The 72,089-nt window shown below is 45.2% G+C and overlaps 1 protein-coding gene across 1 annotated transcript; it reads right to left on the reverse strand.

Annotated features, from left to right (window-relative positions):
• Positions 1–21,113: 21,113 nt before the first annotated feature.
• Positions 21,114–33,463, reverse strand: TRAPPC3 (trafficking protein particle complex subunit 3). The gene is made up of 5 exons (XM_083173517.1): positions 33,280–33,463; positions 26,894–26,991; positions 25,120–25,219; positions 23,086–23,268; positions 21,114–22,068 (listed from the first exon to the last, which is right to left on the reverse strand). The coding sequence occupies exons 1-5, from the start codon at positions 33,319–33,321 to the stop codon at positions 21,949–21,951; spliced, it is 543 nt and encodes a 180-aa protein (XP_083029643.1). The 5' UTR covers positions 33,322–33,463; the 3' UTR covers positions 21,114–21,948.
• Between the last annotated feature and the right edge of the window lie 38,626 nt (positions 33,464–72,089).

A 72,089-nucleotide genomic window follows, 5' to 3' on the forward strand; every position in this document is an offset into this window, starting at 1 on the left:
ACAAACTTCCAAAATGCTGTTTTGAATACTGTGAGGGGTGCAGTTTTTGAAATGGCATCATTTATGGGGGTGTCTCACATACAAGTCCCTCAAAGTTACATCAGAACTGAACTGGTCCCTAAAAAAATCAGTGTTTGAAATTTTCTTGAAAATTTGAGAATTTGCTATTCATATTGTAAGCCTCCTAGTGTCCCAAAAAATTAAAAGGAAGTTGAAATAATGATGTCAACATAAAGTAGACATATGGCCTATGTTAGTTATTCACTATTTTGAGTGGTAAGATTATTTGTCTCACAAGCAGAAAATTTAACATTTTGCAAATCGCTAAATTTTCCATTTTTTCACGATATTTTGGTATTTTTCACAAAAAAACACAGACTGTATCGACCCAAATTTACCACTAATTTGAAGTACAATGTGTCACGAAAAAACAATCTCAAAATCACTGGGATAAGTAAAAGCAAAAAAAAGTTATCCCCACTTAAGTGAGACATGTCAGATTTGAAAAAAAGGGCTCTGTCAGGAACGCAAAAACTGGCTCTGTCAGGAAGGGGTTAATAAACATTTACAAATTCACAAATTGCCGATATTAAATAAATGTTTTTATTTTATTTATCCATCTATCTTTCACTGGAGTGGCGCTCTGTCTGGTGTCATTCAGTTAGGTAAACTCGGCTGCACTACTGGCGGTTTGATTGTATTATTGTATGGACAATTTTACGCCAAAAAATCAATATACACTGTTTATCCATAATGCCTATTACACATTATGACACACACCATAAGGCCCATTACACATTATGTCCCAGGTTATTGCATATTAGATCTACAATGTCTAGGTCTACGGTCATATGGTCGACCACTAATTGTCGACAGTGAAAGGTCGACAGGGTCCAAAGGTTGAAAATGAAAGGACGACAGGGACAAAAGGTCATCATTTTTTTGGTGCTCGCCACGCTTCGGGCTCAGTGGCTCGCTGCGCTCGCCATACTATATAAAATCATCTCCAAGCCGACATGGATAGTGGGGGTATGAAAAGGTTGGGAGGACGCGTAACGTGTCCTCTCGCCACGCTTCGGGCTGCCGTGGAATGTGGGGGTTTGAAAAGCCGTGGATAGTGGGGGTTTCAAATGGAGACATTTGCCAGTATGTAACATGGAGCACTGGCAATGCCTCCTTCATTGTGAATGAGACGCACTTGCGTCCACAGCCCCTCTTTGTACAGGAGACGCAAGCGCTACAGAACCCCTAAGCCTGTAGAGAGGGTTGCTGTACCCTGCCAAAATAGCTACTCAGATGCAGGAGCGTCTCATTACTGGAGCGTCTGAGCCGCTCCTGCGTCTCAAACAGATGGAGCGCCTATCCGCCAAAGAGAGGGGATCATGCTGGTGCCGGCGGTGTGAGAGAGGCGCGGACTAGGCTTGCCAGAGACGCCGGGGACAGAGATGCAGTTCCCGGCAACAGTACGGCAGTTACTTGTGTAGTTTCACGGCAGCAGCCTACGCTGATAACGTAGCTTAGGCTGCCGCCGTGAAACTACACAAATACCATTTAAAAAAAAATGTTTCTATGTCGTCATAGGTTAACATGGACACTGTAAATGTACTGCTATGCTTGCCATGAATTGGACTTACAATTATATTCTCCGTCCACGCCGTAGTGGATGGTAGGGAATGAAATACTGCCTGTCGGCACATGGCGGGTCAAAATTGTGTTAAAAAAATGCATGTCAACCATTTCCATGTCAACCTTTTTGCTGTCCACCTTTTGACCCTGTTGACCTTATGACTGTCAACCTAGAGTCATGAGTCCTGATACCATGCCCCACACCATAATGCCCATTATACCCCACACCGTAATGCCCATTGCACATTATGCCACACACTGTAATGCCCACTTCACATTATACCGCACACCATAATGCCCATTACCATTATGCCCATTAGACATTATGCCACACACCGTAATGCCTATTACGCATTAAGCCACATAAGTGCCACTTACATACAGTACCTACATGCTCATTGACAGGAGTTACATGCTCGATACCAGGATTTTCATGCTCGTTGCCAAGGGGGATTTTATGCTCGTTGCCCAGGGAGGGATAACATGCTCATTGTCATAGGGGGGAATGGGGGGTTTCATGCTCGTTGCCAAGGGGGTTACAGGTCATACCCGCCACTTAAAAAAAAAAAAATTGTCCACCTGTAGAAACGCCCCTGGAATTGTACTGCTGGCTAGTTCCCCTGCTACACTGCCAGTAGCGCATGCAGGGGGGGGGGTCTCTGAGTACCCAGAAAACCCCCCAGGAGTCTAAGGATCCTACGCTGAAAGCTGAGGGTCCCCTCTTTCCATGGGTACAAGAATTTTAAAAATCGGCCCTTGGAAACCGGAGATATCCGACTTCAAAGCAGTGGTCCCCATCCAAGCCTAATAATTGCTCTTCCCAGTCAGATATTTCAGGTTCTGTCTAACTTAGGGTATATTCCAAAAGCTGGGACTCTTCCCCTTTGATGGACACTAGTAGCTTGTCTCTGCTGATCCCAGAACCAGAGATATCAGCCTTCCAGCAGCTGGTTACTGCTCCAGCTCCACACACCTGGTATGTAATTTTATATTCTCGTTGGCAGATTACTCTGCCTCCTGAACTCTCATCCCCTAGTACCTAATACCATTTGGTAGGAGGGACTCTAGTTTTTAATTCCATTAAAATCTAAGAAATCTATTTCTGGGAACTGGAGACCCGGGGGATATCAAAGCTTCCCCCACCCCTACCGCTGGAGGATCGGTAGGGGCCCCAATACATTGCTATGCCCAGGGGTCTACACTGCTGTTGACGCCCATGTATGTATGTATGTATATACACACACACACACATACAGTATGTGTGTGTGTGTGTGTATATATATATATATATATATATATATATATATATATATATATATTACTATTTATATACATTTGGTCTATCTATAATACTTTAACTGACCCGGCATATACTGGGTCACCTTCACCTAAGTGTCCATCTCCCTGCTTTGCTCCACCTCTCTGGAAACCCCCTTCTGAAAATCCTGCGTTTTACACTGACTGCTATTACTTGCTAATTCAGGAACAATATTAGATGCACTGTCCCACGACCAATTCAGCAACCACATTGGAGAAGAATTCAGATTTAAATCCCCAGTTTATGCCTCATAGATACTCCCTATAAATGGTACTTTCATTAACACTTATGGGCCATGGGAACTTTGCAGTAAATCTGGAAACAACTGGATTTGACTATAGCAACTGTGTACATTATTTGATACAACTTTGCGTATTCGTGTGTATACTGCTGTTGTGGTACAATTATGCTGATATGATACATATAGGTTCAATGCTCGATTTGTATAGGTCTATGTGTGATGTACATACTTTATATTGAAACTTTATATTTTTGTATAGAATAAGATGAATATAATAGAGAAAGTTTGTTCTGACAATACAATTATCCAGTGGATTGGTTCATCCACTGGATATTCTGCACGTTCAACAGGCTGACCCAGGCAATGGGTCGAGGGAATGTGCAATCACAGGTACACACTGAGGGATGTGGCAGATATATTGCTCTGATACTGTAGTTTAGGGTATAAGCGTCTGTATTGCTACATGCAAAATATTACACATAGCCCCTATGTCTAGGAACATGTACAACAGACCTGGCCAAAAGGTAGATCCTGATCTACCAGTAGATCTTGGGGCATCCGCTGGTAGATCACGGCCAAATTAACAAAATACACGTGAACTTGAACATCTGACGTTTCAGAACGCCAGCTACCGGTAGTGCCCCTGATGTCATGACGTCACCGGAGTGCTGTGAAGAGCCCTCTGCAGCTGCTATATATCAGTCTGGCCCCACACCCACAGATTGTAATGCCGGGCTTACCACTCTGTACCAGCACAGAGGCTCCTCACAGCACCAAGTACACCCTGAGCGACTCCTGGATGTAGTGTGTGGGGTGTAATTGTGCAGGCTGATGCTGCTGGAGTACAGCCGCCGCCTGCTCCGTTATATGATACGATAACCGAGTGGTTCCGAGCTTGTGTCATGGTTATCAGTTGCTGGCTGACTAATAGATCCTATAACAGAAGAAAATGGCTGCGCGCTGTCGGACCACAGTGTAACAAATTATGAGCAATCACAGATATTCTGTTCAGGCAGCAGTCAGATGCGGGTACTTGGACCACATATAGAAAGATCACAAAGAGAGAAAAAGACAGACTGCGCTAAAATAGAAATCAAATGTAATCCAAAAATAAACATAAAGGTATCAAAGCAATTCAAATACAAAATAAAATCTAACAATATAAAACCAATTTCATTTGAAGGTAACTATGGCCAGTATTAGTAATACTATTAGTAATCCAATCACATATAGCATCTACCATTCTTATATATGTGATTATATAACTAATAGTAAAGAAACTTGTATGCTGCATGGGTGTATATTGTGTGTAGATGTTTTAGCAATTGTCCGTGTTGATCGCCTGTGCGAATGTGGGGCTGAGAAGCGGCTGGCCTGCGAGGCGTGAGACTTACTTTTACGGAGCGAATGATTTTAAACTCAATCAGCCCGAGCGCTCTCACAGTGGAGCGAAGCCACCGCCCAGCACATGTTGCCACCACCGCAGTATACGCCCCAGTTACCGCCCAGTTGTGTCCAGTTTTGTGGCCGCGCCAATCCATACGCCCACATTACGACTACTCTGCATGAGTTTGTTCGCTAGCGTATTTCTACTCGTAAGGTCGCGAGTGTGCACGGTTCCCCAAACCTACACATGCGCCTTGCGAATGGTACACATGCGCAGTTGGCTAAGATACACTCTGCAAATGAATTGGTGTCCGAGCGAGGCAAGCAGAATGTGGCCCTATGTGTCTAAGAGCGATCAGCAAAACAAAATCTATTGTGGGAAGCATAGGGCCTGTGATCCTGGTTCAGAGGTGGATGCTATGTATGTATGTATATATATATATATGTATGTATGTATGTATGTTTGTGTATGTATTTCAGTGAGGTGCGGTGAAGTGAGAGACTGGTGAGGCTCTGTGGACCCAATTTTGATATGGGTACAAGTCCCGCCCGCCAAAGCACGAAACAGTATCACCGCTACCGCCACCAATGCTCAATTGTGAGAGCTTTGATGACTACCCCTAAGTATGTAAAATACAGGGTATATATTATATAGAAGCAGTGATGAAATGGACTGCTTCTACAGTTTATATACACAGTATTTTATATACAGATGGTGTGATAGACCATAGTAAATGGGCCCCCTAATCTGTGAGTGATGAAGGATTCAGGAAAAACTTTCCAGATACTGTAGCTCCCTCTGGAACCCATTCCCTCGGCCCCAACACACAGAGCTCAGATCACAGCACAGCCCATATCAATCATTATATACTGTATGGCTGAATGATCCTGGAAATGCTGCTGAGCTGAGGTTGAATAGATAAGGGACAGGGTAGGGGCTGACCTTGTCCTGTTTAGTGCACTGGATGCAGGGAGAAATCACGGACAGTGACAGACAGTGCTGCTTATCAGTCTGAACGGAGCTGAAGTGTTAATGAGATACCGGGCAGCAGGACACAGACTCACACACTTGAAATGCTTTGCTTGCTAGAGCTGAGGCTGGCTGGACAGACACAGATAGAAAGGAAAGCCAGTGAAGGGAGAGAGGAGGAGCAGACGGGGCAGAGTGGATCTTATTGGCCGGGCCTCGGGAGAGCTCTCCTACCTCTGCGCAGTTCTGCTGCTGGCTCAGTCACTTCTGTTTGTCTAGCTTACCCAGCAGTGATTTGGAGGGATTGATGCAGATTCCTGGAGTCCGACATTCGGCACACAGTGGCAGCACATGGTATGGAGCTGTATTATGGGAGGTGATCTTGTGACAGTGCCCCTGTACGGTGTGGTGCAAGATGGCGTACCTTAATCTGGAGCTGGTGACGGCGGCGGCTTCTGGATTCTTCGCGGCTTCTGCTGGAGAACCTGTGGCAGGGAACGGCACAACCCAAGGGACCCACAAAAGACAACGCTACTTCGGGAAACAGCGACAAATATTTATTGAAGAAAAACAACTGCACTAGTCGCTGTGATATACTCCTACACATATGCAAACATCAATAACCAAGACAAAGACATTTAAAGAAAATACTATTAAAGAGAGAAATATTAAAGACAATAATATGACACTAAAATGCTTAACTACACCTGTACTACTATAAATCAGATTGTCCACTGGGTGGCGCTGCAAACCCTGTAACTGCAGTCTCAGACACCATACAGAGTTCCTGAGGGCAATAACGGTCCCACGACGCACAAATCCTCACTCTGAATTAGGCCCTAACAGTGTGCACACTACTATGAATAGTACAGAACAAATGAACAATCCCCTTCAAAGGGGTACAGGCGGGTTCCCGTTACCTAGGGCAACTCCCTGCGAGGTTGGTGAGGAACAACTGTAAGGGGTGAGGTTGGGTGCAACAACACCCTGGCGATGGGGTCACTGGCTCCGCCAGTGGCTGATGGCAGCGGTGGCTAGTTCCCTTTGGCTGGGATAATGGGGCTGCAAAGTAGCCGGGCATATGCAGAGTTTTACACCTCACACCACTGTGAGGGTACTGTGTGGCAGTGTGGCCGACTGCTGGGCGGCATAGACTAGCCAGGTACAGGTCAGGCCAACAGTGTCCCAGGGGGACTGGGGTGTCAAGGGTGCAGACAGGAGGATTGAAATACCTGTTTCAGCTGCTGCTGCTGCCAGCTCCTGCTGGTCTCGAATCAGGCCCCTTCTGTGATGGCTGCTGCTGCTTCTTCTCACACTGGGCTGACCTCTGCCCTCTCTGCAGGTCTTTAGGCTGCCAAGTGTCCTCTCTCTCTCTCTGTGCACAATCTCTGCCTTCTCTCCACTGCAGCAAGTTTTCTCTGTCCCGTTCTGCTGGCTGACCCCTGACCTCTCTGCTTCCTGTCTTCACACACTCCAGGGCAGCCAATCAGGGGAATGTCAGGTTCTCTGCACGTGGATGTGAGCTGGGTCTGTTAACCCCTCACATCCCTGCAGTGTCTATGAAGCTGCAGTCTTTCCTAATAGCAGCATTGGCTGCCATTAAGCCTTTTTGAGGGCACAGGGGCACTCAGAGTGGATTGCCACATACCTCCCTGCTGGAAATTTGCCTGTCCGCAGGCAACTTAACCTGGGTCAGTAGGTTCCTGCCAAAAACCTCTCAATGTCCATGACAAGACATTTAACGGTGAGAAAGAAAACAGGTGAGTACACATACATTCACCACAAATACAAATTACTGCCTCCCTATCACCTGATATCCAATGTGGGCTCCCCGTGCCAACCATCCCTCCGCCACAGGACCTCCATCCCTCTGCGGTCCAGCTTCTCCAAGGCTGTCAATGGATGGCGCCCACTCTCACGATGTACGCATCTTTAGGCATGTCTCACCTCTCGAACTTGCCTCTTCGACCTCTGTATCGCCTGCTGGATTCTGAGGGCGAATTCCTCTCCTGAGATGGTCGTATATTCACCACTTGTTACCGGCTTTCCACCGATGAAACAGATCTTGGCCTTGTCTTCTCTCTCTGGTGCTTCTACTTTGGCCTTGGATTCAGGCAGTGGCACCACTGGTTCTGCTTCTGACGGCTCCACTGTCTGTGTCACAGCCATGTGAACCTCAATCTCTGGGCTTCTCTGCTGGTCTACCATTCCGACATTTCTCGGCCTTAGATTCGCCACCCGGTAATCGGCATCGTCCATCCTGGGCACATACTCCCGCGTCGGTTCCGGAAGTTGAGGCCTGGTCGCTTCTTGCCAGTTCTGATGGACTGCCTCACTCCGCACTACCGGTTTCTTGCTTGACCTCGTGATGTCAGGTTCTGGTGGGCGGGGCATCTGTCCTGGTCGAGGAGGGTTGGTGTTGACCCTTTCGTTCTCCTGCTTGACCTCTCTCGGTTCAACTCTGCTTCCGCTATATTGGTGGTAGGGTGGAGGCTCTTTACGGTGCGGGTAGTGCCACTGTTGTTCCGGGGCATGTCTATTGCGTAGCACCGGCGTTCCATTCGGCCCAGTCACTTTTGCGGCCTTGGTGCCTTTCTTCCCGCTTGTTAATTCAAATTCGACGGTTTCACCATCGCTAAGGCTCCGGAAGCAATTCTGGGGGTCTTCGTTCTGTATGGCGGTGTAATGGACATAGACGCTACGCCCGTTGTCTGCACGTCTAATGTATCCATATCCGCGTGGCACATCAAACCACAGGACACGACCTGTGATCCTTCTTGGGCCGGTTCGCGGCCTATCGGTAATCTGAGTTACACCGGATGCTCTTGACGCGTTCTGGAACACTGCCGGTGGACCTCTTTTCCCGTGCCTTCTCACAGTCTGTGGGCATACATTGGCTCGGTCACTGTGTAGTCGTTCCGACCTCCATTGGTGATTCTGTTGGCATCTATGCCTTCTGCCACCTTCACGTCGCTGTCTTTCCTTTTCATCCTCCGCCCATTCCTGACGCATCTCACGGATCATCCTGGTCATTTCAGTCATCGCTTCGATGATTGCCCCAATCGAGTTCTGATTGGCTTGGGCTGGTGGAGTGGCGGTTCTTCGCATCTCCAGCGGTTCTATGTACTGCGATCGCCACATCTTGCCGTTCACAGGGGTCTTGTGCAATCCTGTTCGTAGACGCCAAGTGTGACAGTGCCCCTGTACGGTGTGGTGCAAGATGGCGTACCTTAATCTGGAGCTGGTGACGGCGGCGGCTTCTGGATTCTTCGCGGCTTCTGCTGGAGAACCTGTGGCAGGGAACGGCACAACCCAAGGGACCCACAAAAGACAACGCTACTTCGGGAAACAGCGACAAATATTTATTGAAGAAAAACAACTGCACTAGTCGCTGTGATATACTCCTACACATATGCAAACATCAATAACCAAGACAAAGACATTTAAAGAAAATACTATTAAAGAGAGAAATATTAAAGACAATAATATGACACTAAAATGCTTAACTACACCTGTACTACTATAAATCAGATTGTCCACTGGGTGGCGCTGCACACCCTGTAACTGCAGTCTCAGACACCATACAGAGTTCCTGAGGGCAATAACGGTCCCACGACGCACAAATCCTCACTCTGAATTAGGCCCTAACAGTGTGCACACTACTATGAATAGTACAGAACAAATGAACAATCCCCTTCAATGGGGTACAGGCGGGTTCCCGTTACCTAGGGCAACTCCCTGCGAGGTTGGTGAGGAACAACTGTAAGGGGTGAGGTTGGGTGCAACAACACCCTGGCGATGGGGTCACTGGCTCCGCCAGTGGCTGATGGCAGCGGTGGCTAGTTCCCTTTGGCTGGGATAATGGGGCTGCAAAGTAGCCGGGCATATGCAGAGTTTTACACCTCACACCACTGTGAGGGTACTGTGTGGCAGTGTGGCCGACTGCTGGGCGGCATAGACTAGCCAGGTACAGGTCAGGCCAACAGTGTCCCAGGGGGACTGGGGTGTCAAGGGTGCAGACAGGAGGATTGAAATACCTGTTTCAGCTGCTGCTGCTGCCAGCTCCTGCTGGTCTCGAATCAGGCCCCTTCTGTGATGGCTGCTGCTGCTTCTTCTCACACTGGGCTGACCTCTGCCCTCTCTGCAGGTCTTTAGGCTGCCAAGTGTCCTCTCTCTCTCTCTGTGCACAATCTCTGCCTTCTCTCCACTGCAGCAAGTTTTCTCTGTCCCGTTCTGCTGGCTGACCCCTGACCTCTCTGCTTCCTGTCTTCACACACTCCAGGGCAGCCAATCAGGGGAATGTCAGGTTCTCTGCACGTGGATGTGAGCTGGGTCTGTTAACCCCTCACATCCCTGCAGTGTCTATGAAGCTGCAGTCTTTCCTAATAGCAGCATTGGCTGCCATTAAGCCTTTTTGAGGGCACAGGGGCACTCAGAGTGGATTGCCACAATCTCCTTAACCCGCCCCTGCACTCAACCCTGACAGCGGATACAGGCTGTCAGTGTATGACAGCCTGATCCGCTGTCCTATTCAGGGCCGTTTCTAGACAATTTAGCTCCCAGGGCAAAGAAATAAAAATGCGCCCCCCCAAAATATATAACATGGTACAGAAGAAATTGCGCGCGCCGAAATAGGGTGTGTGGTTTATTTGTCGAAAGGGGCGTGGCTTAATATAAGGGGTTTGGTCTAGCAGGACAACAATTACCTTACATCTCACTTTTGCGACCTGCATGACCAGACATTGGTTACCGCAGGAATTGTCATTGTCCTCCCACACTTAAGTTGGCCAGCTGAGGGCCACACAGTGACCTAGTACACCTCACAGATCAAGGCCAATGACCGCCTACTTAAATCATTATACACTATTTATCCGTGATTCCAATTACACATTACGCCGCACACTGTGATGACAATTACACCTTATGTCGCACACCATGATGACAATTACACATTATGTCGCACATCATGATGCCCATTAGACCCCCACACTGTGATGCCCGTTACACTCCACACTGTAATGGCAATTACGCAATACTCCCCACACCGTAACGCCTATTACACATTCGGTACTTGTGTAATATCTGGGCGCCCGATTTTTTCATTGTATTGCATCGCATCGCATGCAATATAGTGGCATACAATTCATGCGATGCGATTTTTCATTGTAAAGATCCGATTTTTAATTGTATAGTCACCAATGGGTGATTTCATACCCCCACTATCCAACTACGCATGGAGTTGACCTTATATAGTGTGGCGAGCGCAGCGAGCCACCGTGCCGGAAGCGTGGCGAGTGCAGCGAGCCCCACGAGGGGACGCAGAATACATGTAAAGTAATCTGCGTCCACTCGCCACACTGCAGTATATAAAATCAACTCCATGCTTAGTTGGATAGTGGGGGGTATGAAATCACCCATGGGTGACTATACAATGAAAAATCGGGTCTTTACAATGAAAAATCGCATCGCATGCCTTAAGTAGTGGCATGCGATGAAAAAAATTGGGCGCCCAGATAATACACAAGTACCACACATTCTGCCCCACGCACCGCTGCTGCCGTTTACTAATATGCCCCCACAGTGCCAGATATGCCCCCACAGTGGCAGATACGCACCCACATTGCCACACATATGCCCCCAGTGTGACAGCTATGCACCCACAGTGCCACACATATGCCCCCACAGTGCCAAATATGCCCCCACAGTGCCACAGATACGCCCCCACAGTGCCATACATATATGCCCCCACAGTGGCAGATATGCCCCCACAGTACCACACATATATGCCCCCACAGTGACAAATATTCCCCCAGTGCCACAGATATGCCCCCACAGTGGCAGATACGCACCCACATTGCCACACATATGCCCCCACAGTGACAGCTATGCACCCACAGTGCCACACATATGCCCCCACAGTGCCAAATATGCCCCCACAGTGCCACAGATACGCCCCCACAGTGCCATACATATATGCCCCCACAGTGGCAGATATGCCCCCACAGTACCACACATATATGCCCCCACAGTGACAAATATTCCCCCAGTGCCACATATGCCCCCACAGTGGCAGATTTGCCCTCACAGTGCCACACATATGCCCCCACAGTGACAGCTATGCCCCCACAGTGCCACAGATATGCCCCCACAGTGCCATACATATATGCACCCACAGTGCCAAATATGCCCCCCAGTGCCATACATATATGCCCCCACAGTGGCAGATATGCCCCCACAGTGCCACAGATACGCCCCTACAGTGCCACACATAAGCCCACTCACTGTCTGTGTCTCAGCTGCTGGCCTGCTGCTGCTGATGATGATGGTGGTGATTTCCTGGGGACTCGGAGGGGAGGGGAGCGCACATCACGCGCCTCGCCTTCACAGTGTGTGCCCAGCCATTCATAGCTCGCGGGCTGGCTCTTGATTGGCTGCCGCCCGCGAGCTCTGATTGGCTGACAGCCAAGTGAGCGAGGGGAAGGAGAGACGCGATGCGCTCCCCTCCCCTCCCCTGGGAAATTAAACAGCTGAGCTGTGGCGCCGCGGACGGGGATAGGGGGCAAAGGCGGCGCTGGGGGGAGCTGCCAGGCGCCACGACTGTGTAACAGAGGCTGACAAGCCGTGCGGCGCCCCGGGCTGCTGCACGGCTTGTCCGCCTCTAAAAACGGCCCTGGTCCTATTACATCTGTTACAGTGACAGGGGTGTGCCTTGTATATGGACTGAAGGCACGTCCCTGTCACTGATGCAGATGTCTAGGTGCCGCTTCCCCATTGTTTTTCAATGGGCTTTGCAGCCTCTTTCTCTGCCCGTGATTAGCCCCGCCCCCCACTGCTGCTGATAGTTAGCAATTAGCCGGAGGCACAGCTCCTGCAGCCTTTAAGACTCACAACAATGTCCTAACTCATCATTTATATAAAAAAATACAAATAAGATATTTATCATACTGTCTATGTGTTAGAAATATCTTTGTATTTTTGTCGGCGTGGAGTTGAGAATATAAAGTGTGGCGAGCGCAGCGAGCCACCGAGCCCGAAGCGTGGCGAACGCAGCGAGCCCCGCGAGTGGACGCGTATACCTGTGAAGTTATACGCGTCCGCTCACCACGCTTCGGGCTCGCCACACTTTATATTCTCAACTCCACACCGACGTGGATAGTAGGGGTATGAAAAGGTCGGAGGACACGCACCGCCGCCCCACGTGGGCTCGCTGCGCTCGCCACGCTTCGGGTTGGCGTCAATCGTGGGGTGACGTTGAGGGGGTAAAATTGGGGGTAAAATTGAATCCAATGTAAAATAGGGTCCCAGGGGCCCTATTCACATTTGATTTAATGCAAAAATCGCGCCGATCGCGTCGGTTGCATCGCATGCGATCGACGCGATTTTTCCGACACGATCACCCCGATACAAATCGGTGTGGCCGTGCTAGGAAACAAGTACCGTTGATTCTTATATATTCATATCTGCAGAAATATACAGTTACCATCTCTAGTGGCAGCAATGCCAAGTGCAACTGTTCCCGCCATCGTACAGTTAGATTTACGGGTCTGCAGTAAGGGGTTTCCGGTACTTTCATGCATGCCGAAAATAGCAAAACAAAATATCAGTACATGGGCCACCTCCGAATCAGGCCCATTGACAATGGTAGATCTCCGCTAAATATGTGAACTAAAAGTAGGTCCCACATACCTCCCAAAATGACCCATTCCAGGAGGGACAAAATGCTCTGCTCCTGGACTTGCTGCCAGTAGTATTTGCAGAGGTGGGACTGCACCAATGTCACAAATTCAAAAAGGGGAGCCACACCTGCCAGTGAGTCCAGACTGTGGTGTTTAGGGCGGCAGTTTGTGTGGCTCCCCTATCTGAATTGTGGACTGTGCTGCAGCCCTGCAACTGCCACTGACATGAATGTCCAGAAAGAGAGCATCTTGTCCCTCCTGGAATGGGTTATGATGGGAGGTTTGATCCCAGGACACAAAAATCTGGCCACTCCTGCTAGAAAACAATGTAACTACAGTGAAAATTGTGTTCATATAAAACCTCACATTACCAAAGATTTATAGGGAAATCCTGCCGCCATCAAATAATACATTAGATTCTGATGTGAATGTAATATTTAAAATAAGAAGTGAAATCACATTACCCTTAGGTCAGTCATGCAAAAGACAAAGGAGCTGTGATGTCATAATGGGCCTCAAACCACAAACTGGCCAATCAGGTGGGGTCTGTGAGGTCATAGTGATGTCATAATCAGGGCTGTACTGAGGCTGTCTCACTCATTCACCTCACAGGACTCGGGCAGTGCACAGCTCACCAGCAGGAGGACTCACATAAGGTTAGTGACTGGACAGAGATAAGGGCAGGTTAGTGCGATGCGGCGGCAGACTCGGAGCGCGACTACTGTAATATATGACTGATCACCTGACCGACTGGACAGTATTGGATAAAAACAAATCTCCCACCTAGGGGGGAAGTACCGTACTAAGCAGTCACTAGGGCTGTGCCTGGGACACCTAAGGGCAGTGTCTAGATGGCGCTGAATAAACCCTGTATGGAGCGGTTAGGACGTGTCGCAAGGCACAAGGTGTCCTATGCTGCATCAAGTCCCCCATTCGGATCCCTACTTATTAATGTGCAGGAGTGTGAGAGATGTATATGGTGCTGTACCCATTACTTTGTTACTATCTGATACTGTTGTTATAGATATATCATACTTTGGGCTCCATGTAAGAGTGATACTAAATTCTGGCAGCATATTGTGTTAGTGTCCGTGTGATACACAGGATATGCCGCTGGTATTTACCATCACACACAGTATCTTTCCAGCGAGGACCAGTGGTGTCCCCTCCTCCACTGCATCCTCTGCTGTGTTGCCAGCAGCCTGTTGGCAATGGGTTACTGACTAATGCACATACATGACGGCAGTCTGTGTATGTGTATAGAGATCAGACCCGGTGGGGACATAGGAAACAGAGTTAGAGCTGTCCTATATATATCATTGCAGCCCTAACCCCTTATAGCACCAGAGACAAGTCCTAAAGGGGTTCTGGCTGTTTCTTACATGGAGTCCTAATACTAATAGGTAGCTACCTTGTCTCTTTCCCCCTACCTTGTCTTTCTCGCCCCCTACCTTGTCTGTCTCGCCCCTTTACCTTGTCTGTCTCGCCCCCCTACCTTGTCTTTCGCTCCCCCTACCTTGTCTCTCCCCCCCATTACTGTGGACATGCGCGTGCCCCCCGATGCCATCGGGTGCGTTCTTCATCATCCGTGAAAAAAGTTAAAATACAGATTTAGGGTGACAGAAGGGATGACGGGTTATACAAGGTTAGTGGGTGGGTGGGTAGGTGGGTGGTTTGGGCAAACTCTGCAAAGTCTCTTAATGCCTAGAGGGACGGGCAGTCCGTCAGCCATGGGTCCCCAGAGGTTTCCCCCACAGGGGGTTTTTCCTCTCCTGAGTGCTGATGGATGACTCTCCATGAGTCATGTGGCTTCCACCATCTTGTTCCTCTTATAGGACAAGTGTGTAAGAGTTCTGGAACATACCTGTTCCAGTATTCCCTATTTTATAATGCAGAGCAAAAATAATATATACATTTTACTTAAAATAAAAGTTTGAATTTATTTATTAAATATATTTTGTGTGAATTTGTCTTTATTTATATTATAAATGCTCCAAAAGGTCAGGAGGTCGCAGTGAGGGCTGGTGGGTAAATGAGAGCAGAGGTGGTAATGGAAAGTAAATGGAGGCTTACACCCTGATCACTGAGGTGACCATACAAATGGGAGGGGCTTATGGAGTAGGCTTACACCCTGATCACTGAGGTGACCATACAAATGGGAGGGGCTTATGGAGTAGGCTTACACCCTGATCTCTGAGGTAACCATACAAATGGGAGGGGTGTATGGAGTAGGTTTACACCCTGATCACTGAGGTGACAATACAAATGGCCAGGGCTTATGGAGTAGGCTTAAACCCTGATCTCTGAGGTAACCATACAAATGGGAGGGGCATATGGAGTAGGTTTACACCCTGATCTCTGAGGTGACCATACAAATGGGTGGGGCTTATGGAGTAGGCTTACACCCTGATCTCTGAGGTAACCATACAAATGGGTGGGGCTTATGGAGTAGGCTTACACCCCAATCACTGAGGTGACCATACAAATGGGAGGGGTGTATGGAGTAGGTTTACACCCTGATCACTGAGGTGACAATACAAATGGCCAGGGCTTATGGAGTAGGCTTAAACCCTGATCTCTGAGGTAACCATACAAATGGGAGGGGCATATGGAGTAGGTTTACACCCTGATCTCTGAGGTGACCATACAAATGGGAGGGGTGTATGGAGTAGGTTTACACCCTGATCACTGAGGTGACAATACAAATGGGCAGAGCTTATGGAGTAGGCTTACACCCTGATCTCTGAGGTAACCATACAAATAGGAGGGGCGTATGGAGTAGGTTTACACCCTGATCTCTGAGGTGACCATACAAATGGGTGAGGCTTATGGGGTAGGCTTACACCCTGATCACTGAGGTGACCATACAAATGGGTGGGGCTTATGGAGTAATGAATCAATGCCTCCGACTAATATGTGCTCAAGGTTTGGTAGGGAAACATTATATTTGTATGTTTTGTATGTGAATAATGCAAGTCGGTTATATGATATATGGGTTATTAACTCCTGATAAATAATAATAATAATAATAAATACAAATAAAAAGAAGATTTAACAAAGGAGGAAGAAGAAGAATTAGATTTATACAGTAATTTCTCCAGTTCGGCACAAGACAAGTTACAGATAACATGAACGTATTACAGAATTTTAGGTTTTCAGAGAATACAGAAACAATGAATAAAATACCAATGCCAAAGATTATTCCTCCTACGCACATTGGGATTAGGAGAGATCATTGCATAATTATCAGAACCAGTCACGGCTCTTTCTACACAGGAGAGTCCCAGGCGAGGCGGCCATCTTGGGTGCACTACGTAGGTTACAATGTGCAATTAGCAATACATGACAATAGGACATACAAGGGTAAAATAAAAAGCAACCTATACTCCTATCGTACCTACTGTAATTACCAGGTTCATGACGGTAAGACCCGGTAATTGGTGCAATGTGAAAGGGGTTATCGGTAAAAAAAGAAGGGTTTTTACCGGTTCGTTGCCGTGTTGCTTTGCGGTGTGAACAGGTTACTAAGGTTGAGAGACCCATTTCCCGTTCACACCAATGGAGGAGGCAGTGCTTGGAGCAGCGCCAGCACTAAGCGCTGCCTCCTCCCCCGCCTCCGATGATGCTCCGCCACGCCCCTGGGTGAGGTCAGCGAACCGGCAATATTGGCAGTTCGCTGAGGGGATGTGAACAGAGTAAAATGCAGGGTTGCTCCGGGACTGAACCGTTTCAAAGTCCCAGTGCGACCCTGCATTTTGTGATGTGAAAGGGGTAGAACAGGATTCACACTGCAGAAATAGTTCTGCCGCTTACAAAATAAGGAATACGGTCTTACGTTCTGTAACCACATTACTCCTTTACACCATTGTAAAGATAGCGGAAGGGAAAATATCAAACGAGGTTCCAGTCACGGACAATAATTACATATCTGACTGACAGTAAAATAAATAAATAAGAAAAACGATATTAATTCCGTGTTACATTTGGAAAATGTTAAACTCTGAATTGCATATAATATAGGCACGATCCCATGTGGATTGCTGACAGTTTAGGAATGATAACTGTGAGCTGTGGTAATGGTTCCAGTGCTACAGACTGTTCGGTAGGTTGCGTATGTTAGCAGCCTAGCGAACATCTGCCCCCCCCCCCCCCCCCCCCCCCTAACACATCCCCCCACATGTGGCCGAATAGGAGAGAAATCAATCGATGTTCGCACACCATCAAATGCTTTCTTTGGGTGAAGCTGCTGGAGCACAGCCGCCTCCTGCTCCGTTACTATACCACCTGAGTACGCGGTTCCGTGCTTGTGTCCTTGTCATCAGCCGATGACTAATAGGTCCTATAATGATTTATCTATCACAGAAGGTGAGTTGTCTTTAATAAAATCCCCCCTCATTTAAGGTTTTCAATAAAACAATCGCTTTTATTCTTGTGCAGTATATATAGTACGCACGTTTACTTTTTATGAAGTTTGCAAATTTGAAGCAACTCTGTATGTGTGTAAGAACGGCCAGCAAAACAAAACCTGTTGTTGGGCCAACTTTGGGCTGAGGTCCATATCTGCTGCCCCCCCCATTATGAGAGACGTTACCTCCTCCCTTGCGGGTCCGCTTGGGGGGCACCATTAAGTTCCTATGGGGCAGCAACATCGATAGGGGAGTGGGGGCGGGCTCCAGCAGTCCTCGGCCGGAAATCTCTGCCATCGCAGCCGGGGCTGCAGCCAGATGGATGTTAGACAAGGCCACAGACAGTGCCTTGCCCGGAAAGGGTTCGGTGTGCTCCCTAAGGTGCACAGACAGGCGCTACCAGGGGTGTTCCGCTAAGAGCTGCCACTTGACAATGGGGTTGTCAATCCCAATGAAACAAGAGCAACAAGAAAAGAGAAGTGGCACTTGTTTGATGAAAGAGTATACAAGATATTTAATAACAATTAAAAAATCATATCACACAATTACATTGACAATAAAAAAAGAAAATGGTAGATACACACTAAGAGCATGGGGGAAGGAGCTGGACCAGAATGAATAGGGGAATATAGCAAGATGGGTATTCCGTCTCAGCTGGTCAGAGATGTAACTGATGTTGGGGGGGAAGTTTGATATGCCCACTGCCCGCACTGCTAGGTGCCAATGGAACGGCAAACAAGTAGTTCGCCGAGCCCACTCTCACCAAGTGGCTGTACGTGCGCATAATGGTATATGTGCATGCGCAGTCGCTCACCATCGATTCCCAGCGCGAACATGCAGGGGAAGGTGGCGATTAGAATAAGGGCCTATGTGTGTAAGAGCGGTCAGCAAAACAAAATCTGTTGTAGGAAACATAAGAAGCATAGGGCCCGTGAGCCTGGTTCAGAGGTGGATGCTACGTATGTATGTATGTATGTACCTACGTATGTATGTATATGTATGTATGTATGTATGTATGCATGTATGTACGTACGTACGTACGTATGTGCAGTTGTTGATTCTTATATATTCATATCTGCAGAAATATACAGTTACTGTACCATCTCTACTGGCAGCAATGCCATGTGCAACTGTGCCCGCCATCGTACAGTTAGATTTATGGGTCTGCAGTAAGGGGTTTCCAGTACTTTCATGCATACGGAAAATAGCAAAACTAAATATCAGTATATGGACACCTCCGAATCAGGCCCATTGACAATGGTAGATCTCCGCTAAATATGTGAACTAAAAGTAGATCCCGGGACACAAAAATCTGGCCTCCCCTGATGTACAAGATAGCAAAGAAGGGTGGATAAATGCTGAAGACTACAACCCATAAGGGCATTTAGGGGTAAATTTACTAAGATGGGAGTTCTATTGAAGATGGGATGTTGCCCATAGCAACCAATCAAATTCTATCTATTATCTTCCAGAAGGTGCTATATTAATAAAACATAGAATCTGATTGGTTGCTATATCTTCAATAGAACTCTAATCTTAGTAAAATGTACCCCTTATGCTGTGTACACACAGTACAATTTGGCATTCGATTGTGACTAAATAGTCAAAATTGAATTGGCATCGCATAGACATGGAATGGAGATCGGACATGTTTTTAACCTTTCGATGAGCAAAAATCTTTCGTTCAGCAAAAATCTAATAGCCAGTGTAGCAATGACTATATTGTACAGATCTGTAATATATAGTCAAAATTGGGATCGAATAGCAAGGCTATTGCACCGTGTATACACAGCATTAGAGTTCGTAGCAATCTTGTGTCAATAAATGTTGCAAATTTTCACCTGAAATCAGTGCACTTATTTTTATATATGGACACAAATATGCAGATTTCATTTTACTATTCAATTTGATTTGACTTTAGACAAATTCTCCTCCAAATTCTTAATCCGTATACACCCCAAGCCTATGTTTGTTTGCCCAGATGCATGATTGCAGCTTCTAGGAGATGCGACTAACTAGAGGATGTTGGTATATGGGAATGTCAACAAGAACATTGCAGACAATTCATGTCTATATCATAACCCCAGCATGTAAAAATGCATAAATAACATACTGCTAATTTAGCAGGACAAATATTTTAATTTAACACGATATGAAGTCTAACTGCAATTTAGCATTTTAACATTGTTGACATGGGGTGCCAGGAATTTAGTGCCAACAAGAGAATAGTCGACATAAAATTACCCAACCCATTAGGTGATAGTGGTGCAAGTCCCATGCAATGGAATATAAATGAACTAGAACACATAGGCCCTTATTCTGGTTCACTCGCAGAGGAAAATTCCTTCTCAAATGGACAAAACCATGTGCACTGCCTGTGGGTCAGATGTAACCTATATTGCAGTTTAAAAATAAAGCAGTTCATATTTTCCCTGCACAGAAACAAAATAACTCACCAAAATCGAATTCTCTCTGCAAGTTACATCTGCCCCACCTGCAGTGCACATGGTTTTGTCCATTTGAGAAAGAATTTGCCTCTGAGAGTGAACCAGAATAAGGTCCATAATAAGAACCAACGTATAAAGCTAGCCAGGAAATTTTGATCTGGCCATGAAGCAAAAACAAATGATTATTGCATTGTTAATCTTCAGTATAGGGAAAAGAAAGAAAGAGATATATATAAAATAAGCAGTGGTTATGGGCGGCACTCACAGTTTGTAAATTGAACAGAGGATCCCAGCCCTTTGAATGTTCAACTTTTTTATTAAAAATTTTCTTTAGAAAAAGTTTTACTCCTAATAAAACGTTGAAAAAAACCCTGCAAACATTAAACACTCAAATAACTGGAAACTGGTTTCCAATTAGTTTACAAACGGTCAGTGTCATCTCTAAAGTACTGTACACATGGGGCGATTTTAGCCAGTATCCCGGGCTAAATGGTTGCCAAGTGACCATATCACTTGTGTTTTTTGTGTGTTGCAGGTGATAAATCGCAAGAAGCGCGCTCCCGCAGCCAGCACTTAATGGTCGCTAGAGCATGCTTCTTCGATTAATGCTAAAAATTGCTGTATTTGTAATTTTAAAGACAGAATAGCTTGCAATTTTCAACCAAAATCGCTGGTCGCTGATGAAAACGGTACACAGCAATATATTGCTGAGAGATTTAAGCCAGAATTGCTGAGCAACCAAATTGCACCGTGTGTACACAACATTACACTGCATCTGGATTTGTCCACTGGAGATGGCACCCAGGACAAGCGCAATCTACTACTGAGAGGTGTGACAATCACACCTCCAAACACAGGGCTATCACCAGACTTCAAGCAGTTACGGCAGCAGATTTTTTTTCTTCAATATAAGTGAGAACATTTTGGTATTTCAATGGACCTCAATCATGGCATACAGTTGCTTGCTGTGGGGAAAGATATGCCATGAACTTAATCATCATCATCTGCCTGTATAATTTATGTAAAACTGACAAAACAACAAATAAGAACATAACAATATTTTAATTCTATAAATCAGCAGTACAACCATGTACTTCTCACTTTAACAAGCTCAAATTTTACAAACCAGCTTATATCCCATGCCGAGATTAGATTTGTGTTTCAAGTCTGTAAGACAAGAAAGAATGGATCGTTTTCTAACAATGTTCATTTGCTAAATCAATAAATAATGAAACTGATATACCATGTTGTTGTCAGGTCACTAATGGTTCGGCTGTTTAGATTACATTTACTTATTGGTGCCAAAGCAGGTTCAGGTGTTCTCAGCTTCCAGGAGGGTCCTGAGAAACACATGCAGATATGAAGTGGCCACCGTCTCCATCTTGGTCTCTGGAAACAGTGTGATGTGCTGCTCATGCTACTCCTGGTTTTCACAGTAACATAACAAAGAGATACTAGGAGTGGTGGTGATAATACAGACAGGGGCTGGTCCCGGTACATTAATAAGAAAACAGGTATGACTGCTTAAACAATTGGGTAATAATTTAGAATAGAATATAGTTTTCAATTCAAGAAGGCTTAACTATTAGCCATAAATAGGCTCTAACCTCTGCAGGACAGGCTGCATCATCAGTAGGGGGGCATATACTGGTGGGCAGTTTACATTTCTTCCACAGTTTTCTAAAAGAGAGTGATGGGAAATGTCACACTGAACTGTAATAGAATAAGAAAATGATACTTTTGTAAAAATTAAGTGAGTTGGTCTAAGATTTTCTGGTCAAACCACAAACCGAAAGATGACATTCCATGAGCATGTGGGCTACAAATGAAGCCTTCAGTCAGGCTGCAACATGGTCAGTATAGTCACAAGTCTCTCGGTCACTCTTCTCCTGCAGGTAAGTTGTCCTCAATTCTCCGGATAAACTTCATTCGGATTTCTGTCACACTGTCGCCCTTCAGTGTGTCCTGAGCAAACTTCACATCAACAGCCATCTGTACCTGTGAGAAAATGTGCATAGATGCAATAACTCTGGGATATAATAGAATTCATAAATCTAATCCACTTAGTGTGTGACTGGTAATTCCCCTGCTCCTTTGGTTCTCCCCAGAATACAGAACTCCGTGTAGGCTCCCAATTTCCCCTGCCCACCCTCAACTCCACAATTGCCCCATTCTCTGTTCTCAATGATGTCTAACTCCAGATTCATACAGATTGTCTCCTACCAATCTGTAGGTGTACCTGTCTCTGTCGGTCTAATTGTATGCCTCATTCCATGTGTAGCCTCTTTCTTCCATATGCTCCCACAACTTGCAGTTCCCCACTCCCCCCCCCCCTTAAATGTGATCTGCTGACCGGCCAGAAGAGACATGGTCAAATAAATGAGCATCCACCACATAACTGAACCTAAAAATGGAGGGTAAGGGCAGTTCTCTTATTTGAATAAGTTTGTAACTTAACTCAACACGAAACTTTTGGCCTAAGATGTCTTGATAAAATAGTGGAGAGACTAGAGTGTTTAGATGCACTAAAACAATGTTTTTAATGCATCACATCTACAATAATGTAGGTGTGTGTGTGTGTGTGGGGGGGGGTATCTTGTAAGGAGTGTAAAAGTTAAGTGGCAGAGAGGGAGGGTTTGGCACCAAGAATGGGGTTAGGGATAGGCAACAAGGAGGACAAGATTAAGGTTGATCTTAAACTGCATCGCACAGTGCAGGGTGTGTCTTGAGGGACAGACCAGCAGTTCTAATAGCGCTAGACATGGACAAAATGGGGGTGTGCTGTGAGTCCATGCTCCTTTGGTGTGTGTCTTGATTTCAGAAGCAGAGATGGTACAAGGTATGAAAAGTAACAGACAGTGTTCATAGAGTTTACCATAGCACTTTCAAAGCACGGGAGTCTAGTGTCATCTATAACTCACTAGATTAAGAAGCACCAGTCAAGAACCCCCAACTGGTTTGGCAGCAGCTGAATTCATAAACACCAGCATCTATAACAGAGGCTGTGTCACTTACCATTTCTAGTGCTCCCCTGAGTACTCCACACAGGAGATTGGAGTAGATGAGGGTGGAATGGTTGTCGGGCAGTTCAACAAAGTCTACAAGAGGATTGTTTTCCAGAATGAGGGAGAACTCATCCCCTGCTGGACTCCAATTGGTGATTGTGGGTGTGATTCCCAAGTACATTTTAAATGCCACCTGGAAAAAATAGTGTACAATGTGTAGTTGTCGTAATATAAAATAAAAAAAAAAGTAAAAGAACTGTAAGCATGATGTTAAACCTCAAACAAAAACACAACATTTTATGGAAGGACAATTGAATGCAAGTATGCTCTGTGTGATAAATTATTACTACACATTTTATATGTCTTGTAGAGGTTATCAATTGGTATTAAGCAACTTATTTCTTAAGTAGTAGAAACATTTACTTCAGAAAATATGCAAAGAAATAAAACATCACTTCCATATTAAATGGGGGTATCATATTATCCCCATTCATTTTTTGGATGGAAAATTATTTTAAATGATATTGGACCATCAACCTTTTTTGGGGGGCGATAACACATGGGATCCAGGATAAATCCCCAGATCTATGTGTTATGGCAGCTCTGAATGTCTGTTTATAGAAGATTATGCTCCATTGGCAAACATAATCCCTGATAACTGCCAGCATAAGGGAGAACAGGCTAGTCCACAGGGAACCTATCGGCAATTGCTGTTGCTAATAGGATATCTCACTACATATATTTAGGACCATGAGTTTTATTCAGCTTATAGGAAAGCAAAATTTACCTTAATCTAATGTATTCTTATCTACAGCACATTCATTATAACACTTGGGGGTAGATGGCTTTAAAAGGGAAATGTAATAACTGTATTATAGTTGCCAGAGCCCTCAATAACAGACGCCCTTCTTGGCAAACCACAGCGTAGTAACTCTATCCCTTGCACAGAAGGTGTAGTGTAAAGCAGATGCAAAGTAACTATAGACAGTCTGCAGACTGAGAATTTGCCTTTATACTGCGCTGTAACAGGAGTCCCTGCTCTTACACTAGAAGAGCTTAGAAACGCATTTCAGATCTCTTATTCTTCTGTTCATAATGAAATATAAAAGTTTAAATTAGTACATGTTTAATATAGTCTGAACACGGAGGATAGCAGCCAAAGGTTCTGGCAGAGACGTACATGGTGCCTGATGGGACACAGACTGAGCCCCTGCTGAACTGGCGAGGAATCATTGCACGTGTCTCATGAAGTCAGTGGAAGCAACTAAGGTGGAGCCTTGGAGGACACGTGTACTAAGCAGGCTACTACTACACAATCTCCCCAGGGGCAGAGCTGCATGATCACATGGAGAAATACTTACAGGTTTATGCTCTGTTTCTTATTACTATTTTGTGATGGGAGACCCAGTGAGTGACTCTCAGTGTCTTAAACAAGAGTGATGCAGCCTCTGTGTCAAACAGCTGTTTAAGTTACCGTATGGAGATGCACAACTACCATTTATTTTCACTTTCTGTGACTTAGGGCCTTATTCTATTTCACTCTTTCTGACAAAATCCTTCTTAGATGGATAAAACCATGTGCACTGCAGATGGGGCAGATGTAAATTGTGCAGAGAGAATTAGATTTGGGTGGGGTATTACTTCAAAGTGAGATTTATATTGCAGTGTAAAAATAAAGCAGCCAGTATTTACCCTGCACAGAAACAAAATAACTAACCTCAATCTAATTCTCTCTGCACATGTTACATCTGCCCACCTGCAGCGCACATGGTTTTGTCCATCTGAAAAGGATTTTGTCAGAAAGAGTGAACTAGAATAACCCCCTTAATGACATCACTATTGAGACTGTTACATACTGGTACAGATTTGCTGCAATAAATATAACAGGGATCTTGGCTACCCTAAAGAAGGAAAATAAAACTTCTATTGGGAGGAATAATTCAGTAGACATATGACTATATCATTGTTCTACAGTAGTTCTAAATGCCATAACTAAAAGAAAAGCAAACATTAAGAAAAGAGTCAACGTTGTTGAATTCATTACCTTAGCTATGACATCAGCAGTTTCTCGAAAATCATGGCATCTCCCCACATTGGACCGAGCTAAGAAATCTTCAATCAGTCTCACGCCTATGTTGTATCCCCTGAGGTAGACAGAGCAAGAGTGAAACCAAAGAACAGAAATGCAATGTGATTAAAACTGCCTTGACAACCACTGGTATTCCGTTAGACTACCCTAGATTGTGTACGCTGGTGTAGTGGATGCGGACCTGCTTCCTAGTGCTGATAATCAATATGTTACTAACACATGTGCTCTGGCAAAACTATGTATAGCTCGACAGCCGTGCCCCGATACCGTTCTCGCTTTGCTCGACTTGAGCTCGGCGGTCGGGATTCAATGTCCCGGCCGCCGAGCAGCGAGAAAGGGGCGCGGCCGTGAGTTGAGGGTGGAAAAAGACGAGCTCCGGCTGGGAGCTCGACTATTTCTGGCTTTTCTCGGCAGAACGAGCCCGACAGCTTGTGATGCCGGGCTCGTTCTGCCAAGAACCCCTGTTCAATGCTGTCAGGGAAGACAGCATTGAAAAGGGCGCCGCAGCCATCTCCCCTGTCGGGAGATGGCTGCGGGAGCAAGCAAAACATTGAATACCCCCCTTAGCCTGCACAGAAACAAAATAGTTCACACTAATCTAACTCTCTCTGCACTTGTTACCATCTAGTGTGTAACCAGCATAAGGGATACATTTAATAAAAGGTTAATATTTTATTAAATTTAATCGATCTTAATCGATGTTGGCTTCCATGTCTAAAACACACATTTACTAAACAGATGATTTTTTTTTTCCATTACATTTTAAATAGTAATGTGCCCTGGAAGCCCAACATTGATTAAGATCTGATTAATCAATCCAAATATACTTTTAGTAAATATACCACACTTGTCCGACTTGTCCTAAGGACAGGTCTGAGCCGATTTCCCCTGAGCTCCCTGGGAGGGCTCGCATATCATCTGATGTGCCATTTTTACATGTGTTAAATAGCATGCCATTTATCCCCTGTAATACTCCCAGGGAGCTGAAGACTTCTGTTCACCATTATTGGATCCTGCGAGCACTTACTGTATAATAAGCATTTAATGCATTTATGTTAAACTTAGAACAGAATACTACACAACAGAAGGTTATTAGTGTGCGCAAAAGTTGGTAAAATTGCAGTCGTATTCATGTTATTGGTAGCATCTTTTACTTGCAAATGCAAATATTGGCATATTTACATAATTAATGACTGTAAGCTCTCAAAGGCAGGACCCTCTCTAGACACCTAATGAACACAAATGATGGCTATGTCATCTATAAATCATAAATACCACAGAGAAAAATGCAGGGAGGATACAGACACCAGTATAAACAAGTTGTTTCCAAACTGGGTGCCACAGGGCACATGCCAGGAGTGCCACTGGCTGGTGGTCCAGGACCAAATATCAATGTGATAAGAAAAACCAGTGCTGGTGGCTGCCAGACATATAATATGTGGACAAACTAAAGCGTAGCCCTGTCTATCACCATATAACTGTACCTAAAGATGAACGGTAATCCCAACTTACTGTAACTAAATATTTTTAACTGAATTTCTCATTACAAAACCATATGTATTGGGGACCACTGGTATGACCAATGTGCTCACATATGAGATCATCCAAGGTGTGAAACATACACAGCATTGGGTTTTCGGTATCAGACTTCCCCCCTTGTCAGACACCCAAGCCTTAGCAGTAACAGAAACATTATAAACCATGTTGTCGGTTTAAATCGCAAACTTACATTTTCTCCAATTGTTTATTGACGTCATCATCGTTTTCATAGTCCTTGCACAGCTGTGCAACGAGGGACCCATACGTCAAGTTGAAAAGCTCAGAATTCTGGTGGGGATGAAACACACAATTAACACTGGAAAGGACCAGATATTAATCTAAGGGTGGAAACCAATTATGTGCGAGCAGCTCGCACCCACTATTAATTAAAGTGGTATGCCCCACTTGCAGTACCACCATAAGTGCTGTGAGCATAAATTTGAGTGGGACCTTGCAAGCATGTACACGTCCCAACTCCCTATATGAGCTGCGCGTACCTAATTGGATCCCCCTTCATAGATTGGTCATTTTCCATGCTGTATCTAGTGGTTGAAAAAAATATAGGGAAGAAAAATGCTTTCAAATCAGATGAAGCGCTACATGCAAGGAAAATCTATGCAAGGGGGGAGCACAATACACAGCCACATTTAGCACCATCATTTTAATCTGAAAAAGCAGTGTCAATAAAGAGGGCTGGTAACTGTTCAGCCAAAGACCTCTTGGGGGAAATGTAATAGGGTGCGAGTTTTATGTACAGGACAAGCTCACACAATGTAATAGCTTTCGAGTATTTAGGTTAGGGGCTAATACAGTAGGTAACACCATACAATGTTTTCACTAACTATATTTGCACCTTGTAATACGCGTTTCATTACAAAGTGCAAGTATGACAGGCACACACAGATCAGTGAGATCTGTGCATACTTCTATCTGTAAAAGTACACATATCTTTTAAAAAAAAAATGTAAAAGTGGGGTAAAAAAACTGTATGAGGACCATCTGTATCTTAAAAACAAAACAAAAAATAAAACAGCACCAAGCACTTGGACTGATCCTGGTACCAAAAATAAAGGGGAAGGGGGGTCCTATAGCCATGGAGGCAATACTACAGCCGATGGAGACACTTACATGGGTCCCTGCTGCTTAAATTATAACCCCCACCACCACCCCTGTCCCAACTAGTAAGTTGTGGCCAGGGCTCCCTAGGGGAATGAAGACCCCTTCCCCCCCCACCCCCAATAATGGGCCCTACCAGGAACCCACGGCCTGCACTAAAGCTTGGGGATATTGCCGCCACTCCTGGTCTGTGGGTGCAGTATTAATAGCAACTCCCCCATAAATAAAACTTATAATTATATGGTCTTTAATGTTGGCACTACAGGTCCCGTCAATTTTCCCCACATGCCGGTACTTGGAGAAGTACCAGCATGCGAGGTATTAAAGGGCCAAATGGTACTGTAGTCCCCCTGTAAAATAAATTTTATATATACACACAGACATATTGAAATTAAAAGTTTATTAAAAACACCCTTGCACATTTACATTCACCCATACTTACCTACATTCATTGTAGCTATTCACATGCTCTTCTACATGAAGAATCCAAAGTAACCTGTATAAATAAAAAATACTTTCCTATTCCTAATGTAGATTGGTCCTCTTTATTCCAAAGTAGGGATTCGTGGGTTAAAAAACAATCAATAAAAAACAAACGAGTGACATGTGAGGCATCTACACGTAGAATTCTTCTTGCAGCAAATACCGGCCTTCATATGACTTGTGTAGAGCCGGCCACCAATCAGCATGTGCCACGTAAATCTGCCCACTTTGTTATAACAGTTTCACCCATAGGGCGCTATCCTATTAGCAGCAGTGCTTCACCACTAATAGGCTCAGCAGGGGCTATCCTATTATCCCTGATAGGTGTAAACACATGGGATTGGGAATTTAGATCTGATCCCATGTGTTTTTGGCCCATCGACAGTACATTTTTGGTCTATTAAAACAGCCACTTATTGGATACTGCGATAAGGACCATTGGTTTTTATCATCCAAAAATACATTGCTACTAGGATAACGCCCTTAGGGGGTATTCAATCTTGGATCATGACTGTGGGTAGGTACAGACAGCCGTGACCCTGGCCCGTTTTCGGTTTGCTCGACTGCAAATCGCCAGGCGGGATTCAATGTCCCGCCTGACGATCGGTGAATAGGAGGCGTGTCCGCGTAAACTGGCGTGGATTGTCCAGATCCGGCCGTGATCGCAACAATTCACAGCCGTTCTCGGCAAAACGGGCCTGACACCTTTTAAAGTCCAGCACATTCTATTGATCTGCCTCTTCAATGCTGCATTGAACAGGCATCCGCCGCTATTTCCCCTGTTGAAAATAGCGGCGGGGATTAAATACCCCCCTTAGACTTCCATGATGACAAAGTTCCACAGAAGTTTACTGTGGGGATCGGGACGTTACATGGTTAATTGTAAGTTATCTGATCTGCACATGCTTCTGCAAAACTCACCAGTCACAAGCTGGGCTATTTTTTGGCAATGCTTTAGGTGAGAGTTGTTTGACTTCAGGGGCAAAACATCTAAATGTGAGTTTTGACCTTACCAGTCGTGGGATAACAAGGGAGGTTGCATGTTCTCGCATGCCATTACATTGTCCAAGTTGTAAAAATTGCAAATTCAGCACTAAACTCACACCCTATTACATACCACCCCATATGTTAAGAAGGAATTCACACATCCAAATGTTATGCATGAACTTACTGATGCAATCATTTCTGAAGGTTTAAAAGGACAACCTGTGCTGTTAATTCTACACTTACGAACAATGTATGGGGAATAAAAATCCTCCAACTGGTACACGATTGGATAGTTCTACAGCATTTACCACAAAAGTAGTGAACCACATCTTCTACTAAAGAAGGGGGGGGGGGGGGGGGGGGGGGGAGTGTAAACCCCCCCCCCCCCCCCCAAAAATGGACAAACAAAACCTTATGTCCTAATATATCTTTGGGGCCAATTCAATGAAAAATTAATAGCACCGGGAAGGCAGTCCCAGAGTTATTCAATTGACTGTGCCGTTATGTTGTAGAAGGCTGGATCTCGCGCCTGAAACCAGATATTTAGTCACGAGATCGATCATTCTCTGCATTAAGAGACTACCACGATGCTGTTAGCACCACACTAAAGGCAGAAAACAGGATCGCAGCACTGGTTTAGGAGTATTAAATCAGGTCACAACAGCGTGCTCAATTGAATAGCTCCGCAACCTCTTCCCAACGCTATTCATATCCCGCTCAACTGAATTGATCCCTTTCTTGAAAGACTTGTGTTGATCTAGACCACAGGTTCTCAAAGTCGATCCTCAGGACCCCACACAGTGCATGTATTGTAAGTCTCCTCACAGAATTAAGTAAAATAATTAGCTACACCTGTGGATCTTTTAATATGTGTCAATGAGTAATGAGTGCACCTGCTGGGTGACCTGTAAAACATAAACTGTGTGGGGTCCTGATGACCGAGTTTGAGAACCCCTGATCTAGACCAGCGGTTCACAACCTCAGTCTTCAAGTACCCCCAACAGTTCATGTTTTCCAGGTCACTCAGCAGATGCACAGGTGTACATATTACTCACTGACACATTTTAAAAGATCCACAGGTAAAGCTAAGTACTTCACTTGCGATTCTGTGTGGAGACCTGGAAAATGTGAACTGTGGAGAACCACTGATCTAGACAATAACAAGAACTCTTAACACGGTTGCCGTGGGGACCCGGGGCAATTTCCCAGAAATAAAACAATTATTTATGTGATTAAAAGTAGCATGATAAAGTGTTTGCTGACACGTACCATGAGATGCAGAGATGCAGTAGGTGAAATGAATGGCAAATACCAATACTACAGAATGAGTGCAGTAGGCAGATGGAAAGAAAGAAAAAAGTAGTTAGGTGATACAGGTCTAATGTTAGAGACCAAGAGACTGCCAATAAGCTGGACGCCAAAAGAACATTCATAAAGAAGCAGAACACAGCAAAATTAACGCACAATAGCATAAAATGATGAAGACATGCTCCACATCACACAGCCCGGTATTAAGAAAAACAGTCAGATCCCGCAGAGGTGTTCTATTTGAGGAGACCATAAAATCTCAGTCTACAAAGTTGATTCAGCATGCACTCAGCTCTGACTGACTAGATTGTACATTTCTTTTTGCGATTTATACTACAGATGGGATACATACGTCTGAGCAGCATGGGGATACCAGCGATCAAAAAAACGGATTTCAGCATCCCATTGAAGAGAATCCCGACAGGGGTCAAGCAATTATATTTCGCCTCCTCCTTACTCAACCCCTTCACCCCTCATCACCATCACCCTCTGAAAATCCTTATAGCATGAGTTTCCCCTGGCATATTTACTTTCGACTCCCAGCATCCCCATTGATGTTTGAATTAGGGTGTTGGTCTCTTGGTGGTAATCGGGATGCCGATGTTGGTATCGTGAACACCAGCATCCAGACCACCCAGATGCTGAAAGTATCGCTGACAGACCGAGTAATCCTTCCGTTAGCCTCCTGTGCCTTTTCTTTACACTCCAATATATTTGGATGAAAATGGACAGATGGCAACCACTGAGGTTTCCTATTCGATGGAAATGCTTTGTCATTAGAAGGCCAGGCCGCCACCAACACATGTTATTTTTCTACATCAAAATAGCTACTGACACTAGGAAGCACCGGTTGCAGCGAACCTCCATCGTCGGCACGGACCTCCACTGCAAATTCGCACTAACCACTTACTAGTTACCTTGTGACGTCTACATGTCACCATGAAGCGTGTTCTGGGTTTAAATTTAGCACGGGTGTGTGGGGGGGGGGTTGCAACATAATTAGACCACTTTAGTACATCATAACAGTACAGTTTTGCTCCCCATGCGCTGGGCACGGTTACTATCCCCAATAGATGTTCATGTGGATTGTTTCCTGAAGCAGAGTAGTTATACTAGCCCAGGGGGCCACTGTTCTGAAGTTGGGCAGGAGTTGCAAAAACACCAGTACCACCAATGGCTAGCTTGTGATGGCCAACCCTTATTGGTTATCATTGCCCATGAATACAACATAGCAGTACTGTATCTGGCAGCTAAAGTGCACAACTTTCCTGACAAATTGCTAAAATACCCGGATTAATATGATAACCAGAAACATTATATAAAGTTAGGGCTATTTCACACGCTCCAGCTCCTGCCAGGCGGCGAAATCCCGCACAGCCAGGAAGTTGTGCCACACAAAGCAGTTTACAATGGTGGGGGAAGGCCACAGCCTGCAGCCGTCCCTTCCAGTGGTGGGATCTGGCTGCAACCGGGCCTTGGCCATCCCGTGTGAATGGACACAATTGTGTTCATTATTAACTACAGTGTGCGGCATGGCTTTTCGCCGCCCGGCAGGAGCCGAAGCATGCGAAATAGCCCTTACAGTTCTCATCTGACCCAGGTAACCTCAAGAACACTTCCAAAATACTGGGGTGTGGATCGTTAGGCTACAGTGTCCATATCATAGACAGTCAATAGGTCTACCACTATTGTTCGACAGGCAGTAGGTTGACAGAATACAGATCAACATGCAATAGGTCGACATGAATAAAAAGGTCAACAATTAAATTGTCAAAAAAAAGTTTTAGATGTTTTTGGGTCCATTTCAACATGGATCATGGTCGACCTATTGACTGGAACCAAGAGTAGAAGGTAAAGCACTCTAATGGATTCTGTATACAGGAGGCGGTCAGCATCCTGGGGATAAGTACGCCGGCATCACGACTGCCATCGGAAGACACTGGCATCCCGATCGGGGAGTATGTGGGGAGTACTAGGGTGCAGGGTGAAGAGTTAAGGCCCCCATTTACCAGTGCGATTTGGGCACTTTTTATTGGATTCTGGTTGAAAAGGGCCCAAATCGCATGGGTTTAACCTACGGTTCGATGTGTGGTCCTATGTGCATAGGATCCGGACATTGTCGCTGCTGCACCAAGGATCCATCATATGGGGGGGCAGGATTTAGGTTCAGGCACTAGAGGGGGAACTTAAGATGACCATACACTTCTGCAATATCTTGCAGCAGCGTATGGCTATCCAATACCCCTTGAGCCGCCCGGGACCTTCCTGGGCGGCAGGATTGCATGCAACTCTTTCACATGCAATTTATCGCTTGCGATTCTGTCCCCCGCCGCTGAGAAGAGAGGGTGAAGAGTTGTCATGCAGGTCCGACACGCACAGGACCATACACTGGACCCGATGGTACATCAAACCCATCCGATTTCTCGGCCCAATCCATCGGGAACGGGTGAAATCGCCCCAATCGTGGGGTTAGGCTGTGGAAAGGTTATCGTATGTATTCTGTGCATACTGAGCACACAGACTGCTGCTCCCCATAGGGCATCACACATACAGCACTTCCTCCATACGTCTGCTGCTGCAGGGTTGGTCAGTGTGACAGCCGATCCCCATGGCCAGCAGCAGTCCTGTCTTACCAGCACAGGCAGCCTGCCACTTGAATGTCTCCCCTGCCAGCCCACTCACCATCTTCTTGCTCTCTGTTCCTCTATTGGTTTGCCGGGACATGGTTCCTCACCGCACCGTCCCCGTACAAGCAGAAACACGGCCCCGATCGCTTAATCTTCAAACACAATATTGATACTGCGCTTGCGCGCTGCACCGTAAGTGCTTGTGGGAAATGTAGTCCTGCGCGCAGTGCTTGACAGTCGCCACAGGGAGGCATATGAAGTACAGTGGCTGAAGAGCGTTTTTCAAGCTCTGCGATAGAAATCCCAGCAGTACTTGCGGCGTTACATTCTGTAGTGTAGCCATAAGAGTAGCTGCAGTGTGTCGTAAGCGGCGCTGGGGGGCGCTGTACAATTGAGATTTGTTTGTTTTTTTGCTTGCTTGCTTTTGTGTGTGCATTTTGCGTAATCCACGCTATTTGCAGCACAATAATACTGCTTTCACATTGCAAAAACCTGCTTTCAACCCGTTTTTCTAAACGTGTCTTGAAACTGGTCAAAAGCCAGTTAAACCCCTTTCATATTGCATGATGTTAGTATATTGCAGTTTTTGGGCGGGATGTTATAACATCCGCGGCCCCCCTTCGCCGGACATCGCATTTTTAATAACGGCATATGCTATAACATATGCCGTTATTCATGCAAGGGACAGCTCTTGCGGTAAGAGCTGTCCCTTGCGATGCGGTGCCGGCACTGGACTTCCGGGTCTGTGACCCGGGAGTCCATCTGCGCATGCGCAGACCCCGGCGCCGGCCGCAGGGCACGCTGGGAGGGATCCGTGACGGATCCCTCAAACAGCGCTGCGGTAAGAAGCCCATAGGCTTCTGCAGGGATTCGCCAGCTTTAGCTGGCGATTCCCTCCGCAGCGCTGACACTGCGGAGGCGCCATATAGCATATAGAAATGCGGTAGAAACCCCGAAAACGGGGTTTTTACCGCATTTCTGCTATATAGCATCCCGCCCTAAATACCGTTTTGTACCTTTCAGATTCAACCCGTTTCACCCATAGAAAGCCATACAATGTCATTTTAAATGTTTTTTTTCCTGCTTGTGGGCGGGGATCAAGTGTGGTTATCATTTATAGCAAATACCGTTTCTGAGCTGTTCACACTGCAGGTGAAACGGCTCCGAACCGTGTAGGATCCTGCTTTTAACACATGTCAAAATGCCGGTTTTCTGTAACCGGTAAATTGACAATGTAGCTTTCACATTGCTGCTGGAAACGTTTTAAAGCACTAAAAAAACGGCAATATACCGTGTTACAGCTGCAATGTGAAAGGGGTATAAATTAGAGATGTGCAGGTTCTGATTTACTCTGATTTCAAAGCAAACTCTTATTGGCTGTCCCAAATCACATGACAGTTGTTGACAGTTCATAGCCAATAAGATCCTGCTTTGAAATCAGTAAATCAGAGCCTGCACAAATGTATTTATGAAAGCAAATGTAATTTTTATTTATCATTATATTTTTTGCTTCAATGTAAATGAGCTGTGCATGCTCCTCACACCGCACAATTTGACTTTTCTCATAAATGTATAAATGTATGTATTTAAAGCCACAATATAAAAAATAAATTTGCATCTTGTACCCCTTTAACACATACACCTAACACCCGGATCTTTGTACGTCCTACCCAGGACTTTAGACAGATTTACTCACTTTGTGCAGCAAAACTGAGTACTAATGCATACCTCCCAACTGTCCCGCTAAACGCGGGAACGTCCCAATTTTTGGGGATGTTCCCGCGTCCCTCCTGCGGCCGTCAATGTCCCGCTGCGGGGGGCAGTTGGGAGTTCCCCCCAATCTGACCGAATAGACGCTGTGTGCATGTGCACAGCATCTATTCGCGACCAAAAATGGGGGCGCGGCTAAATTTGCATAATAGGGACACTTCGCCGCGCGAGTGCCCCTATTCTACTATCAAGAAAGTTGGGAGGTATGCTAATGGGTACGTTCAACAGGTTGAACAATTGAACATCTCTTTGGGTGCACATTTTGTTTGGGAGCCCATAAAACAATTGAATTGCCCCCTGAAGATTAAATTGGCCAGATATCTTGTTTGCATCCAACATATTGAGTATATAATTAGGTGTGTATGCCGATATGTTTCAATTTGGATGGCCACGGTCACATGTGACATCACCAGTCAGTCAGCTATGCTGCAGAGCCAACCGGGCAATATCGCAAACAACTTGGTATATAAGCCAGGGTTGCCTACTTTTGAAAGGGAGAAAAGTAAAAGCCAAGGGGTCGGGCTTCGCGTCGCCAGGGGGCGGGCTTTGTGTCGCCAGGGGGCGGGCCTTGCATCGCCAGGGGGCGGGCCTCGTGTCACCAGGGGACGGGCTTACAGTATTTTGATAAGTGATAAAGTGATAAGGTAAGCTGGTAAACCATTTTTGCACATCTCTAGGCACAGCTGTGTCTGCCTGTTCTCTCTATCCATTGGCCAAGCCCACACATTTACTGGGGGTGTCATCATAACAGAAAGCCACACCTTGCCCACAGTCTGAACAACCCCCAGCCCTAGGGTTACCACCTCATCCCTTTAATTCCAGACACATATTAATTACACAGGTTCTGTGGCTGGCTCACTCCTGGACCTATTTTTCTGGAAATATATATGTGTCAGGGTTTCCTACTTTCTGGCTGCACGATCACCTCCTCATGGCCACGCCCCCCCCTCCCCCCGACGTGTAGGGTAGGCAACCCTGATATGTTCCTACAGCAGGAGCTTCAGTGTGAACACACTTGTATTTTTGACCACAGTACGGTCAACTTTGGAGACACTTTTACTACATCATCTCCAAATAACTTTGCCTCTTCAAATCAAATTGAAGGATTTGATATAAAATAGATAACTATAAGGGAGTTCTCTTCCATGGTTTATTAAATTGTACAACAAAAACAGATAGATAGATAGATAGATAGATAGATAGATAGATAGATAGATAGATAGATCATCATAATACTCTCATGGAGATAAATGTCTCTGCAACCTCTGATAGTTACTACTATTGATCAGTGTTATAAGTCTACCCCTGATGAAGTCATTTCATGACGAAACGCGTTTGGTTTCTTATTGCGGGTGATCTTATTGTCCTCAATCTGTCAACTTCCATTCGGTGGTTCATTACCTTCAAAACTGATGTTAACAAGCTGACTGCATATTCATTGAGAATTTATTCATCTGTTGTGATCAGATTTTAATGAAAAATGTAAAATACATTGCCCTTTTTTTATATGTTTAGATTGTATACCAAGAGGCTCATACTAGCACCCTATGAATCCTTATTGTATGTATATATATATATATATATATATATATATATATATATATAAATCCACAGTGCTTAATCAAAACCGGGGGCACTCACCAAGGCAGTTCAGTCCGCAATTTATTTGGCAGTCATATAAGCGAGTCGATGTTTCAACCCCCAAGGGGCCTTTGTCAAGACAAAAAAGTGCATGTTCACAGGTACACCAGGCAGGTAGAAGTGATACTGACACATGCTTCACAGTGTCTATATACCCATCCAATTACTACAACACAATGCATCTGTGCTAATCAGTCTCCTATTGGTGCATCACATGGAACGCATATACAACCTCATCTAGAGACATATATTAAGGCTAAGAACGGACTTATTACATAGCTAAATTATCATACTAACTAAGCAAACTTACATTAAAGCAACATATTTCAAAGTCAAATGGACGGCGGAGATCAACCCGGAAGTTCGGGCGATGACATGCATGCGCTCCTGGAAATGCATCATGCGCTCCAGTGGCAAAGACCGGTGGAACGCACAGACACATCCGTGGATAATATTATGGTGAACTATTCATTGATTACTACTAGTGCATATATGAAAAGCCTTACTATATATCTCTCAACGCAAACAATGGCTATAGCATAATGGAGTGGAATACTATATAAACTGTGAATATCATAACAAATACATAAAAGTGAAGACATTTACATAACAAACTACATTAGACAAAAACAATATTATTAAGGAAAAAATTATTAAGAGAAAATAATAAATAAGTACATTGCAAAAACACACATAATAGACATAAACAAATAGGACCAGTGGCTACTTCATAAATCTATAGGCTACTCAAGATAAGTATAGTCAGTGACTCATTAGCTCAGAATAAAAAATCCTATTGTAGATATAATCAAATGATTATATTCATTTAATCCTTTTGGATCAATGGTGCTCAACCAAACAATCCACCTGGACTCTAATTTTTTTAGCTGGAGTTCACGATTACCACCTCTAGGGTCTTTAGACACATGGTCAATTAGCATACACCGTAAGGTGGACACTTGATGACCCAACTGCAGAAAATGTCACGCAACCCGCTTATCAGAGCTGCCAGTGGAATATGCAGCCCTAATTGATGTATGGTGATTAGCCATGCATTCACGGAAACACCTGGTGGTCAATCCTGTGTAATAAAGGCTACAGGGGCATCCCAAGATGTAAATGACGAAGTCCATGGTACATAACAGCTTTTTCGGAATTCTAATTTTCTTCCACTGTGCGGGTGGGGAAAAGTGGCCACTACCATCATGGACCTACATGTGGTGCAAGAAGTATACCTGAAATAGCCATTCTTCCCACCGGACAGCCAAGCAGAGGCTTTAGGGGATGGATGCATAGTTGGACTCATCAGCATTTGTCAACAAATCATGATCATGTGGACGGGCGGGGAGTTCACGTACTCCCACAGTTGGGAGAGTCTACATTTTTTAGACATATTGGTCCATGTACAGGATGGTACGATACACACAGAGATCTATAATAAGCCAACGGACCTCAATACACTCTTGCGGGCCTCCAGCTATCATCCTGTACCCTTGAAGAGAGGCCTACCCCATTCACAAATGGTCCGAGTTGTTAGGATCACTAGCAACCCGGATCTGAGATTCGACAACATCTTGACAACGTGGTACATAAGTTCAGAGACCGTGGGTATAGTGAGCAGGAGTTGATAGAGGCCAAACAGAAGGTGATGCAAATGCCCAGATCAGAATTGTTAGGACCCTCTTGGAAAAGTAACAACAAGGTTATTCCTTTAGTATATGATTATTCCACTGTACATCCTATATTACAATGGGCCACGAAGCCCTGTGGCTGATAGTGAGCACCGATAAGGACCTTCCTATTTTCAAGGATAAACGTCCTATCCTGGCCTTTACTCGTGGTAGTAATCTAAAGGACAGGCTGGTACGATTGGATATCACAGGTTTAGGAAGAAGTGTTCTTCCCAACACTTATTTAAAACCACCAGGATGTTACAGCTGCAACAACTGCATTACATGTAGGGATGTGCACCGGCCACTTTTTGCGTTTTGGGTTCTGATTACCTTCAGGTTTTGGGTTCTAATGGGTTTTGCAAAAACACCCCCTAATAGTTTTGGGTTTTGGTTCTGATTTTTTTTTGTTCTTACGCTATTATTAACCTCAATAACATTAATTTCCAATCATTACCAGTCTATTCTGAACACCTCACAATATTGTTTTTAGGGCAAAAGGTTGCACCAAGGTAGCTGGATAACTATGCTTAGCCACACAAGTGGGCAGCACAAAAACGTGGATCATCTAGGAGTGGCACTGCAGCGGAAGACAGGATGTCAGTTTTAAAAAGTAGTCCCCACAAAGCACATAATGTCAAAAAAGAGGTGCATGATGGAATTGTCCTTGGGCCCTCCCATCAACCCTAATGTTGCGGAAATAGGAGATGCACACTTTAACAAACCAATCATTTGAGCGACAGGGCCTACAAAACTGTGGCTGAAATGATTGGTTTGTTTGAGCCCCCACAAAAAAAAGCAATTCATCTCTCCTTGTATAAACTGGCTCTACAGAGACATATAGTCCTTAGTTTGCCCTGATCCGCTTCTCCACATGTCCGTAGTTAAGTGGACAGTGGGTACAGCCGCATTTTTCAGGTCACAGTACATCCCGGGTATCGCCTGCCTAGTGAAGTGGAATCTAGACGGGATTTGGTACCAGGGACACAATACCTCCATCAACCGTCTAAATCCCACTTCACTGATGGCGGACACCAGACGCACGTCTAAAACCAACATAGCTGTCAAGCACACAGTTATCCGCTTTGCCATAGGATGACTGCTGTCGTATGTCGTCCTCATGGCAAATGACTGTTGGACAGTCAATTGCTTAGTGAAAGACGTAGCGATCTTACGACTTCCCCTCTGGGATGATGACTGACTAATGCTGGGTACACACCAGGACGACTAGGGCCCGATCCCCACAATCTAGATCCAATTCCGATCAATTGGATGTAGATTGTGTGCTGATTGGGCCCTTTTCTGACCTGGTGTGGACCGATACCGATCCGATGCGCGGTCCCGCGGGTCAGTCGGTCGTTATTGAGATCCTACCTGCTGCAGGTAGGATCTCAATGACGACCATACAGCCGGGTGCGGGTCGCCATCGGATCGGACCCGCTCACGGTGCACATCGTGAGCGGGTCGTGCCCCCCCCCCGCGTCATCGTGAGCGGGTCGGACGAGACACTGACGACCCGCTCACGATGTGCATCGTGAGCGGGTCATCCTGGTGTGTACCCCGCATAACAGCAGCAGCGGCAGTAGTAGGCGTAGCGCTGCAGGATCCTCCGGAGGAATCTATGTGTCACGTTTCGTGAAGCACCAGCTGGAGTGTAACGGAGGCTGGGTGCTTTGATGTAGGGCTGTTGCATGAACGACAGAAGGGAGTGAAGCAATTGGATAAAATTAAACCTTTTTTAATAAAGATACTGCGGTACAAGTTATGAATGATGGCACAATGAATAACTGTAGAATTTTATAAATTGGAAGAATACAATAATATATAATAGTTATTGAAGAGCTTTGAAGATGATTGATAAGTTGAATGATTGGATGATTGCAGGATTGGATGATTGGGTGATTGAAAGAAGGATTGGATGATTGGATGAAAGATTGGATGATTAGATGATTGGATGAAGGATTGGATGATTGGATGATTGGTTGAAGGATTGGATGATTGGTTGAAGGACTGGATGATTGGTTGAAGGATTGGAATAAGAAGAAGATGAAGTCCAGATCAATCTGTGCTGAGTAGGATCGTAGCTGCAGAACCAGGGATGCGACCACAGATAATAACCGTCAGGAATGAAGAAGAAGATGACACCCTTTGGGGTGTTAACCCTGTCCTATCCTTATAGGCGGCAGAGGGTTCCGTGATGATATGGTAACGCAGTGGACGATCAGCAAAGAGATTGGAGTAGACTTCACCAGGATGCACGATAGAACTGTAGTGGGAACTACAGGTAGCCAGGAGTACTCAATGATGTGAACGGGTGGACATCATTGTACTGACTGCCGGTCTGGCCCGGCTAGTCAGTATTTGAAGGCTGAGCTGAGCGGTGATTGGCTGAGCGTGTGAGCTCACAGATTGGAGCCGCGCAGCATAGGCTGTAGTAACCAAGAAGATGGCCGCCGCCAGATGCGGCGACAGAAACCAGCCGGCGATGACTATACGCGGAGGTGCTGCAGTTGGTGGTGTGCTTTTCAGGTGCTTGGCTCCAAAAGGAGGACCAAGGGATTTAGGTGTCCCTGGACTGCTAGCCACAGTTCCTGAACTAAACACTGATTTATGAAGGTTGTTCAGGTGACATATAAGAGAGGATGTCCCTAGGTGGGTAAGATCCTTACCCCTGCTTATTGGAGTTTTACATAAGCTACAAGTGGCAATACATTTGTTGTCCGGATTCGGATAAAAAAAATTCCAGACCATAGAGGTGGATTTATTGGTCCTCTGCCCAGGCATGACGATGGGCTTTTTCATCCCATGGACAACAACTCCCCCCCCCCCCCCCAGGTGCCTCATTTCCCCCCTGGTGTGTCATTTAAGCAAACCACCTCTGCATCCTCCTCGTCAACTTCCTCCTCAGCGCCAGCTACATCAATATCCTCCTTCTGGTATACAACATCACCTTCATTATGAAAATCTGTAACTAGACTGTGGGTGATCCTTCCAGCATATGCAGAGGGCATACTGCAAATGGTGGAAGGAGCCCTTGGGGATTTGGGATATGTCTATAGAAGATAGAGTTGTTTTCTGAGTTTTTTTAGTCGGTGTCAGCCTAACTCTCTTAAATTTACTATAGGGCGGGGGGGAGAGGAGGACTTTAATCGTCATGTGAAGCTGAACCACTAGTCATGAACTTAGGCAATGGCCTTAGCCGTTCCTTGCCACTCCGTGTCATAAATGGCATATTGGCAAATTTACGTTTCTCTTCCAACATTTAATTTTTCTAATCCTTCTACGGAACTTTGATTTTGATTGTACATGCCCTCTGCTTTCACACTGGGCATCCGGCGTGGCAGATGACGTTGTTGGCATTTCATCATCTATGTCATGACTAGTGGCAGCAGCTTCAGAACTATGAGGAAGTGGATCTTCATCTTTCCCTATTTTTTTATCCTCCATATTTTGGAGTTATACGCGTCCCCTCGCCACGCTTCGGGCTCGGTGGCTCGCTGCGCTCGCCACACTTTATATTCTCAACTCCACATCGACGTGGATAGTAGGGGTATGAAAAGGTCGGAGGACGCGCACCGCCGCCCCACGCGGGCTCGCTGCGCTCGCCACGCTTCGGGTTGGCGTCAATCGTCTGGTGCCGTTGAGGGGGTAAAATTGGGGGTCTGGGGAATACTTTACATTGAATCCAATGTAAAATAGGGTCCCAGGGGCCCTATTCACATCTGATTCAATGTAAAAATCGGGTCGATCGCGTCGGTCGCATCGCATGTGATTTGGTCGAATGCGATGCGACCGACGTGATTTTTCCGACACGATCACCCCGATACAAATCGGTGTGGCCGTGCTAGGAAACAAGTACCAAATCTTTTAAGCATCTGCATTGTCAGAAAAACTATGATGTCTGTTTTGTGCTAACCTGTAACACCATGCATGTAGTGTATATAATTGTATATAATTTTATGCCTGTGTGGCCTGCATTATGTTGGCCAGACGACATGTAAATTTACGAATGGCAGGACACAGGTCTTCGATTGGCCTAGCCCTGTGGGGGTCGAGAGATTGACCAACCAGTGGCTAGGCACTTTAGGGAGGCAGGTCACCCTTTGGAGTCATTGCGATACTTTATGATCGATCATGTTCCCAAGTCTCTTAGAGGTGGTGATCGAGCTAAAGTACTGTTGATTAAAGAATCACAGTGGATCATTCGCCTAGGTACTACGAGTCCAGGTGGACTGAATGAAAAAATCAACTGGAATAGTTTAATTTAATGGGAGTTTGGGGCAGTGTTGTCCTTATTGGGTACATTGGGTGTATGATTGATCAATCTCGGTAACTTTGTAGACTATCTGAGGCCTTACAGTAGTATCGAGCAATTGGTTAACTCTCTAATTAAATTTGTTTATTTTTCATTTTTTATTTGTATTTTTATATTGTATCCATTTTTTATTTTTATGTTTTTGATTATGTATGTTTATTTACTTTTTGTAGATAGGTATACTATTCTGTTTTGTTCAGGAGTTGTTGTATTGTATGGGGTGCATGGGGTATGATCACTGTGCCACTGTTTCAATGTGGGTGTCCGGTGTATATATTGTTTATTAGATTAATTGTTTAAATTAGTCTTATTGTGGTCACATTCTCTCATGCACCCTGTTTTAACATATAGTGCATAGCTTATGTTAACCATTTCCCTAGATGATTAGAGACAGGTGTGTTGGTAACTGCTCACCTATAAAAGCACAGTCTGCTGTGAGCTTTACACCAGATAGCATGCCTGGAATCAAACATTGATGTGATAGCTATGTGTATTGTAGCCATTTTGAGCGATAGTGTTAGGACCTGCAGAAAAGTGGGGTCCCGTGAAGAGGGCTGCAGGCTTAAATGCATTGATCAATTCATGAACTAAATCTCCACTATTTATTCATATCAGTTAAATTAGTGTGTGCAGAGCACCTACAATGTCTGTTTAAACAATGTGGTCACCCCAAAACTAGGAAAGGTGAGTGCCAATGTTTAGTGTATATATAAATATACCATATATACTCGAGTATAAGCCTACTTTTTCTGAACAGTTTTTATGCTGAAAAAGCCCCCCTCGGCTTATACTCCAGTGAGGGTCCCACTTGAGTCAATAAGTTTTCCCAGTTTTTTGTTAAAATTAGGTGCCTCGGCTTATATTCGGGTCGACTTATACTCGAGTATATACGATATATATATATATATATATATATATATATATATATATATATATATGGCCTAATCCCCTCAACAATAAGATGAGAAACAATTCTCGTGATCTCTTCAGTGTACTGCATGTGTAAAGACTTGCCTTGCACTGTAGACATAGTAGTCGGATGCAGTCCCCAATCTTTCTGAGAAATCTTAATAAAATATTTGACATTATATGAAAGTATTTTGCCTAATAGCAAATAGTTACAAGATAGATGTTTATGTAAATACTATGATAGAATTCATCAGAAACTTACAGTAAATAATATCTGACACTGACACACATCTATATTGGACACTAGTAGTAGTAGTACGTTTATTTATAAGGTGCCACAAAGTGTCCGCAGCGCCGTACATAGCAAACAAAAACAAATTACAAGGTAACGTACAGGGTGTGTTGATAAAATACAGCATAAATAGGGGTATAGCTGGTAGAACTAAAATCAGCATCAGTTCAGAAGTAGGTGTTGAAATTGTCGAGGAGACTGAAGATGAAGTAGAGGAAGGGAAGAACAGGACAGGAGCACAGGTGAGGTAAAGAGGTAGGGTGAGTACATGAGGAAGGAGGGCGGTACTCATAAGAGTTAACATACTAAAAGGAGGTGGGTGGACGAACGAAAAACAATAGGATAAGTAGGAACGGATGGGAACGGAGGCAGGATAGGAGGATCAAAAGAGGTTAGGAGGAGGGATAGGCTAGTCGAAAAAAGTGGGTTTTGAGGGAGCGCTTGAAGGAGGTAAGGGAATCAGAAAGTCTGATGGGTAGCGGGAGGTTGTTCCAGTGCAGGGGGGCAGCGTGAGAGAAGTCTTGGACATGCGAGTGGGAGGAGGTGATTAGGTGAGAGGTCAGTCAGCGGTCAGCGATGGAGCGAAGAGGACGGGAGGGAGTGTGGATAGAGATCAGTGAAGAGAGGTAAGGAGCGGTGGAGGAGGAGAGAGCCTTGTAGGTGGTGGTGAGGAGTTTAAAGAGAACTCGGAAAGGAATGGGGAGCCAGTGAAGAGATAGACAGAGGGGGGAGGCGGAGGTAGAGCGGCGGGAGAGGAAGATGAGCCTAGCAGCAGCGTTAATAATGGATTGGAGAGGTGCGAGGTGGGTGAAAGGTAGCCCAGAGAGAAGGATGTTGCAGTAGTCAAGGCAGGAGATGACAAGAGAGTGAATTAGAATTTTGGTAGCGTCAGTGGAGAGGAATGGTCTGATGCGTGAGATGTTGCATAGGTGAAAGCGGCAAGACTGTGAGAGAGCACGAATGTGGGGGGTGAAAGAGAGGGAGGAGTCAATGATGACACCGAGGCAGCGCGTTTGGTCGGTGGAGGTGATCTCGGTTTCACCAATGCTGATGGAGATAGTGGGAGAAGAGGGGATGTTCAGGGGATGGAAGATTAGAAGTTCAGTTTTAGCCATGTTTAGTTTCAGGAAGCATTGGGTCATCCAGGCTGAGATGACCGTGAGGCATTCAGAGACCTTGGACAGGAGTGATGGGGATAGGTCGGGGGAGGAGAGATAGATTAGGGTATCATTAGCATAAAGGTGGTAATGGAAACCATAGGAGCTGATGAGGGTGCCCAGAGAGGTGGTGTAGAGGGAGAAGAGGGCCAAGGACTGACCCTTGTGGAACACCGACTGGCTGCGGGGTAGTAGGAGAGGAGGAGCTCGGAGTGGAGACGGAGAAGGAGCGATCAGAAACATGAGGTGAACCAGGAGAAGACCGTGCCAGTGATGCCAAAGGAGTGGAGGGTGTTGAGCAGGAGAGGGTGGTCAACAGTGTCAAAGGCAGCCGAGAGATCAGGCTGGATGAGGATAGAGATTGGATTTAGCCGATAGTAGATCGTTAGTGACTTTGGTCAGGGCAGTTTCAGTGGAATGTAAAGGGCGGAACCCGGATTGGAGGGGGTCTAGAATGGAGTTAGCAGTAAGGTGGCTTAGGAGACGATTATAGGTCAGACGTTCTAGGAGCTTGGAGGCAAAAGGGAGGAGGGAGATGGGCCTGTAGTTGGAAGGAGAGTTGTGGTCCAGATTTGTTTTTTTGAGAATTGGGGAGACAAGAGCGTGTTTGAAGGAGGAAGGGAAGATCCCAGAGGATAGGGAAAGATTAAAGAGGTGAGCCAGGTGAGAGCAGACTGATGGACTGAGACGACGGATAATATTGGAGGGGATAGGGTCGAGCGGGCAGGAGGAGGGAGAAGCGGATTGAAGGATAGAGTGGACTTCAGTGGCAGTGGTGGGGTAAAATGAGGACAGGGGTGGGAAGGAGGGGAGTGGAGATGTAGGAGGGGAGGAGGGAAAGGGTGAGGTCATGGCAGCAGCGATGGCAGTCCTGAGAGAGAAGATTTTGGTTGAAAAGTAGGTAGCAAAATCAGCGGCTACGATGGAGGACGGAAGAGCTGGAGGTGGGGGAGAGAGCAAGGAGTTGAAGGTGGCGAAGAGCCTGCGGGGGTTGGAGGATTGGGAAAGGATGAGCGACTTAAAGTAGGATTCCTTGGCCAGAGCAAGGGCAGAGCTGAAGGAGGAAAGAATTAATTTGAAATGGAGATAATCCGCGAGGGAGCATGAATTCTTCCAGCAGCGCTCAGCAGTGCGAGAGCACTTTTTAAGGAATCGGGTGATAGGCGAGTGCCACGGTTGGGGGTTGGAGCATCGAAGGGGGATAGAGGAGGGAGAGCAGGCAGAGTCCAATGCCGAAGATAGTGTGTCATTATAGAGGGAGGCAGCGAGGTTCGGGCAGGACATGACGGCGATTGGGGCAAGAAGAGGACACAGCGTGTTTGAGAAGGCACCAAGATCAAGTGTGTTGACGTTATGCCGTGAGACAATGCGCTTGGGAGGGGGGGGGGGGGGGAGAGGGGGAAGCAGTGAGGGAGAAGGAGATGAGGTGATGGTCAGAAAGAGGAAAAGCCGAGATAGTGTAGTCAGTAAGGGAACAAGAGCGAGAGAAGACGAGATTGAGGGAGTGTCCTTGGATGTGGGTGGGAGAGGTAGTCCACTGAGATAGGCCAGGAGAGGAGCAGAGAGAGAGGAGTTTGGAGGTGCCAGGATCAGCGGGGTAATCCAAGGGGATGTTAAAGTCACCAAGAATGACAGATGGCAGGTCAGAGGAGAGGAATGATAGAATCCCTTTATTCGTCTCACAATGGAGAAATTTCAATGGAGAAGTGTGGAAGCCAAGCGGCAAAGTTGTCAAGAAATTGGGAGATAGGGCCAGGGGGGCTGTAGATTGCAGCGACACGGAGGTGGTAGGGGTAGTACAAACAGATGGAGTGAGACTCAAAGGAGGAGAAAAGGAGAGAGGGTTCAGGGTGAATGACACTGTGGGTGCATGAGGCTGAGAGGAGAAATTCCACGCCGCCACATTGGCAACCGTCAGGCCTGGGGGTGTGAGAGAAAGAGAGGCCACCCTGGGAGAGAGCAGCTGGAGAGACAGAATCAGAGGTGGAGAGCCAGGTCTCGGTGATAGCAAGAAGGTGGAATGCGCTAGAGATGAATAGGTCATGGATGGCAGGGAGTTTGTTGCAGATGGATCTGGCGTTCCATAGGGCACAGGAAAGAGGGGGGGGTAAGTTGTGTATTTATGTGGATAAGGTTTTTGGGAGGGGGGGTCGTTGGGAGGGTGGGGGTGCGGGGGCGAGTGGTCAGGATAGGTATGGGATGGGAGGGGGGAGGAGCGGTAGGAGAAAGTGAAGTTGAGAGATTAACAGCCATGAGGACCAGAGGTGAGAGGATAGGTTAGTGAAAGCAGACAGAGAGCAGGGATTTGGGAAGACAGACAGCGTCTGTAGTATATTTGCGAGGATGTGGTAGAAAACAGAGTGAGAGAGCTTGGGGTATGAAAGAGGAGAGAAGGTAACAGGCAAGGAACAACTGTCAGAGAGGAGACGAGTGGGTAAAATCAGGTTGATTGAGTAATCCAATTAAGTATGAAACAACCACAAGCCAGAGGATGAAGGGAACAGAGAAGGAAAGACGCGAAGCAGATGTGAGCAGGCATGAAAAGGGAAACAGAGTGCAATAAATGTGTGGCAAAGATAAGAGAAAGTAACAGTGAATGAGTAAAATTAAATACAATGTTGGAAAAAATATAGATAAAATTAATTAAATGTCAAAATTGAGCAACAGGTTACAATAGGATAGAAAGAAGATGAATATATCACAATAAAATAGAATATGAACATTTAGACTGTGTTCAAACTCACCTTTTTCAGTATTCTAACTTACCTGCTTCAGTTTCCAACTCACAAGTCACTTAAGTAATCATGCTTCACTTTAGTCTGCAAGCTTCTCTCTCAATGAGCAAGATGGACACTAGATGGCACTGTATTTGTTCAGATAAATATAACAATGCTATTTTCAATCTATACAGCATCCTAGAACCATATTGGTCATGATTCATAATTGCGAAAATATATTAATTGAATAGCTACTGGGATTTGTATACAGACACACATCAGAAAATTTGCATCTGCCCACAAGTGCAGACCAGAGCTGGATTAAAGTGGTGCATGGGTGACAGGGGCACAGAGAGGTGCAGAGGTGTCAGGAAGACAGAAAGGTGCAGGGATGTCAGGAGAACGGAGAGATAAGGAAAGGAGGTAGAGAGAGGTGCAGGGGTGACAGACAGAAGGAGAGGTGCAGGGGAGGAGCAACCATCTAAATTGATATCACATTACCTAAGGCTTCTGCAGTTATAGCCATTCTATTGTATTTTCCATACCCCACTTCTAAATTGCCACTTTGATCACTGTGTGTATGCATTTTTTTATAATCTCAATAAAATATAGAATATTACATGATTCCATTGAAGTAGTCAGCCTAAAGGCAATCATTCGTAGGAAAAGAGCCCATATTTCAGGTGAATGACAGCCAGTCTGATGCATTGCGCAGTCCCTTGCGTAATGCTATGAAGCCTTCGAGTCACACTGACTGCACAAGCAATCTCTTTGATTGCTTCTGTGGCAGTCCACCCCTGGTGTACTCTTGTGCCCCCAAAGAGATTTTAATTGCAGCCAATGCTGCTCAGAGGAAAACCTCCTTTGCTTGTGGAAGCTGTATGGTTGGAATCACATGCGATATTTCACATGCAAAAGTGCTGCATGCAAAAGGAAGGTCCTGGGCGGCTCATGGGGGATTGCTGGCGACTTCTATGAGGGGACAAGTTGGCACAGTGTATGTGCACCTTTACACTAACTCAGGGCTGGCGCTACCCACTCAGCAGCTCCTGCAAAGTCTCCCTCCCTGCTCTGCTAAAGCTGCCTCAGCCCTCACTGTCACTGCCTCCTGCTCCTGTCTGACAGCGGGCGGCAGTATGGAGAGGCTGAGCAGCTCCCTGCACCGCGCACACACTGTCCTCCTCCTGCGACCTGCCCCCTCTTCCTCACGGACACTTGCGCTGAGGCATGAAGTGCTGTCTGTGAATGCCTGGATGACATTTCATGTCCGGATCCGCCCCTACCCATTGCTCCCTGCGCCTGTCAGGTGTCAAGCAAATGACGAACAGGCAGCAGCGCCACCCTTCCTTCCTTCTTCTCAGTATGCTGTGCCAGTGCCACTGCCAGTCCTTAACACTCCGCCACCTCTATCTCCTCCCCTCTTCTTCCATCTCCTCCTTCTCTCCCCTCCTTTCCCCCTCAGTCACGAGAGCGGTGTAATGGCGTCCTCAGCGTCCTGCCTACGCAGATAGAAGAGGAGGGACTGCACAAGAGTTAAACAGCAAAAGAACAGTGAGTCTTTTATTATACATGTGTATAACAATTTTTTAAATAATTGTAGATTTTTTAAATATTAGTTTAGACACTTTTTAAATAATGGGCTGGGTTATGTGTCTAAAGGTGGCCATACACGCTGCAATTGCAGCGTGTGATGCAATGTGCACTCCTGCGGGCATCGCACAGTACAAAAAGTATGTGCTGCACATACTTTTTGTACTGCTTTCGGATCGCATCGCACACATTGCATGCATGCCGTGCAATGCGGTCTAGCACATAACTTATGCGATTCACGCATCGTGTATGGGCACCTTTAGTGCCTGCAACATTTTGCGGACACAGCACTGAGATGTACATGCACCCGAGATCCTCCATAGGATCGCATGTTGCATACGTTCCCACAATCGGGCTGCAGCTTGTTACAATGGCAATGTGAAAGGGCGCAGAATTTATGGTTTGCAGGAGGGCGCCGGACACCCTAGCACCGGCTCTGCACTAACTAATGTAAATTAGATAGATTTCATCAGGTAAGATAAAGACCTGCATTTATTACATTGGACACTAGAGGGCACTGTGCTTGTTCATATCAATGTTACATTTCTCACTTCAATCTACTGTAATTAACATTATTCACCTAGAATCATATTAATCACCATCCAGTTACTTTTGATACTTATCCTTCAAGATTTCTTCATAATAATCCAACTGCTAGATAACTGCAGAGGTTTCCTCCGTTACTGTGTCTTCTTCTCAAATAGCTACTCTTGGCATTTGTGCTCCTGTGCCATTGTTTGTACTTTTATATAATTAGGCGGACACAGGGCCGGACTCAGGGCATGCCCAGTGTTTACGGGTGTCCACATGAAAATGTTGGGCATTCCCCTAGATATACGGGCGGCCAATGCCTGCTGGGGGCAGGCGGCTGACATCCTGTGTTTGTCCTAGCACTTGTAAATAAAAGACAGTTCAGACTGACTTTCATTTTTCAAGGCAGCAGAATCATTCGACGACCATCAAATGATTTCTCCTGCTAGCGGATTCGGGATCAAGGGGGGGACGTAGACGTTCGGCTATGAAACGGGCGGCCTTAAGCAGCTTACTAAGCAGTGAGCGACCGCTGCTTTGTGAGCGGTGTACACCCCCTTATGGTGTATGGGTTCTACATCCCTATATGGCATTTACCTCCATAGGCCCTTGAACATTTTCTGCTCCAGGCCGCACATTAGGCCTTTAATCCGGAGTGTACATGCGCAGTAGCATGGCCTGGTTCCGAACATAAAGCCCCTCTCCATGGTTGTGATCTTTGTTAAAAATGGACAATACTTTTCACCAAGTCACAGTAATTAATAAATATGCCCCTTACCGTGTGACCATTGAATATGTAGTTCATTATAACTGTAAATTGGATGCAATCTGACCGACAAAAATATTGGTGGCATTTTTATAAAAAAAAAAAAAAGTTCTTTATTACAGAATAAATACACAATATACCCAAAACATATTTGACATAAGAGAAGTAATGTACACAGTATATGTATTATAGAAATGTACACAGTATATGTATTTCCCATATATGTGATCCTAACAGCGCGATGCATGTCTGTACAAATGCAGGACAGAAGCCCCGGAAGGAGCCTGACCCTGCGATCTACTCTGCCGGATGATGGCTGGTCTGCGCTGACTCCCAGCGAGAGCCGGCCCTAGCCTAAATGACGCCCTAGGCAAGATTTTGGCTGATGCCCCCTAGCACCGCCACTAGTTTCGCCTCTGACCCTGCTCCCCTTTCCCAGCACCATCAACCCTCATCATAGCAGTCATCATTGTGGTGCTCCTACCCACAATATTTAAAATAGAAACAGTGCACACATTCGGTGCGCAGCCCAAACAGGGGTGTGTTCTTGCTGGGAAGGGACATGGCCACACAATAGTACCCCCAAGTTAAATTATGCCGCACAGTAGTGCAACTTTATTCCCATTATATCATGCGATGGTGTCCCTTATTCACTTTACATCACACAGTAGTACCACTTTACCTTATGTACATTACTCCTCACATTATTCACATTATACCCTTAGAAAAAAATCCTGAGAAAATATTGTATTTTAAGCACCTCCATGGCCACACTGCGACCCAGCACAAAGCAGTGTGTGCTGGGCAGAGGAGAAGAGCTGCAGCTGCTGCTGTCACTTAAAGGGAGGGGGCCCGGGGCCCCCACTGGGCCCTTCCATAAGACTTTGGCCTTGGTAATTTGTACCCCCAACCCTTTGTAATTTGTACCCCCTACCCCTGATAATACCACACAGTAATGCCCCTTACACATGACACACATTATTAATGTCCTTATAAACATAATTACACATTATGCCAACCTTTATTAATGCCCTTCATACACATAATGACACACATAATGCCCCTTACACATATATTGCACATTATTAATGCCCTTATACACATGACACACATAATGCCTATTACACATATGTTGCACATTATTAATGCCCTTCATACACATAATGACACACATAATGCCCATTACACATATGTTGCACATTATTAATGCCCTTCATACACATAATGACACACATAATGTCCCTTACACATATGTTGCACATTATTAATGCCCTTATACACATGACACACATAATGCCCCTTACACATATGTCGCACATTATTAATGCCCTTATACACATGACACACATAATGCCTGTTACACATATGTCGCACATTGTTAATGCATTTATACATGACACACATAATGCCCCTTACACATATATTGCACATTATTAATGCCCTTATACACATGACACACATAATGCCTATTACACATATGTTGCACATTATTAATGCCCTTCATACACATAATGACACACATAATGCCCATTACACATATGTTGCACATTATTAATGCCCTTCATACACATAATGACACACATAATGTCCCTTACACATATGTTGCACATTATTAATGCCCTTATACACATGACACACATAATGCCCCTTACACATATGTCGCACATTATTAATGCCCTTATACACATGACACACATAATGCCTGTTACACATATGTCGCACATTGTTAATGCATTTATACATGACACACATAATGCCCCTTACACATATGCCGAACACTATTGCACAACCAACCCACCCACAGACAGCACTTGCACAGCCGCTAACACTGTTACCTCTGCCTCTGCTTGGATACAGATGTTTCCTCATATATCTTGCCTCAATAGGCCATGCAGCTCCTGGCCAGTTCTGCTAACGTCGGGTGCCTTTTTTGCTGAAAATTCCAGGACACACAAGGAGCTTCCGATGATTAAAATGATATGAGACATGCCTATATTCTGTGTGCGACTGTGGCTGTACCTGCATACGGAATGCTATGTTACAGTGATTTCCATGAATACACTATTTCATATGCAGATACAGCCTCACTCACACACAGAATATAGGCATGCTGCATATCATTTTAAGCAGCAGAAGCTGCTGGTGCCCCTAGGCATTCCAAATGCCCTAGGCATTTGCCTAGTTCGCCTATGCCTAGGGCCGGCTCTGCTCCCAGCTTACGGCTAACTGCACCACACAGCAGTCATTCTGGTTGACAGTGTGGTTTGTAGCCCATAGGTTACAATGGTATACCACCATTCAGTAGCTGCAGAATACTGGTAAATCGGGCAGGTTTCTATGAGGGATATGGATAGGTGCAGGACAGGAGGGATCGGAGCAGGTATATTGAAGATATCTGCTGCGATCCCTTCTACTTACATTTGGGGGATACTTAATATATGTTTTTGGGGAATTAGCCGCAAAAATTAAATCATAAATGGGCCCCATAGACAAATAACAATATAAAAGAAGCAATATCCACATATTAGTAAACACAAAAAAAAAATAACTAGACTTGGGCCTGCATATCACAGCCATCTAGAGATGGAGTAGATAGTCTTGGGAGTACATGCATGTTTCCATTTGTTGATTTTGATCTTTGTTTTCTCATATCAATAATCAAACCTGTATTTGACAGCAAAAGTGATGTTGTACTCACACTAATGACCAAACACTGCTACTGGCATGTGGATATTTATTTGTAAAGATGCTTATCCTGTCATTTATGATCTGAGAGATTATGGGCCTAATTCATACCTGTTCACAAGGCTGCAATTTTTGCAGATTGACAAAACCATGTGCACTGCAGGTGGGGAAGATGTAACATGTGCAGAAAGAGTTGGATTTGGGTGGGGTTTAGAGATGGGCAAAGTGACTCACTAGAGAGATCAGTGAGCGAATGAGCGCTCAGTGAAAAGATCCAGTTCTTTTGGACAACTCACTAGCCCACTTTCAAAAAACACGCTTATTTACGGTTTGAGTGTACAAAGTGTAGTATCTGTTCGTTTTATTTACATTTCAATTGATTCTAGTAATGTTAAGCGAATTTCGTACATTAATCTTACAGGTGGTTATTTCACTTATTTTTCTATTTTTCCTGCTGAACACCGATAAGATCCCATAGGCCGCTGGACCCACTTGTCCTATAAAAACGCTAAAAGGATTATCTCCACAGCGTGAAGCCTCAATGTGTTCAACACCACACATACAAGTGTGTAAATTAAGCCAGACAGGGGGAACCGTGTGATACCAGACAATGATGTAGCCCATGGCTGTTAGTGATCCACTGGTGTAATAGAGGTGTTATACTCCAGGAAGTAAAGCAAGTGGGAGACACAGACAGATGGAGCCCAGCTCACTCGGGTCCAGATGCACTAAGCATTAAAAGTGATAAAATGGAGAGTGATAAACCACCAGCCAATCAGCTCCTACCTGACATTTCACAGACAGATGGAGCCCAGCTCGCTGGATCTATACTTCATGAATCTGGTGCTGTTAAAAGTACTACACAGCCCAGCAAACACACATCTAATAAATAAATAATAAACATGTGCACTGCCTAGCCAAAGTCTGTGTGTCTGTGAGTGAGAATGTGTGGTCATACTACTCACTTTTCTGTGATACTATGCTGCTTCTGGTACTGGGTACACTCCTGGGAGCAGCATCAAATCCTCTGCTGGGACATGTAGTGCTTCCAGACAGTTCTGCTGCAGCTCTGCCCCTGTTGCTATACGGCACTCTTTGAAGTTAGTACATCTCAGCTGCCACTGGTGGCAGTGCTGAGCTCAGACATGGGGCGGGATGTTGTAACATCCGCGCCCATTATCGCCGGCTACCGCATTATTAGTAACGGCATATGCTATAACATATGCCGTTATTCATGCAAGGGACAGCTCTTGCGGTAAGAGCTGTCCCTTGCGATGCGGTGCCGGCGCTGGACTTCCGGGTCTGTGACCCGGGAGTCCATCTGCGCATGCGCAGACCCCGGCGCCGGCCGCAGGGCACGCTGGGAGGGATCCGTGACGGATCCCTCAAACAGCGCTGCGGTAAGAAGCCCATAGGCTTCTGCAGGGATTCGCCAGCTTTAGCTGGCGATTCCCTCCGCAGCGCTGACACTGCGGAGGCGCCATATAGCATATAGAGATGCGGTAGAAACCCCGAAAACGGGGTTTTTACCGCATTTCTGCTATATAGCATCCCGCCCATGGGGTGGATTGGACTTTGCTGAGATGGATGAACTACAGCCCTGAGTCAGTCAGTACAGTTCCTGTAACCTAACATGTGTGGTACTGCTGCGATCAGGCAAAACTAAAACAAAACTGGGTACTTGTTTCCTAGCACGGCCACAATCACGGGCATCGGGTGTAATTTTTAGTGGTCTGCGACGCGACCGACGCGATGCCCCCGATTTTCCCATTGAAATGCATTGAAAAAAGTCAAAATCGTGTCGGTCGCGTCGTACACGGCTAAAAAAGGCTTAAATGGTCCAGACGCGATGCCCCCGATTTCCCATAGGAAACAATGTTAAATGCCTCAATTTACCCGCGATGCCCCCGATTTCCCATAGGAAACAATGTTAAATGCCTCAATTTCACCAAATCATCATAGGGAACAATGGTAAATGGGCCAGAAACCCCCCAAAACACCCCTGAACAGTGAAATGTCCCCCCAAAAGTATTTTACGCCACCCCGCGATCAACGCGAACCTGAAGCGTGGCGAGCGCAGCGGTACGCGTCCTCCGACCTTTTCATACCCCCACTATCCACGTCGGCGTGGAGTTGAGAATAGCGTGGCGAGCGCAGCGAGCCCCGCGAGGGGACGCGGATAACTTCACAGGTAAACGCGTCCCTTCACGGGCTTCACAGGTAGCTCGCAGTGCTGCCCGGACCTGTGACCTCCTCCCTGCACTGATCCTCTTCCGGGTGCAGGGAGGAGGAGAGCCCGGCGCAGCAGCAGCAGCGCCGGGTGTGGGAGGGAGGGGAGAGCCGCCGGGACCTGCTGGGACCCGGCGACTCTCACCGCAAAGGACAGCTCTTACCGCAAGAGCTGTCCTTTGCCTTAATTATCGCATATGTTACAACATCTGCGATAATTAAGTATGCGATGGGCGGCGAAGGGGGGCAGAGATTCTTAGAGAATCTCCCCCATTAACCGTGTAAGTTCTGTTACTCACTTATGCACACAGCTGGATGTGGTCGAAAGCTGTGGCTATTAGCTGTACTTTATCAGGGTTCACCATCCGCACTTCAGTGATGTCAATGCGGTGCCTTTATAGCTACTTGGCGTTGTTGCACCCTGGTGTTTCTGGATGGTCGGTCGCGTCTACGGTCGGTCGAAGGGTCGCAAGTAAACAGGGATTGTATAGATGTGTACCCAGCTTTACTCTTGTGTATAGTTATATTTTGCTACCACTAAAACATAGAAACATTATTTAAGAGTTGGGATTCTCTGCCAAAGCATTGGAGAGCATGAGTGGGCAGGGGGGAGGCTTGCATGCTGTCTTTCATTTTCCACAAGAGGATCTTGGCATTGGCATGAATTATGCACATTTTTATAGAAAACAAATCTTTTTAGCCTCACACAGGGCTAATATTTGCACTTATATGTTAGTTGGGCGCCCACTAAGCTATTTGCTTAGTTTTCTGCATCCCCTCACGGGGCTCGCTATGCTCCCCACTCTTTGGGCTCGGTGGCTCGCTGCGCTCACCACACTATATAAAATCAACTCCATGCCGACATGGATAGTGGGGGTATGAGCGTACTAACTATAATGGGCTCCCAACTAACATATAAGTACCCTAATATCTGACACTGCATGTTATAATCTGCTAGAAAGCCATCTGGCAGGCATGTAATACAAAGATTAACCTCCAAAGATTGCCCCTGTGACCCATGGCAAGCAAAGGTACTCGTCACAGGTACAGTCACAATAAGTTATGCCCAAAATGCATAACACTATTCTCTGCTCCAATCAAAATGTTGTTCTGCCAGATGTCTTCATTCTTCAGCCAACCGTGGCTTCCATTTCCCAACATCAGTATTAGCCGGTTGAATATTCGTTCCTTTATTTTTAGCAAAATCACACGTTTTGAGACAATTTCTCTGTGATTTTTGGCTTGCTCTTATACAACAGACCAATAAGTAATTTGAAATGGGCGAGTCTGTTTTCTTTGTTTTGTTTTTCTCAGCAATAGCTGAAAAAGAAGCTGGGCAGCTTCCCCTGTTTTGGTTGTGCTAAGCGTGAAACATTTATATTTTCCTAACTGACTGTCAACCAGTATCCACTGATGTAAATCTTAGAATGGTTAGCGGTAAGCCAAGTTAAATGATTACTGCAAGATTGGCAACAACTATATTATGTGTTTTTTAGACACAAAAACACAAATGGGAATGTATTACAGTATTTTTTAATAATTGATCGAGGCAGTGGTTCCCAAACTTTTTTGAATCACGGCACCCTAGATCAGGGGTAGGCAACTGGCGGACCGCCGTCCACCTCTGGACCGCAAGGGATAGAAAAGCGGACCGTCTAAACTCCTGAATCTAGCTGCTAGTTTCAGGAGTTGAATTGATCCTGGTCCACCAACACAGTTTGGTAACCACTGGATTGGGGCAAGTCCTGTTGTTACAGTTAGGTATATTTTAAAGGCTAAAAATAAATAACATATTCTACATCTTTAAGCATCTCCCAGGGGGCAAGTGGTGTAATGTAGACTGTATGCTACACCACTGGCTCTCAAACTTTCTTGAATCTGGATAGGTGAAATGTAATAGAGTGAGAGAATCAGAAAGTGAGAGATTTGGTATGAAATCTCCAGGGTTTTTTTAAAGAGGCAATCACACTGCAAAATCAGTTTGAGTTTGAAGTGTAAATGATTGCTGCTTTAAAAAAACTGGAGATTTCTTACCAAATCTCTCTTTCTGATTCTCTCACCCTATTACATTTCACCCAATGTTTTTATATATGAACTGTTATACTTTGAATCTTTGTAATTGATGTGTGTGATGTGAAACTTTAATAAAACTTTAAAAAGAAAAGTCTATATTCATATATTGAAACACCTTATACTCAAAAAAATTAAAAGCACATATGAAAGGATCAGCTGACACCAAAGAATGTGAAAACTAGCCCAATTTACATTGAGCACCAATTAGTTACTTCATAAAAGGTACATTGTATCAACCCATAATTCTCGGGTGTCTAGAAAAGCCTCCTGCGCCTCTCCCCAGTGGCCAGTACCGTCCGCCAGCACTCGCCGCCCGCCGCTGCACTTGCCTGACGCTCGCGAGATGATCTCATCATCTCGCGAGTCTTCCTCCTGCAGTCCCGCCGCGGCCGCACTCCTCTCTGCTGCTGCTACGCCAGGCCACTGAACTCCTCTCTGCTCTGGCAGCCTGCCGCCCTCCTCCTGTCACTGACACTACAGATACCCTGCCCAGCCTCTCACAGCCAGCCAGCCAGCCAGGTGAATTAAGTTAAGGAGACAGTGTATATGTATATATGCATGCAGCATGTAAAGCAGCAGCATGTATCTTTGAATACACTTCTTATATTTGAACAAGACCTCAGAGTGCCGTTGTCTTCATTTCCTATGTATCCATCATCACTAAGGGCACCAGGGCAGCTGTAGTAAGGAGGAGAGTGCCAGGCCGCATCCCCAATCTGTATATATATATATATATATATATATATATATATATATATATATAAATATATGTGTATATATATATCTATATGTGTATATGGGGCGTTTTTTCAATATACATATATCTCTGCCCCTATAAATAAAATATATATATTATTTTATTCACTAAGACACAGTTATATACTAAACTAATATATAGAATTTATGTATAAAATAATATAAGGAAAAATATATAATTAAATAGAATAAAATCACTCCATTTGATTGGATATATATACACAGTTCAAGCTAGCTTTCACTCACTTGCTGCTTGGATCCCTAGGAGAGCACACATCCCCACACCTGAGGGTAAGATACACATCTAGTATTTTTGAATTTAAATAAATTAGAGTTTAATTGATTCAAAGTACGGTACCAGTTAAATATATGAATATGTATTATAATTTTTGTTGCTAGGATTTATTCTCAAAAAAATTATGGTGATTAACCCCAGAAGTCTACGGTTTATGAGAATTAATCTGTGGATCTAATTAACCTGTGGATCTAGTACGGTTGCATTTACCATTGAATATGCTTCCAATTAAATCCTAGGAGGTATGTAATAAAAATAATGTTAGACGTATTGGACCCAAAAGGATATATTTGCATTTTTATAAGTTAAAATCAAATCACTCATTATGTTTTTCTTTAGAAATTCCACCGCATTTTCATAGATGTTCTTCTAAAGAAAATTACAATTCCATCTAATATCCTTTTATAAATAAGGTATGTACACTAAATATGAAATCTAATTGAAAAGGCCATATATATATTCTGATTCCTAAATGGAATTATTTTTGCATAAACCCACCAGGTTCTATTTTTTGGTCAAAAACTTGTTGGGCCTTCACGGATATTTCTATCTGTACACAATTAAATTTGACCTGACTTTGAAGGGCATTAAATGTTGTATTCTAAATAAAAGGTATGTACCTATAAAAATTCTAAAAAAATCAAAAAAATCCTATGAATTGATGAAATGATTAATTAAGTAATCGATTATCCAAAGAGAGATGTATTAATATAAGCCTGTTCCCCCTATCTGTATACTACCGCTGCTGTAATTTTATGTATATATATATATATATTTAAATTATTTATAATATTTTATGTAAATTGTTTTTTATGTATGTAATGTCCAAAATGTGATTGTATGTATACTTTACTTTTATAGATCACAAACCCCTGATGAAGCTTCTTATCGAGGCGAAACGCGTTGGTTACTGATCACGGTTTCAAAATAAAAAGACATTTTCTTCAAAAGAACTACTTCAAAAGTGTTTTTGATTTTATCGTTTTACTGTGTAAATTTATATGGACATTACAAGAATAGGGCGCTGAAGACACTATTGTTTGGTATGTATATATATATATATATATATATATATATATATATATATATTCTGCACTTTTTTACAACCCGGAATTTTTTTTTTTTAAATTAAAATATTAGCAAGCACTTCAGTGAATGCAGCATCAAGCAGGGAGAGGGCCAGCCTGCTTGATGCTGCTCTGGGATGCCTCGAAGTCCTCCTGTCTGGTGGCACGTTAAGGTGCGCCCGGCTCATACTTGTTACTTCCCCCGCCGGACTAACTGCACGGCTTTGCCTGGGGCTCCCTCGCTGGGCGCACACATGGAGAGCGCCCGGCTCACATCATTGCCGGCTGCTGCAGCTCCCCCCCTGGGCACAAACACAGAGAGCGCCCGGCTTACAGCACTGCTGCTGCTGGAGCTTCCTCACTGGGCGCACACATTACTGCTGCTGCAGGAGCTCCCCACCGGGCACAAACATGCAAAGCCCGGGTCCCAGTAATGCTGCCGCTGGATCCCGTGTGCCGGGCGTGCAAGAAGGATGCCCCCGGCTCTCATCCAGACCGCCGCTGGACCCCTGGTAGGTCTCTGTCCTGATCCTGCACAACCCCCTTGTCCCTGTACCTGTACCCACCCGGTCTGTGTCCCCCTCCTCCGGTCCCTGTCCCTGCGTCCCAACGGTCCCTATCCCTGCTTGTCCCCCCCCCCCTCCAGTCCCTGCATCTACCTGGTCCCTGCCTCCCCACGGTCCCTGTGTCCCCAAATTATATGTAATGTTTGGCTCAATATGTGTGGCAAAGACGTCAATTATTATTATTTTTTTTAATCCATGTAGCATAATATAAATTTGATCTCAATCCGGGTGGCTTGATGTGAATTTGGGCTCAATCTGGGTGGCATGATGTGAGCTCTAGCCCGGTCCAGATGGCATGATGTGAATTTTGGCTCCATCCGGGTGGCATGATGTGAATTTTGGCTCCGTCCGGGTGGCATGATGTGAATTTTGGCTCCGTCGGGGTATAAATTGCTGGGTTAATTCTCTGGCATCTTACTGTTTTACTAATTGTATCACAGACACCACGCCCACTTTTTTAATAGGCCACACCCATTTATGAGGCCACACCCACTTTTCCTTCGGCGCGCACATTGGAATTATAGGGAGGTAGATCTCCAGGAATTCATGATGAGTGAGGTGGCAACCCTAGGCGCAGCGTATGCAACTGGTACGGGGTCCAGGATGCCTGCATGGCCTTTCCCTACCCTGCACCCAGGGTTGGCGTGAAGCAATGTCAGCATTGCAGGACGATGCCGTTTCAAACCAGCTGCAACTCCATTATGCCATCAAGTTACGTATGACACCCAAAGTTTATTTCCTCTTGCATGTTTACTAGGGACAGAACTGAAAAGAGGACCCAACTCTTGTACTCACTGTCGATGGCTGCCTGAGACTGACGTCAGTGCATCACAACACCACTGATTTAACCAGCTTCTATCGCAATCAGAGGCAGGAGCACCTACCAAATAGAGCAGGGGGAGATCACACAGCACATACAGTATATATACATGCATGTTATCATGCATGTAATATATGTGCTGGATCGGCGCCCGGGAATCAGCATACACTAGTGTAGTGTTAAGCCCTGGCCAGGGGCGGGCTTAAGACTCTAATAGCTTAGCCTTATACTGATTCCTGGCCAGCACTGTTGATACACTGATTAGGACAACATGGAGACATCGTATCTATTCAGATAAACAGAGAAGCAGGGGGCATAACACCAATGTTACCCATAACTGTCTGTTTACACAGATACAGCAGCCATTAACATTTTCTCACAGAGCAATAAATACAGAGCACAATTCAAGTGTGATTTGAATTTAATAATTAGAAAAAAAAAGGATTTCATAAGTAATTCTTGCTTATACATTAAACTATAATACAGCACGCATTTACGGTATGTTGAGCAAATGATCTGCTATTATTTATAACTGACCAGCTGCATTGTGCTGTTTAGGCAAAACTTTTTTTTCCCATTTTTTTCTACTGAAGTCTTTACACCTAACACATGACTGCAGAGCCGGCCCTAGCCTAAATGATGCCCTAGGCAAGATTTTGGCTGGTGCCCCCTAGCACTGCCACTAGTTCCGCCTCTAACCCTGCTCCCCTTTCCCAGCACCATCAACCCTCATCATAGCAGTCATCATTTTGGTGCTCCTACCCGCAATATTTTAAATAGAAACAGTGCACACATTCGGTGCGCAGCCCAAACAGGGGTGTGTTCCTGCTGGGAAGGGGCATGGCCACACAATAGTACCCCCAATTTAAATTATGCCACACAGTAGTGCAGTTTAATTCACATTATATCATGCGATGGTGTCCTTTATTCACTTTACCACTTATCACACAATAGTACCACTTTACCTTATGTACATTACTCCTCACATTAGTCACATTATACCCTTAGAAAAAAATCCTGAGAAAATATTATATTTTAAGCACTTCCATGGCCACACTGCAACCCAGCACAAAGCAGTGTGTGCTGGGCAGAGGAGAAGAGCTCCTGCTGTCACTTAAGGGGAGGGGGCCCCCCATATCTCAGCAGCCCCCCTCCTCCACAGAGGTAAGAGCCGCCACTGTACCCTACACTACATCACTGACCCCTTTATATCCTACACTACATCACTGATCCCTCTATACCCTATACTACATCACTGACCCCTGTATACACCACACTGCACCACTATACCGTACACTACATCACTGATCCCTCTATACCCTATACTACATTCCTGACCCCTGTATACACCACACTGCACCACTATACCCTACACTAAATCACTGATCTCTCTATACCAGGCATGTCCAACGTTGGCCCTCCAGATGTTTTGAAACTACACATCCCAGCATGCTTTGCAATAGTTTTATCATTCTCTAATAACAAAACTGTGGCAAAGCATGCTGGGATGTGTAGTTTCACAACATCTGGAGGGCCAACGTTGGACATGCCTGCTCTATACCCTATACTACATTACTGACCCCTGTATACACCACACTGCACCACTATACCCTACACTACATCACTGACCCCTGTATAGCCTACGCTGCACCACTGCCACTCTATAACCAAAACTACATCCCTGACCCCTCTATACCCTACACTACACCACTGACCCCTGTATACGCTACACTACATCACTGACCCTATGCCCTACCCTGGATCAATAGGTCGACAGTGTCTAGGTCAACAGTCAATAGTTGACCATTATTGGTTGACAGGTAATAGGTTGAAACATGAAAAAGTTTACCATGGTCTAAGTCAACATTGAGAAAAGGTAGAAACAAGCAAAAGGTAGACATGGAAATGGTTGACATGGGAAAACAAAGACACAAGTTGTTCATGTTTTTTTGTCTATATCGACATTTGTCGACATGGATACTGTATTAGTGTGCCACGTCCCCTCACATGGCACGCTGCTTTACATTCTCCCCATACTGTATACCCATTTTGTTTTAAAAAAATCATGAAAAATGTATCAACCTTTTCCTGTATCGACCATTCACAAGTCTCACTATTGGGAGAAAGGGTGTAGATGACAAGTTACACGGGGGGGTTGCCTTAGCCAAGCTGCGGTGTTCTAGAGACAGGTTGACATACCCATATAGATATAAGATGAACAAAGGGTGTACACTGCGCTGGTTTGTGCAAATTCCAATTTAAATGATAGATGGGGGCCAATATTTTTCTAATAAAAACAATTTATTTCTACACAATAAAAATATTCAATAAAGAATAAATAATACAGTATCATACAAATGACAACAATAGGTGGCAATAGGGTGCACCCTTTGTTTGTCTTACAAGTCTAACTTTTGCTTGTATTGACCTTTTGTTAATGTAGACCTAGACCATGTCGAACTTTTTCATGTGTCAACCTATTGCCTGCTGGCCAATTGTCACGTTTTGTGAACTTGGTGAAGCACCAGCCAGAGTGTAACGGAGGCTGGGTGCTTTGATGTTGGGCTGTTGCATAGACGACAGAGCGGAATGAGTCAATTAAATAAAATTAAACCGTTTAATGAAAGATACTGCGATACAATGATATTGGTGATGGCACAATGATAGAACTGTAGATATTGAATGAGAAGTATTAAAGACAATAATAATCTTGTTGAAGATAATAATGACTGAAGATCTTGCTGAAGGAATTTGAAGGTAATGATGACTGAAGATGTTAATGAAGGAATTTGAATAAGATGAAGTCAATGGAATGAGGTTTGCTGAATGAGTTTGTGGCTGCGAGGACACCAGGGAAACTGGCCACGGATAATGACCATCAGGATCAGAGGGAAGAAGATGACACCTTTGGGGTGTTTAACCTTATGTCCATGAATCCCTTGAGGCGGCAATGGAGGTTCCGTGGTAGAATGTGGATAGGCAGTGGACGACCAGCAGGAGTAAATGAAGGGAAGACTTCACCCAGAGGGTTTGGAGTCAGGCTGCAGCGGAGAGCTGCAGGAATTGCCAAAGATGCACGGAGATGCTATCAGGTGGACAGGTGACTGGCCCGGCTAGTCAGTATTTAAGTGCTGAGCTAAAATGTGATTGGCCGCAGGACTTACATCACGTCTGGAGCTGTGAAGTATAGGCTCTGGGAACCAACAAGATGGCCGCCGCCCGTGTGGTGACACAAACCAGCCGGCGAGGAATACTACACGGAGGCGCTGCAGCCGGCGCTTCCTAACCTGAGGCCTAGAAGGATGCGGACACCATCATGGCGGATCCCGCCTCACGCTGCTCGGAGCCAGAACACCAAGACACTGCGCACCAGAACTGACACCCGGCAAAGGGACATGGACCATGGTGGGTGACAGAGCGACAGAGTACAGCAGGTCGGCGCCGGCACCAGAAGCAGAGGTGAGCACCAGGGTAGAGGGCATAGCGTCCGGGCACTGCAGGTCGGAAACAGCACAGGGAGTGAGGGTAGCTGCTATGGTGGTCGTGACACCAATAATGGGTGACCTATTGACTGTCGACCATTACTGAACCCTCCAGACACTCCCATGTTAGGAATTAAATAGGTAGTTCACATGTTATAAATAAGTGAATACCCCAGAGCCAATGCAAATGATACAGTTATAGTCACTGTATTCAAAAACCTATTCAAATTCATACATCTCTCATTTATCATAGAACGGCCCATGTGGCAGAAGTGATTGGTGCCTGTATTACATCCAGATGTGGGTCCTGGGCTGGCTGAGAAGACAGCAGTGGTGTAAACTCTCAGTCTGTTTTATCTCCATATGAGGGAGAAATGAGGATAAGTAACATGCCCATAGATTATTCTTCCTCAAAATGACTAGTATAACAGGTTACAGTATGTTAACTGTTTCAAAGATGGGCATATAGGCCCTTATTCAAATCTGATCGCAGTACAAATTTGTTCTCAAAATGGGCAAAACCATGTGCACTGCAGGTGGGGCAGATGTAACATGTGCAGAGAGAGTTTTTTTTTTTTTTTAACATTTGTTTATTAATTTTCATCAGTTGAACAAACATGTTGAAAGCAGTTGACATTTGTACAATAATAACATGAAGATAGTCTTGGACATATGATTGGTGATGGACATGTGATATACATATGGTAGACCAACAGTAAGACGTCTGAAAGGCAGCAGAACAGAGTTAAGAATCTAATCGACACTTTGACAACTTGCGTCTTGATAAAACATTTTCTATGATCCCAGACTTTCGTCGGGAGAGGCGGAGTGACCCTACCCCTCATGAGTATAGGACATTACTCTGTATGTAGTTTAGGAAATTATTTCTTGTGATATTTTTGTTGGTATATATTTTATACTTTGGGTATCTAAAGTGAGGCGTCTCGGGCATCTTGGATCTCACTGGTGATCTCGACGTTTCGTTATATCCAATTTTAAACATAGGCATTTAACATTTCAACATCATAAGTCAGATAAACAACATAAATTAGGCACGGGGGGGGGACAGTACATTAGGATAGAGGTGGGGGGGAGATGGTATGTTTGGTTGTTTTATGACATTTTATGACAAAATTTTGGTGTTCTTATTGTGAATGAATTTCGGACTGGGCTTATTCGTTTGGAGTCAGGGCATACATTTCTCGACCATTTCTAAACCTGTATTGGTGGCTGTAGCCTGTGTCAGGTGGTGTCCTCGAACATCTTCATAATTTGATCTCTTAGGGTGTGATGTAATTTATATATCGTCCCCATTTCCTATAGAACCTTGAGGCTCCTAGTTCAATATCAGGTATGGTGGATTGTCTGTCATAAAACATGAATTTTAGTACCATTGATTGTACCTCACTTAACAGGGGTGTGGATGGGACGGTCCAATGCTTTAATATTATCTTCTTGGCTATCGTGACTATCAAGGTAAGTATTGGGATCAGATGTTTGTCTTGGTTTCCACTCATCCAACCGTCAAAGTTGGCCAGGAGAAGTGCCAGGGGATCTAGGGTATATTTAGTTTGAAAGGTAGTGTTTATGAAATTAACCACTTTAAACCAGAATTTCTTGATTTTCCTACATTCCCACCACTGATGTATGTACGGGAAAATGGAGGTCTTGCATTTGGGGCATAGGCCTTTTTCATCAGGTATGAAATGTTTCCTCTGAGCCTGAGATAGATATGCTCGGTGTATAAATTTAAAATGTACTTTCTGGAGATAGGAGGAGTTTAGATTTTTCATTATATTCGGTAGTTTCGAGGTGATCTGCTCTTGTGAGAGTGTTAATGTGAGATCTTTTCTCCAGTTCGTGAGTGTGTTTGACCATATCTCTTGGGAGTTATTTGATAGTATAGCGTAATATAGGTCCCTAGTTTTGTAAGGTGTTTTTTCCGTCCTGTTCAGGATTTTCAGAATATGGTCTTGTTGAGGATGTGTTATACCAGAAGGTGGTATGGAATTTATGTAATGCCTGATCTGAAAATATACAAAGAGGTGACGATTTGAGAGATCAAATTTGTCTTTAAGTTCTGAAAATGTGAGTAGGTTGCCACCTGGATCAAACACGTCTGAGGTGTCTCTTATACCCTTGTGTTTGAGTTGGGTGTAGATCTGATTTTCTATGCCTGGGAGGAATGCTGGATTTCCCAATAGTGGAATGTTTTCACTGTGTCCTGGGTGTCGGTGAAAGGTTTTGTTAATGCTTAGCCATGTTAGATAGGTATCGCGGAATAGAGGATTGTTAAGGATCTCTCTTGGAATTTGTGTTTTTGGAGTGTGAAGGAGAGCTTTCGTGGAGTATGGGGAATTTAGTGCATCGTCTAGTGCTGTGATGGTGTATGTGTTTGTGTTTTTTAGCCAGTCTAAGACAAATCGGAATAGGGTGGCGCTAGTGTATGTTTGAAAGTCGGGTAGGCCTAGCCCACCTTCTGCCTTGGGAGGATGTAATTTCTGGCGTGCAATCCTAGGTTTTCCGGCTTTCCATAAGAATTTCGATATGGCAGTGTTAAGTAGTTTGATATCTTTAGTTGAGATGCGAAGGGGAATCATTTGCATTGTGTAGAATAATTTGGGAAAAATTATGGTTTTGATCACCGCCGCTCGCCCCAAAAGGGACAGAGGCAGCAGCGACCAACTTTCTAGTAATTTGATCACTGCAGCAATCAACGGGGTGTAATTGATTGTGTACAAAGTATGTAGTGTAGCTGGGATGTGGATTCCTAGGTATTTGAAGCTGGTCTGAACTATTTTAAATGAATGTCCGGTAGGATTGGTTTGATTGTGGGAATTGGCTTCAGTAATTGGCATGAGTTCCGATTTGTCTATATTTACTTTATAGCCTGAGAAGGCACCAAATTGGGTTATAATTGTAAGGATTTCTGGGAGAGAGCGGTCTGGGTCGGTCATGAAAAGGAGCATATCATCTGCAAAAAGTGCTAAGCGTAAGTCTAAAGGTCCAATTTGGATACCTTGGATGGAAGTTGATTGTCTTAAGGCGATTGCTAAGGGTTCTAATGCTATGGCAAAAAGTAGGGGGGATAGGGGACATCCCTGACGCGTCCCTCTTTGTATGTCGAATGGGTCTGAAATGTAACCATTGCAGGAGATTTGCGAGGAGGAGAATTTGTACAAGGTATGTATGAATGAGATAAATTTGGGGGGGAATTGAAATCTTGACATGGTGTCGAACAGGTGTGTCCATGACACCATGTCAAAAGCCTTTTCGGCGTCAAGTGTTAAGATGGCAGAGGAAGTGTTGGGTTGGTGGGTGGCGGAGTAGTGTATAGCGGAGAGTACTCTTCTAATGTTTATTACTGGGTTCCTTCCCATAATGAAGCCTGTCTGGTCTTCGTGTATTATGTGTGGTAAAATATTTTTGAGTCTGTTGGCGAGGATTTTCGTAAGGATCTTATAGTCATTATTGAGTAGGGAGATGGGCCTATATGAGCTTGGGTTACTGAGATCTCTTCCCTTCTTGGGTAAGACCTTGATTATAGCGGAGTTAAAGTATTTTGGTGTGAAATTATGATTCAATATGTAGTTGAATACTGCAGTCAGAGTAGGAGTGATCTGTGTCTTCATAAGTTTGTAAAATTCTGTGGAGAACCCGTCCGGGCCTGGGGCTTTGCCTATTTTGAGGTTGGATATAACTGCCTGAACTTCTTCTTCCGTGATTTGTGCTGTATGGGTGTCATGAAAGGAGTCATTTACTAAGGGTAAAGCTAGATTTTCCCAGAATCGGGGGGAGATAGTCGGGTCTTCTGGTGTTTCTTGGTATAGAGTACCATAAAAGGATTTCATGACGTCTGCTATCTGTTTACTAGATGTGGTGGTTGATCCGTCTGGCAATTTGAGCAGATGTACTATCATTGGGGGTGTTTGACCTTTCAGTAGGTTGGTAAGAAGTTTCCCTGCCTTGTTCCCGAATCTAAAAAACCTATAATCTTTTTTGAAAGAGTAATTAGTCTCCATTTTTGTGAAGGTATCGTCAAATACTACTTTGGCCTGAAGGTATGCTTGTTTAGTTGAAGGGGAAGGGTGATGTGAGTATGTATGGAATGTGTCGTTCAGTGTATTTTGGGCTTGGATGTATTCTTTGGTGAGAATTTTCTTGTGGTTTGCTACATATGAGATGATGTGGCCTCTAATTACTGATTTGGACGCTTGCCAATACAGTACTGGATTCTCTTTCAGGGCATCTTGGTTATGTAATCTAACCACATTGATTCTACGCTTTTACGGAAGGGTATTGAATTTGCCAGATTATGTGGGTATTTCCACAATATAAAAGGTCCCATATCTATATCTGTCCTTAGTGCAAATCTTACCAGCGCATGGTCAGACATTGATATTGGCTCAATCCCGGCCTTGGTTATTTTGGGTAATAGAGTTTGTGATGTAAACATGTAGTCTATTCTTGACATTGTGTTATGCGCCACTGATAGGCAGGTGTAGCTCTTTTCTGTCGGGTTAAGGCTGCGCCATATATCAATCAGTTGAAGTCTCCTTAGAAAGGTGGGGATTCCCAGTGATGGGAGTGCTTTCCTTTGTCTAGTTTGTGTTTGTCTGTCTAACAGGTTGGAGGTGACCAGGTTGAAGTCACCACCCACTATTAGGGGTAAATGAGTGAAGGGGTGTATTAGAGCTATCAATGATTGGAAGAAGGATCTAGTATACACATTTGGGGCATACACATTGCACATAACATAATGACGAGATGCTATCTTCACTTCTGCTAGAATGTATCTGCCTTCTGAATCTGCTATAGAAGAGATCAGATCCACCACAACCGAGTTTCGGGTTAGTATAGCGACTCCTCTCTTTTTAGAGGAGTAAGGCTGAAGCTAGAACTCTCCATTGGAGGACCCCTAGTTTCGCGGTCTCGGGTTGTGTTAGATGTGTCTCCTGAATAAATGCAACATCAATACACATTTTTCTTAAATACATTAAAATTTTCTTCCGTTTTTGCGGTGAATTTATGCCTCCCACATTCCATGATCCAAAATTAAGTTCACTCATGGCTATACATTAACTTGGGTATATTTGAGAGGTCAAACCTTACACTGTTTAGCAGGGTGACAGGCCCAGTTGTGACAGCAGAGATGTCACTTAAGATACACCTTAACATTTTGCTAAATGATACCATAGGGGTGGGAGGGACATAGGGAAGGAGACAAATAACGGTTAAGACAAACAATAACATTAGCATAAAGAAAAAATAGGTAACAATAGTAACAATTTCAATGGTTGATCTCACCAACCGGGAGAGAATCTTCCATCGGAACAATCGGCAGGGCTTCAGGGAGAGTCTTTGTTCCATGAAGTAGTGTGTGGAAAGGGGGTGATTAGGGGAAAAAGCATCCGCCAATACAACTCACCAGCATTGAGCTTTTGGTGATAACTGTTGCACCGGATTTTAGTACTGTGTGCGTTCCAAAAGGCTTACCAGGAAGAAGGTGTTGTGTGTGCCTGTGGGGGGATTTGATGATGGTGGGAAAAAAAAGGGTAGGGGGGGGAATGGGAGGGGGGGGGGGTTAGGAGTGGAGTGGGAGGGGGGGAGGGGGTGGGTGAGGGTTTTGTTATTGGTCAAATCGAAAAGTGTAGCAAAATGCGGGGACCATCTTTTATTGAAGAGTTGATAAGTGTTGCTTGACAGATCATATAGTTCGCTGCAGAACATTCAATTGGTCAGTCATTGAGTGTGGTGTCTTCTCTGTATAGGTTCTTTGGTTGGTTGCGGGGGGGGGGGCATAGAGTGGTCTGGTCGGAAATGGCGATCATGAGTCCTCAGCGAAGTGTGATTGCCTTTGAGAGGTGTGAGATCTCCTGACCTCTGTTTCAGCAGCTTCATTTAAATAACCAATGGCGTCATCAGGATTGGTGAAGTCTTTGAATGTGTCTCCTTCATAAAGTTGCAGACGCGCTGGGTATAGGAGTGCGAATTTCTTCCCCTGTTGTACCAGTTGTGAACATATGGGAGAAAACGCTTTCCTCGCTTTAGTAAGCTCGGCTGAGTAGTCCTGGAATATGTATAGCTTGTGTCCTTCCCAGGATAAGTTTCGGTGTCGTCTGGATGCCACCCAAATTGCCTCTTTGTGTAGATAGTTCAGTACTCTTAGTATGGTGACACGTGGTCGAGGATTTGAGGGGGGCCTGGCCAGGCCTATCCTGTGAGCTCGCTCTATGACCATATCGGAGCAAGCTGGTGCTATTTGGAGTAGGGCCGGCAAAGTTGTTTTGAGAAAGGCTAATAGCTCTGTACCTTTGAGTGTTTCAGGCAGCCCTATTATCCTGAGGTTGTTCCTCCGAGATCTGTTTTCTAAGTCGTCGAGTTTGTTCCATATATGGCCCTTATTCTAATCGGCTCGGTACGGCCCGCGTGCGGCCGTACCGCCGATGTTTTCTCTCTGCACATGCGCAGAGGTCACTCTGCGCATGTGCAGGGGAATTCTCCGTGTTAAAAATTTAGACGCCGCAAAGGGGGCGTATAGGGGCGTGAGGGGCTTCATCCCCTCATTTCCCTATGTGTACGCCCCGCGTTTCATGGGCGTTCCCATGCAAACGCGGGGCGTACGCATGGTAATGAGGGCATGACGCCACTCATGGGGGCGGAAAGCTGACGTCGCCGGATGTCAGCTTTCAGCCCCCATACAAGCTACCACACGGACGATTGTCCGTGTGGTCTCAGCTTGCGGGAGCTGCCGCGGCGTGCGGTCCTGCCTTCGATGGTCGTCGACCATCGAATGCAGGGGGCAGCTCCCAGCATGGTGGAGGCGTACGCCTCCACCATTTTCGTGCGGTTCGCCAGCCGTCCGTGTACGGACGGCCGTGGCGAACCGTATGGTGGGCGGGGATTCGTCTGGTGCGGTCGGAGCCGCATATGCGGCTCGACCGCACCAACCAGAATAAGGGCCATGGTACTGCTCTTTTTCTTGCTTGATCTGCACTGTCTGAATCTGTGAGACATCAGCAAACAGAGAGCCCATTTTGTGTTCAGAGTCTTGGATTCTCCGTGTTAAGTTAGCGATTTGGGCAGTGATGCTGGCTGTATGTGTAGCCAGAATAGGGGTAATAGCTTCTCTGATAGCAAGTACCAGCTCCCCATGTGTGACAGGTTTATCTGGGGGAAATGGCTGATCCTGTGTCTCCCTTGCGTGTGGGGACTGTGGCATATGGGTGGCTTTCTGCTGCAGGGTATTTGTCTGCTCTGTGGCTGTGTGGACAGCACTAACCTGCTGCGGAATCGGCGCCCGCTGGATTGGGGATCCAGATGAGGACTGTGTGTCAGAGGGAGAGCCCGGAGCTCCGTAGCCGGTCGCCATCTTGGAATCTTCCTGGCGTGCCTTTCTCGTTTTAGTGCGGCCCATGGATTCCGCAAGGAGGCTGTCCATGCAGCGATCCTGCGTCTGGGTGAGTAGGGGAGTTTTTCGGGGCAGTTTGGAGGCTTTGTGCGCCGTGTAATAGGTATGCTGGGCTGTGTAGTT

Source organism: Crinia signifera, chromosome 2, assembly GCF_055691185.1.
Source record: "Crinia signifera chromosome 2, ASM5569118v1, whole genome shotgun sequence".
Taxonomy (NCBI): domain Eukaryota; kingdom Metazoa; phylum Chordata; class Amphibia; order Anura; family Myobatrachidae; genus Crinia; species Crinia signifera.

Bases quoted from the DNA above. Each gene is read 5' to 3' on its own strand.
- TRAPPC3 (XM_083173517.1), bottom strand. From the start codon at position 33,321: ATGTCCCGGCAAACCAATAGAGGAACAGAGAGCAAGAAGATG. The intron at 23,269-25,119 runs GTAATGAATTCA...TATTTTTTCCAG, and splicing joins CTGCTGATGTCATAGCTAAG to GTGGCATTTAAAATGTACTT. The intron at 22,069-23,085 runs GTAAGTGACACA...ATTTTCTCACAG, and splicing joins TCAGGGGAGCACTAGAAATG to GTACAGATGGCTGTTGATGT.